Source organism: Cinclus cinclus, unplaced genomic scaffold (genome assembly GCF_963662255.1).
Source record: "Cinclus cinclus unplaced genomic scaffold, bCinCin1.1 SCAFFOLD_32, whole genome shotgun sequence".
NCBI classification, from domain to species: Eukaryota; Metazoa; Chordata; class Aves; order Passeriformes; family Cinclidae; genus Cinclus; species Cinclus cinclus.
This window is the reverse complement of record NW_026912098.1, coordinates 2,698,029-2,768,176: the sequence shown is the minus strand read 5'-3', so window position 1 is coordinate 2,768,176 and position 70,148 is coordinate 2,698,029. Positions and strand designations below refer to the sequence as shown.

The 70,148-nt window shown below is 54.7% G+C and overlaps 2 protein-coding genes across 2 annotated transcripts; both read left to right on the top strand.

Moving 5' to 3' along the window:
• The first annotated feature begins 12,233 nt into the window (after nt 1-12,233).
• Nucleotides 12,234-14,841, top strand: LOC134057357 (olfactory receptor 14A16-like). Its single transcript, XM_062514345.1, has one exon. The coding sequence runs from the start codon at nt 12,258-12,260 to the stop codon at nt 13,188-13,190; it is 933 nt and encodes a 310-aa protein (XP_062370329.1). The 5' UTR covers nt 12,234-12,257; the 3' UTR covers nt 13,191-14,841.
• A 15,969-nt stretch (nt 14,842-30,810) lies between these two features.
• On the top strand, nt 30,811-50,486 carry LOC134057313 (serine/threonine-protein kinase pim-1-like). The gene is given in 6 exon segments (XM_062514304.1): nt 30,811-30,893; nt 47,975-48,608; nt 48,692-48,742; nt 48,938-49,304; nt 49,944-50,123; nt 50,380-50,486. Coding segments are annotated over 6 exon segments (1,422 nt in total).
• The last annotated feature ends 19,662 nt before the right edge of the window (nt 50,487-70,148 follow it).

Sequence of the window (70,148 nt, the reverse complement as noted above, 5' to 3'; positions counted from 1 at the left end):
GGTGGGCTGAGGGTGTCCCCAGGGCAGGTGGCAGTGTGTGCAAGGGCCTTTGTGACACAAAGCAGCACGGTCACCATGGCATGGAATGGGACACGGTGTCAAAGGACCCTTTGTGACCTGTGCTGACATAGGAGCTGGCAGTGACACAGCCACACCACAGTGCTCGGAGCAGGCGACGGGACAGGACGCGCCGGAGCGGTGCTGTGAGGAGCCCCCACACAGCGCACTCGTTCGTGTCTGACCCGGAGCTTTTCTGAGGCGTTATTCCTGCAGGTGACCTCGTGGCAAGGCTGTGGGACTTGGTGGCCCGTGGCCTTCCCGAGGCTTCTCTTTTGCAGGTGCACTCGCGGCCGGACCGCGGGACTTGGTGACCAGAATTGCTTACGAGGAGTCTCCTGTCCTTGTGGCAGGAGCCCTCCAGAGCAGAGTGCAGGACTTGCTGTCCTGCAGCCATCCTGAGGCAACTCTGTCGTGGGTGTCTTCAAGGCACAACTGCACAACTTGTTGCCTCACAGCTTTCCCAAGGCATCTCTCTAGAAGGTGCCTCTGAGGCCAGACTCTGACATGGCGGGCAGATTTCTCAGCCTGTTCAATGTTTGCAGAGGGAAAAAAGAGAAAGGCCCTGGAGTAACCCCAGAACAACCACCTGAGGAGCTGGAGCAGTTCCAGCCAATGCAGGATGGTGAGTGGCACAGCAGGGCCACAGGGCTAATGGCTGCTGCCAGCTGGGCTCCATCCCATCCCATCCCATCCCATCCCATCCCATCCCATCCCATCCCATCCCATCCCATCCCATCCCATCCCATCCCATCCCACCCACTGTGGACATGGCCAGGGACAGGACAGAAGAGGGGCTGGGCAGACACCCCGCAGCAGCCGTGCTCCATCCTCTGGGGCATCCCGGGGCTGTCCCTGCCTGGGGAGCGCAGGGCTGGGCTGTGTTCTCTGGCCTCTCCCACAGCCCCTCAGCTCTGGCTGCACTCGCTCTTACCCAGGAGCAGCCACTGACCGGACACAAGAGCAGGAACCCACCCGTGGCCGCTTCCGCACAACACTGAAGGTACCTGCAGCCATCCCTACCTGGGCTGGGCCTGCTGTCACTGCTCAGCCCAGCACAGCGCTTGGAGCATTGCATGGAACTTGCCTCTCTTCCCTGTCCTTTGTTCTCCTGCAGAGGTTCCAGAAGTTCCTACGCATTCGACGTAGGAAGACCGGAACCATAGCTACAGAGGGCACAGCTGAGCCTGACTCCAGGCTGACCGAGCTCCAGGCAGAGCCAGATGTCAGCCCAAATTCACCTGAGTGCTCAGAGGGCTCTGACACTGCAATGAATGATGGCAGGGCAAAGGCTGACATGGCAGAGACTGAGGACATGGCCGGCACTGCAGAGACTGAGGGCATCACAAATACTGACACCACTGCCACTCTGAGTCAGGAACTCATTGGGGACTATTTCAAGGAGCCCTGTGTTTCTTCCCAGCCAAACGTAAGCAGCCTGAGGCCAGGGCTTGAGGCCTCACCGGAGTGCATGCCCACTCACGCCATGGTCACTGGGCCCCCTCAGTCTTTGAGGCCAGCACAGTGTGGCGGGGAGGGAAGCACTTCTTAGGGGAAGCTGGGGAGTGTCTCCCATGGACAGTGCTCCAAGTCTTGCCCACCCCCTCCAGGTGCCAGCCATGGTGAAAAGCATTCACCAGAGTCTCGTGTCCCATGCCACTGTGGGTGTCAGGCTGCGCACTGACATTTGGAGGCTGGCTGGAGAACACCCTGCTGACGTGGTGCTGACCCTCCTGCGCTGTGCCCCAACGTGTGACAGGTACGGGGCCCACGTGCCTTGAGAGCTCAGGGCTCAACAGCCTTTAGGGCCCATGGCCCTGTACAGCCTGTCCAGTGGGGTCTGCCAGACAGGCACAGAGTTCCAGGACCCTCAGGCCCCTCTGTTTCCTCAGCCTGCTGCCATGCTCCCTCCCTCCCCCTCAGGGCATTGGGGCTCTGTCACCTGGGCCCCACAGCTGTACAGGGCATGGTCCTGTGACTGAGACCCCCTGACACAGAGCTGTGATCCCACAGAGCTGCTGCAAGGATGTGGAGAGCCATAGGCTCGTCAGGACCAACAGTGGAGAAGGTGCTGCCCACACTGCTCTGTGTGATGGAGGATTGGCCTCTGCACAGCATGAGCACCTCTGATGGAGACAACAAAGACGTGTTTGCCTTGGCTGTGAGTTTCTGGAACTGGCCTCTGCTCGCTTTCCAGTCGCCTCTCCAGCAGCTCTCCATCCTCTCCGTGCCTCAGGCACTGGGCTGAAACCTGGGCTAGGGACAGGCTCAGGGGGCAGTGGGCCCGCTGCTCCCCCTGCGTCTCCCCTCGGGCCCTGCCCCATGGACAGCTCAGCCCTGAGCGCTGTCTCGGGCTGCTTCTTTTGCAGGCCACTCTGGTGATCTGGCTAATTGTGCCTCAGTGCCAGAAGGCAATGATCCTTTATTCCTCCCGCCTGTTTGTGGCTCTGCTCTTCCACGTTGTCATCACCACACAGCAGATGCCAGAGGAAGTTGATAACTTCTGGACAGCGTGCCGGGAGGAACATCGCCTTCCCAGCCAGCCCAACAGGTCCCAGTCCCCCTGTCCTTCCCATGCCCTTGTGGCCAGCACCAGTGCTCCCAGTGTGACCTGGACTTTGCTCTGCACACAGGTTTGCGGTGCAGGCCATGAAGGCTCTGCTCTTCTGTCTGCACTATGACCCTGAGGTGATGGCCATGGAGCGCAAGCGTGGCTGGGACACGCTGCTCTGTGCTGACACCCAGCACTATGCTGTGGGTCTGCTGGCCAGGTGAGACCCCCATTTCCCCTCTGTCCCCGACATTTGTGCTCTGTGCCCGGGGTGCCCCACACAGTCCCTGTGCTCATGGGCCAGAGGGATTTGTCACCAAGGGACAGCCAAGCAGACTGGAAAAGGCTGGGAGAGGAGGTGCCCAGAAGGAGCAGCCTCCCAAAATGCCCACATCCGCTCCAGGGATGCTGGGCAAAAACAGGATCTCTGTGACTCACTCCTGAGAGAGGTTTGCCTGCCCACCTCAGTGTCTTGGTGCCTTTTCCCCCATCAGGCAGATGCGCCGTGCCTCCCTCTCCGTGTGTTCTGGGATTGCACGCCGCCTGCTTGGCTGGCTCAGCAGGGAAGAGCCACGCTGGGATCTGCCTTTCCTGGCATTCCTTGTGGAGGTGAGCCCGATGGCCAGCGCTGCCTCTCTGAGCTGCCTCCCAGCTCTCTGTGGTCATCGCCACAGCTGCCTGGGACGGTGCCCGTGCCCTGTGCTGCTGTCTGGGCCCAGCCCTGTGCGGATCTGGGCTCCTGCTGGCTGGGTCCCCTGTCACTGCCCTGTGCCTTCCAGGTCCTGGACTGCTTGGATTTGACTCACTGTGCTGACAGCATCCTTGAGATCATGTCAAGGCATGTGCAGAGCAAGTGCAGGGAGAGGCGTCGCCTGGCGCTCCGAGGCCTTGTGGTGCTCAGCAAGGATCCCTCGATGGTGAGAAGGGGACAGCGGCTGAAGCTGCGCTGGGGAAAGCAGCCCCTTGGGCTGGCTGGGCTTCAGGAGCTGAGGCAGATGCTCCCAGCTCTCCTGCCTCACCTCCCTGAGTTCTTTGGGACAGGCCTTTGGCCTCTGGGCCCTGCAGTTGGGGTTGCAGTGCCAGGGCAGTGTTGGTGGTGCTGTCGTTCGTGGCTTCACAGCACAACCTTGTGTTCCACACAGGCCCTAAAAATGTGTAGCCTGTCTCAAAGCCTTTTGGAGCTGCTGGGTGATGCAGATGGAGAGGTGGTTGGCATGAGCCTCCACGTGTTCACCAATGTGCTCCAGGACAAAGACATCCTGATATCCAGCACCACCGCCCTGAAGCTGGCCCAGGCACTCCTGGCCCTCTTTGACAACGTAAGGCTCAGTGTCCTCAGCCACGGCACTGGCTGCTGCCCAAAAACTTGGTGCCCTGTGGATTATTTGGGCTGTTGTTCAGGGGCTGCAGTAGTTGGTGCTGAGGTTTTTTCCTTTCCTCCAGGACAACAGCCACGTGCAGCTGCTCTCCCTTGACCTCTTCTGCAAGGTGATGGAATTGGTAGTAGACGAGGGAAAAAAGCCCCTTAAATCAACTGTGTGCCAGAGCCTACTCCCACTTTTATTGCACTGTCATGATGAAAATCGGCGTGTGGCAGAGGTGAGGACTCGTGGGCTGCTGGTGCATCCCTGGGAGGGGGCTCGGCTGCCTCCTGCCCTGGCACCTCCCGGGCTGCAGCCTCCTCCAGGCCTTGGCACAGGGACACGGGTCCTGTGCCCTGAACTGCGCTGCCATCTCCACATCTCTGCTGCTCTCCAGGCCTCTCGGGCAACGCTGCATTGTGCGACCAAATTCCTGAAGAAGAGGAATCTGGAGAAGCTGCTGAAGAAGGAGCAGCTGTGGAAGTTGGCCGAGTGCCTGGTAAGGACGGCCGGGAAGCCCCAGGCTCAGGCTGGAGAAGCCCCCTGAGCGCGGTGCTCGCTGTGTGGGGCTGGCAGCTGTGGCCGTGCCCAGTGCTGCACCCAGGGGCCGCACGGGCTCTGCTCCAGGCTCCCGTGGCCCCGAGCCGGGTGCCGACGGAGCCCCGGCCCAGCGGGGCCGCGGGGCGGGTGGGCACCACGGCTCCCCGGGCAGCACCCGGCCCTCTGCCCCTGCAGAGCCCGGCGCCAGCGGCTGCCGGCCGCGCCTCAGGGCTGGGCGGGCAGGGGAGGCCGGGGCCGGGCGCCTCAGGGCAGCGCCTGCCAAAGGGGCAGAGCCCGCCCCGACCCTTCCCTGCCTGCCGCCGCTCTCCTCAGCTGGCGGAGGACAGGAGCCGAGCGGCCCAGCACCTGCGCCTGGCCCTGCCGTACCTGCAGAGCCCCCAGGAGCCCCTGCGAGAGGCGGCCATCAGGTTCATCGGTGAGCCCGGGGTCCATCCCCACCCACCACGGCTCGGCCCCGGCCCCGGCTGCTGCCCCGGCAGCGCCATCCGGGCCCGGCGCCGTGGAGCCCCAGCTGCCCTCGGGGCTGCTGCCGCCCTCTCTCAGCCGTGCCCTTCCTTGGGTGTCAGGAGGTGGCGAGGGCCAGGGCTGAGCCCTGCCGGGCCAGGAGGGCCAGTGGCCACAGGGCTGGCAGCGCCGCTGGCAGGGAGCTGTGCCGCTGGGGCAGTGACAGGCTCTGTGTTCCCAGGGCTCGCCAGGCAGTGCTTGAGGGGGCAGAAGGAAGAGCCCCAGGTGCTCAGGGAGGGTGAGTGAGGGCAGCGGGCTGTCAGCGGGGCTGGTGGGGGGAGCTGCAATCCCTGGGCAGGGAGCTGCAATCCCTGGCCCGGTTCTGGAGGGTTTCACTCCCTGTGTGGATGAACGGTGGCGTGGATGGAGCACACAGTGATTTCAGGGACATGGGTGGGGGTATTTGTGGCCATCACCTTGCAGCTGATCCCCTTGGCCCCTCCTCTGTATTGGCCATGGAATAAGCTAGCTGGGATGGCCCTAGCAGGAAGGTCACCTTGGATTCCCACAGATCCAGGCTCTGACCATGGCTCCTTTCCTCTCTCTTCCAGTCTTTCAAGCCCTGATGATAGACGACAGCCCTTCCCAGACAAACGTAGGAATTCAAGATACACTCAATTGAAGAGCTGCAGAACCATGCTCATCTGCTGGCTCAGAAGAACCAGCATCCCTTTAAGCTCTCCAGATGCCATGGAAGATGAGGCAACCTTGAGACCAGAAGAGACCAGCTGGAGCTCCAGGCACAGCTGAGCCTGTTGAAGTTCATGTGGCTTCAGCCCTCTCCCTGCTTGTACATAGCTCTCTCCCTCCAGCCTTCAGACACTGCCCATCCTCTCATCTTCCCTCCACTATCTCTCCCTTTTCACTGCTCCCTCCCTCCAGCCCTCACACTGTGCCCATCCCTTTTTTCTCTTATGCCTCATTCCTCCCTTTTCACTGCTCCCTCCCTCCAGCCCTCACACTGTACCCATCCCTTTTGTCCCAACCAGCTCCTCCCTTTGCTTCGCCCTCCATCAATAAAGAGTTTGGCTTCTTCACTTTGCCTGCATCTCTGTGGAGCTCAAGCGCCGCAAATCCGGAGCCCTGGGACACATGGGCTCTTCCTGCCGTTCTCTTCCACGCTGTGTTTTGTGCAGAGATGCAGAGGAACAAGGGCAGATCAGGCTGGAAATATCTCTGTGCTAAAGGTCCAGTTCCACAACACTGTGGAGTTAAAGGTCTTGCTGAGCACTCTTGGAGGCCCTGGGTTTTAGAAGAGCCACTCCACCTGAGTATGCTCTGAACCCAGCTGGGACGGATTCCATGGTAAGCATCCACAGAGGGCAAAGGACACTGGAATGCTGCAAGGTTTCAACAACAGCTTCCTGAAAGCACAGCAATGCTCCATCCCTGCCCAGGTCAGGAAGAGGGCAGAACCAGAGACCATCAGGGCTTCTCAGGGAGCGTTGGGTGTGCCAAAGGACAAATGAAGCAGCAGCACAGTGCCTGAGACCTGGACGTGTGACCGTGCCAGTGTCCAGAGCGCTGTCAGGCAGTGCTGGGATCCTGAGTGCGGTTCTGGTCCCCACAAATGAGGAATCACAGCCCCTGCCCCAGACCCTGTCAGAAAGCCAAGCAAGTGAGACCAGAGGGAGGGCACCCTTCCAGTCTCTCTTGGGCATGGCTGCAAAACAGCCCCTGCTTCTTCTTCCTCCACCTGTGATTGGGGTGTGCTGATGGCAGAGCCAGCCAGGTTGTGCTCTGTGTGCCAAAGCCTGTTGAGAGGGGGAAGGAAAAGTGCTGCGTGCAGAGCAGAATCCTGTAAAGTGCTGGCAAGAGCATCCTGCAGGAGCAGGGCTCTGGTCTCTGGCCAGGAACAGCCTGGTTTTGCTGCCATGAACGCAGGCAGGACTCCAGGCAGGTGAAGAGGCAGCGGGCAGCTTGCGTTTGTAGAGGGCCTGGGGCTGCATATCTGAACCTCCACCTGGAAACACACTTGGGGGAATATGACCTAGAGCTGGAGTGCCTGTTCTGCAGCCCTCAGGGCTCTTGGCCAGCCCAGGGCATGTGCCACCTGCCAGGGACAGCTCTCAGCCTGCCTGGCAGCTCCCCATGGACTGTGGGCAGAAGTTGGAGGTGGAAGGAGCCACCCCCATCAGGGCAGATTCCTCCTGCTCTGGAGATGCTGCTGCATGGCCAGGGCTGCTCTCAGCTCTCTCCTCAAGGCAAGGCAAAGGGGCTGTCAGGTGTGTCTGTGTCACTGAGACTCCTGCACTGTCCCACGGTGTGGGAATCGAGCTGGCTGACATCCAAAGCCAGACCAATGTTTTTGGTGAGTTGCCCCTTGGCCCCAGACCTTGGAGGGCATTTGTTTAAGTTTATAACAGTTCCTAAGAAAGTTGTCAAAGGTTTTAAAACTGTTCATGGCAAAGCTTTATAACCCTCATTTCCCATTGGTTGCCTCTATTCCCATTTATGTCATCCCTTTTCTCCTCCCAGTTCTGGAAAGTTCTTGTATCCTTGTACCCCAATCGGTTTATGTTCACCACATTGTTCCACCCATCCTACCTTACTGGTTACTGCCCCATATTACTCCTCCCTTGCACCACTTTTCCCTTTACCCATTGGATTCTCACCCTGGACCCACCTCTCATCATCCCTTATAAATACCCTGGATTTTTCCCTCAGCCTTGTCTTCTACCCTTAGCTCTTAGAGTGTGTGCACAATTTTTGGGCCTCGTCCCGCATTTTCTTTTATGATTATTAAAGTATTTAGTTGCAGAGTTGTGGTGTGGACCCGTTCCTCATTTCGCCACCTTAGCCCTGATATCAGGGGACCTTTAGAGGTTGGTCGGAGAGACTGCCCTCGAGTCTCGCGCCTTAAGTATTGGAAAACAAAAAACCCCGACAGGAGATGGCTTCTAGATAGGAGTGATGAAGTTCAAATCACGAGTGTATAATGAAATAGAAGTGTGTGCTTTCCAATGGTGATGGGTTTTAAATTGGAGGGTTTTATAGTACAGCAATAGGTATGAGACAAAATGGAGGATCTTTGGTGTTGTCTCTTTCAGTCTTCATCTTCCTTCTTCCTCCTCCTTCTTCATGGGTTTCAGGTAGCAGTTTCTGGTTGGTCAGTCAGTGTCACACTAAGGGACATGGGAATTTAGTTATTGGGTTAAAAGCATCAATGATACAGGTGTTAATTCTCTATTGGACTCTTTAGCTCTAAAAGACCTTGTAGCTACATGTGTCTTCCTTTCCTACAGGAAAAAAGCAACTTTCACCTCCAGGCACCCATGGCCAAAATTTGGGAATCCACCTCCAGAATTCCCTATCTCCAAGAACAGCTCCCAGACAAAAGCTGCCAGGACTGACAAGTCTGGCTGGCCTTGGCTTCCTGAGGGCTGGCTCTCATCTGCCTTTTGAAACATTGGGCCTCCGTTTTTTCTTTCCTAATGAAAAGAACTCTTCTTCCATTCAGACACAACCAAAATTGAGATTCTATCTCTAAAAATCCCTGTGTCCAAGGATTTCCCCCAGATGAAAGGTGCCAGGAGAGACAGGTCTGGCTGGCTTGGCCTAAGGGTGGCTACCTCTCATCTTCTTCCAAAGCACTTGGGCTTCGCAATTTTCTTTCCTATGGAAGAAAACATCCATCTCGACCACACGCCCATGGCCACAATTGGGATTCCAGCTCCAAAACTCCGTACATTCAAGGATTGCTCCCAAGTGAAAGCTGCCAGAACAGAGAGCTCTGGCTGCCCTTGGTCTCTGGTGGCCGCCTTTCATCTGCTCCTGAAACACTGGTGTTCTGTGCTTTCCATCCTACAGAAAAGAACAGTCCTTTTCCTCCAGATTTCCATGTCTGAAACCGGTATTCCACCTCTAAAATTCCGCATATCTGGGGATTACTCCCAGACAGAATCTGCAAATAGCAAAAGGTCTGGCTGTCCTTGGCCTCTGGTGACTGCCCCACATCTGCCCCTGCAACACGGGGGGTCAGCTGTTTCCTTCCTATGGAGATGGTGGTGACACCTTTGGGACCCCGTGGCACCAAGTTCATCACTGTGGCACTGCTGGGCTGCATGGTGCCAAGGGGCCGGTGTGAAGCAGCAGGGCTGTGTGGAACCAAGAGGCCATTGTTGCATTACAGGGCCTCGTGCAGCCAAAGGGGCACTGTGATCCTGCAGGGCACCGTGGATCCATGGAGAACATTGTGGCATTGCAGGGCCCCATGGAATCATGGAGACCATTGTGACACATGGAAGCAAGGGGACATGGAACAGCTCTGGCTGGACTTGGCCTCCTGGGGGCCACCTGACAGGTCTGGCTGATCCTGGCATGTTGAGAGCTGCATGTCATCAGCCCCTGGAACACTGGGGCTCTGGGCTTTCCTTTTGATGAAAAAGAGCCATCCACCTTTCCAGGTGCGCAAGGCTGGAATTGGACCCATTATAAAAAGTTCTCCATAGACAAGGGCTACTCCCAGCCAAAATCTGCCAGGACAGACAGCTCAGGCTAGCCCTGGCCTCCTGAGGGCTGCCTCTCATCTACCACCACACACTGGGACTCAGTGCTTTCCTTCCAGTGGGAAAGAACTGCCCTCCTTACCAAGCTGCCAATGCCCAAATCTGGGATTCCACCTCCAAAATTGCATCTGTCCAAGAACTGGGCCCAGACAAAAGTAGCCAGGACAGACAGGCCTGGCTGCCTTGTTTTCTGGTGATTTCCTCAGACTTTGAACAGAATGTTTTCATTTGCCAACACCTTGGAGACGGTCCAGAGATCAGTAGGCAGCACTAAATGGAATGAGAGGACACAGTGTCAAATTGTTTAAAGGGAACAATTGGGTTGGATATTAAGATAAAAGTTTTTCATGGAAAGAATGATAAAAGTACTGGAATGATCTGCCCAGTGAGGTGTTGGAGTCACCATCCATGGATGTGTTAAAACCAAGACTGGATGTGGCAATTTGGGCCAGGGTCAAGTTGACGTGTTAGGGCATGGGTTGGATTTGCTGTTCTTGAAGGTCTCTTCCAAACTAGTCAATCTGTGAAATCGCTGAATTCTGTGAATTCTGTGAATCTCAGAAGTTTGGGTTTGGAGGAAGCAAGAACATGACTTGTGTATAAGGACAAAACAGCTCTGTGTTCAGTGGAGTGGAGACTGGGGACAGAAGAAGAGAGCCCAGGGAGGGATTCAAGGGAGGTTTCATAGATGGAGGATCCTTTAGACATAGCTGAAAACAGGCTGAGAAAGAAAGAATTAATGCCAAGAGCAGCTGGGATGGTTCAGACTGGACAAAAGCTTCAAGAAATTTCTCTCCCAGTGCAGGTCATTGGTGCAACACATCCCCCAGAAGGAGTCTGGAGCAGCCCAAGGCTTTGTGTGTGCAGGCAGAGGCAGGCAGGACGCAGAGCTGTCAGCAAAGGAAGGGGCCAGCCAGGTGGGGCAGCCGGGGGATGAGGACAGCCTGCAGGGACAGAGGGGCAGGGCATGGACACCGTAGGACAGCCTGGGCTGCAGAGGGCACAGGGATGGGCAGCAGCTGAAAGGCCCTGCCAGAGCCAAGTGCTGCAGCACTTTGGCCATGGCTGCTGGCCCTGGGCCCTTGGCCAGCAGGGGACAAGTGAGCCTTGCTGTGCTGGGGCCTCATTGCCTCCTTGTCCCTGCTCAGCAGCCTGGCAGGGGCCGCCCCATGGTGCTGCCCTTGGCATTGCACATCCCCAGAGCCCAGTGCCCCGGGAAGAGCCCTGAGCAAGGAGGGAGGGACAGGATCTGCCTTGCCAGGGGCTGGGGCTCAGCCCTTGGCCCTTGGCATTGCTGAGACACATCCAGGTTTGCTCAGCATCGGGGACACCTTCCCCATTTTTGTCCCCACCTGTCATCACTCCCTCCAGTGTTCTGCTCTAACTGGAACGTGGGGAGACTTTCTCAGGCCTGTCCCTCAGTGGGACCTATTAAAAGTTTAAGATATTTTGAAGTTTCAATCTGACTTTCAGTTGTTGACAAGTTTTTTGAACACACACTCTGAGGGATTGAGTCTGATGTAAACAGCACCAAATCCACTAGAGGCTCATTAAAGTCCTTGTGCTGTGTCTGTGCTGCTGAGCTGGACTGGGATCCTGCCATAGAGGACAATCCTGGCAACCAGGAAGAGCTTTAAAAACCCATTTCTCTTGATGAGCAGCTCTTCTCCCAGCCCAGCAGGGCTGAGGGCACTGCCTGCAGCCACTCCAGGCACAGCACAGAGGCACAGAGAGCTTCAATCAGTCAGGGCTGGGAAGATGCTCACAAGTGCCTGGGGCAGAATCACTCCCAGCCCTGGACACAGGAAGCCTCTGGCTGCAGGACAATGCAGCTGCAGCTCCTGCAGTGATCTCCTAAAGCTGGAACATCCCAACGCCCACAGACTCTGTGAGTACATTCTCTGATTCTCTCTCCTGTAGAGCAGCCAGGGGTGCCCAGGGCTGTCCTGCAGAGCAGGGTCCTGCAGCCCAGGGTGCTGTGCTGGGCAGGGACTCTGCTGCCTGCCAGGGACAGCTCTCAGCCAGCCCTGGGAGCTGCTGACAGCACTGGGGGACAAGGTCTGGGTGGAGGGAGACAGCTGGTGAGACTTGGAAGTGTTCTCCTTGTGTGGTGAGGATGGTGCATTGATCAGGACTGATCCCAGCGTGACATTTATATACACAACATTTCCAAATAGATTATAAAGGGAGCACAGCAAGTCAGGGGCTGCATAAAAGGGAAAATCCTGATTTTATAATCTACTGCTCATGGTTGCCTGGATGGAAAATTGAACATTGATATTCATATCTATGCTCTGGTTGAGGACAATAAAAACAATTTCTCTCATTTCTGAATAAACCAGGCAAAGAAAGAAATCATCACACGGCCCCTTACAGGCACCATCAGTGTCGCTTTTCCAGCTTCCTCAGGGCTACTCTGACTTTGCCATCAGAGCCTGCAGAGGCAGAGCTGGCCCTGGCAGTGGCCTGTGCTGGGAGGGGTCTGCAGGGCAGAGCTGAGCCCCCAGGGCTGGGCTGGGCTCTGGCAGCACTGGCAGGGCCCAGCCCTGGGCACAGGGAAGCAGCAGCTGGCAGGGAGAGCTCCAGGCAGCAGAGCCCTGGGCAGGCAGTGGGGGGAAAGTGACACCAAGCTGGGCTGGGATATTTCAAGTCATCTCCAAACCAAACTATTCCATTATTACTGTTCTTACAGATCCTCATGCCAAGACACAGCAAATGTCCAACAGCAGCTCCATCAGGCACTTCCTCCTGCTGGCATTGGCAGACACGCGGCAGCTGCAGCTCCTGCACTTCTGCCTCTTCCTGGGCATCTCCCTGGCTGCCCTCCTGGCCAACGGCCTCATCATCAGCGCCGTAGCCTGCGGCCACCACCTGCACACCCCCATGTTCTTCTTCCTGCTCAACCTGGCCCTCACTGACCTGGGCTCCATCTGCACCACTGTCCCCAAAGCCATGCACAATTCCCTCTGGCACACCAACAACATCTCCTACTCTGCATGTGCTGCTCAGCTGTTTTTCTTTTTGTTCTTCATCTCAGCAGAGTTTTCCCTCCTGACCATCATGAGCTACGACCGCTATGTGTCCATCTGCAAACCCCTGCACTACGGGACCCTCCTGGGCAGCAGAGCTTGTGCCCACATGGCAGCAGCTGCCTGGGCCAGTGCCTTTCTCTATTCCCTGCTGCACACAGCCAATACATTTTCCCTGCCCCTGTGCCATGGCAATGCCCTGGGTCAGTTCTTTTGTGAAATCCCCCAGATCCTCAAACTCTCCTGCTCACACTCCTACTTTAGGGAACTTGGGCTTCTTGCTGTTATTGTCTGTTTGGTATTTGCTTGTTTTGTGTTCATTGTTTTCTCCTATGTGCAGATCTTCAGGGCTGTGCTGAGGATCCCCTCTGAGCAGGGAAGGCACAAAGCCTTTTCCACCTGCCTCCCTCACCTGGCCGTGGTTTCCCTGTTTATTAGCACTGGGGTTTTTGCCTACCTGAAGCCCCCCTCCATCTCCTCCCCATCCCTGGATCTGGCCCTGTCAGTTCTGTACTCAGTGGTGCCTCCAGCCCTGAACCCCCTCATCTACAGCCTGAGGAACCAGGAGCTCAAGGCTGCACTGCGGACACTGATGACTGGAAGGTTTCACAAACAGTGAACTTTGCCAATTTCTGTGAGTTGCCATTTTCTCCTAGTCACTTGTAAAATAAATAATTTTTGAGAATTCTTTCTTTTCCTTCATTGCCAGAAGTTTTTACTTTTTAGTCTAATAATTTGTGCACAAAATCATGCCCATATTTGTGATATATTTTTGTCTCTCCTCCTTTGCTCTCACCCCAGACTCTGTCCAGGACGGGCTCTGTTCTCTGTAGCTTTAAATTAACTAAAGGATCTCCCATTTTTTATTTTTTTTTCTGGAGATCTCCTTTCTTTGAAGATTCCTTCTGCTCCCTTCTCTAGAGCTGCAGCAGCAATATCTGTGTGCAGAGGTGGGGGCAGGTCAGGGGTGGCACAGCAGCTCGGCTCCTGATGGCTACACCATTCCTCATCCATTAATATTTTTACAACAACAAAAAAAACTTTACACTACTCTTAAAAAAAAACAACTATATATATATATACAAATCATACCAAAATTACACAAAATACCATAACAAAACTACAAAAAAATTCAAAAAAACAAATCCCAAAAAAACCCAACAAAATTAATATAAATCATAGTTTAACCATTCCCCATAACCATACCCCACCCTCTTATCATCTCTTACCAAACTAATAATATTACTAATTTTAAATTATCATTTAAACCATATATTCTTAACAAAATAATTACTATTATAAAAATCCACCTAAAAACTACCCATTTAATACTCACCCAAACTAAATATAAACCAACAAAAAACCCCCAATCTTAACTAAAACTCGAATTCTAGATCATCAAAAATTAAAACAGTTCAATAAACAAAATAAATATAATAAAACAAAATACAATCTATATTAATTCACCAAACCTAATTAACAACAACAAAAAAGCGCAAAATATACATTTCCCAAAATTTAACTACAAATATAAAACCTCACTACAGACATGAAATCTAACTACAACCATCCAATATAATAAAAAAAAATTAAAAATCCTAAAAATTATATAAGAAATATATAAAAATTCATCAAAATACCAAAATAATGAAAAACCTTCATCTTCACAACGACTAGAAAACAAAAAAAACCCCTAACAACACACCACATATACACAAAACACAACAAAATATACAAAACACAAAAAATTAAAAAATATATAAATCAAAACTATCAAATAAAAAATCATGGGCCATTAATAAAGCAAAAGTTCCCCAACCACCCAACACTATTTTACTTACTATCACTTATTAAATAAATTATACTTAATCTAATCAAATTTATTTCTATCAATTCCTGTAACTCACTTATAACACAGGCCAGGTGCCATTGCCCACCTGGGCACACTGCTGGCTCATGTCCACCCTGCTGTCCATCACTGCCCCCAGGTCCCTTTCTGCCTGGCCCCTCTCCAGCCACTCTGTCCCCAGCCTGGAGCACTGCAGGGGTTGGTGTGGTCAAGGTGCAGGACCCAGCTCTTGGTCTTGTTAAACCTCACCCTGTTGGATTTGGGCCCTGGATCCAGCCTGTCCAGGTCCCTCTGCAGAGCTCTCCTACCCTCCAGCACATCCACACTCACACCCAGCTTGGTGCCATCTGCACATTTGCTGATGGTGCACTGTGCTCCCTTCTCCACATCATCAATAAAGATGTTAAACAGGACTGGGCCCACACTGATCCCTGCAGGACACCACTGCACACACGCTGCATGTGGCACCATTCCCCACCACTCTCTGGGCCCCGATGTCCATCCAGTTCTTAGCCCAGGGAGGGGTGAACCGCTCCAAGACACAGGCTTCAGCTTTTCCAGGGAATGCTGTGGGATAGGGTGTCAAAGGCTAAAGTTCAAGTAGACAACATCCAGAGCCCTCCCTGTATCCACCAGGCCCTGTCAGAAAACTCCTGGTGGGCAGGAGCTGGGCAGGAGGCAGACGTGTGCCCTGGCAGCGAGGCAGGGCAGGAGCACCCAGGGCTGTGGGACCAGGACATCAAGGACGTGGATTATCCAGGGCACTGGGGCCTGGTTTGGGTTGCCCAGGGCAGGAAAGATGTCTGGCAGCTGGAGCAGGGTGAGGGAAGGGCCTCCAAGGTGGGGCTGGAGCCCTTTGGCTGTGAGCAGAGGCTGAGGGAGCTGGGCTTGTCCAGCCCGGAGCAGGGAAGGCTGAGGGGCTCCTCATCCCAGCCTGGCAGTGCCAACCAGGAGCTGATGGAGAACACAGAGCCAGGATCTTCACCGGGGGGCCTGGGGGGAGACAAAAGACAATGGGTGGAAAGGGGGAAAGAGGGGAGATCAGACAGGACATGTGGAAAACCTTTGTTCCCATGGGCTCAGACAGGTTCTGAAATGATGCTCTGTCTCTGTCTTTTGGGATTTCCAGATTCAGACCAAATCCAGCCTTGAACCACTTGGTCTGACCCAGTTTCTGCAGACTTGATAAAATATTTTCCATGTTAATCCCAATTTTGGAATGGCCCAGAGGAGATGTTTATGGGACAAGAGCAGTCCTGGGGATGTTGGGAACCTGCAGCTTGCGAGGTGCGTGACCACATGTCATAAGTTGGGGCATTTGAGTACTTGAAGAAACATCCAAGTTTTCCCACCAGGAGAAAACAGAAATTTCCTGGATGTGTACTGATGGCAAGAACAGAAATCCTGCTCTTCCCCTCTACCTGTGTTACCACTATGCTGTCTATTATTTCATGTCCCTCTTCATTTGGGTGTTTCCACCTCTCCTGTTTAAATGGCCTCATCTAAGGACATCTCTTCACTAGACCAGCTGGTTCTGTGGCCTTCCCATTGCTCCCAGATTTCCTTGTCCAGTTGTTCTCTGGTCATTCCACATCAGTCAACATCATAATTGTGTTTACATCTGTCACAGAATCAGCTTTTTCTAATGTCTTTGTATAAAATTGTTCCTGCATGGAAATCCCTTGTGCATGGAAGAAATATTAGGCACGGCTTTGATATTGCAGAGATGAGGGAAGAATTTTGACCTTTATTAAATTTTATAGTTGGTACATTATTTTAGGTTGGCCATGAAGAGAAACCTTCCTGTGCCTCTGAGTCTCAGCAGTTCCTGAGCCCCAAAGGACACAAACCTGATGAGCTGTGGTGCCCACTGCACTGGTGCCTCTTGCACCTCCCTCCATAGGCACAGCAGAGCTCCCTTGTCCCACAGAGTCCCTGGCAATGCAGGCATGAAGGAAACAGGACAGGCTGTGGGGATCAGGGGCAGGGCACGGCCAGGGATTTGGGGTGGTTGTGAGCCCAGGGCAGGAGCCGGCCCTTGGCCTTGCTGAAGCTCATCCAATTGTCCTGGGCCCATGGCTCCAGCCTGGCCAGATCCCTGTGCAGAGCTTGCTGCCCTGCAGCACAGCCACACTCCCAGCCAGCTTGGGCTCCCCTGGACACTGACTCAGGGTGCCCTCCATGGCCTGGTCCACATCAGCAAGGAACACCTTGAACTGCCCTGGCCCCAGTCCTGAGCCCTGGGGACACCCCTGCATGTGGCTCCATTGCCCAGCACTCCTTGGGCTGCACTTGTGTTTGCCACGGAGCTGGGCCTGCCTTTGCTTCTGTTTGCTGACCCCAAATGAACATCCCTCTGTGTCTGGGGCAGCTCCTTCTCCAAGGAAAGCAGCTGGGACTTGGTGCCAAGGAGCTGAAAGCTGCAGGCACAGCCTGGACTGGAGGAAGCTCAGATTTGCACTGGGCTGCTCTGAGTGCCAGGGCTTGGATGAGGAAAATGGTGGGGTGGGGGTAGGGGCAGAGTGTGATAGATTGTCAGCCATAAAGGGTCTTGATATTGATATTTGTTCAGAGTGCATGAGGAGGTGCTGGGGATCAATATCAGCTGGAGATTGGCGATATCAATCTATAACCTGGGAAAAAAATAAATGGGAAAACCGTATCTTCTTGCTCATTATTTTGAAATGAAATATGTTACAAATTGAGTGAAAGCTTAGACAAGTCCTGCCTTATGCTCAGGTTTCTGGCAGTAGCTCTGTTTCAGGATACCTGAACCCCAAATTCCCTTTGCTCACAAGTTCTTGAAAATGTAAATTCAGGTCAATTATGAAATGAATTATTTACTGAATGGAGTGGACTCAAGATTAACAGACAAGAGACGTTAAATGGACTATTTACCGCCCAGGATAAACCAAAGAAGTACAGGTAGATACAAACCCAGTGCACAATAAAGTTACCTATATTACAGCTAGTGAAGAAATAGCAGAGATCAGGAGTCAATGTAACTTACCACTGAACTGATGAGGGAGTGCACATGGAGCCCTTTCACTCAGCTTCCAGAAAAGGAACCACAAAGATTCATCATTCAGACTTGGGAGTGAAGCCCTACCTGTTTCCAGGGACTATGCAGAAGAGTTTTGTATGGTGAAAGTTTTGTGTATATTTTATAGTTTGTAGAGTGAAGTGTGTGTCACTCAGAAATTCAAGGCTTATCTCCCTCCCTTCAGTCTGCTCTCAAGGTAGGATGTTCATGGTCAGCTGGGAATTCCACCTCCCTGGCACCAGAGATAACTCAGCACAGGACAGATGTCCAGCCTGGGTTATCTCAGCAATTGCTGAGAGGGGGAAGATGCCCTGAGTGATGGCCCAGCTGATGGACAGAACAGATGAGCTGTGCTGTGCCACAGGGGAAGTCCTGCTGCAGGAACCTCCTGGAACCAGGGGGCCGTTGTGACATTGTGATGGCTCCTGGAACCAAGGAGAGAGACCATGGTGACACCAATGAACCTCCTGGAACCAGGGAGAGAGACCATGGTGACACCAATGAACTTCATGGAACCAGGGAGAGAGACCATGGTGACACCAGTGAACCTCATGGAACCAAGGGACCTTTGTGACACTGCAAGGCCTCAGGGAACCAAGGAGTTCAAAGATCTCAAACATTCTTTCCAGGCTTCTGCCTTGGGGAAGGGGGAACCTCCTTGGTGGCACCTTGGGCTGGCACATACCTGAGGATTGTGTCTGTTTTTAATGGAGAAAGTAAGGAATTCTAGATTCTTCTAAAAAAAGTAAAGGAAAATCCTGTCTCTGTCTGAGTGCAGCCAGTTCTCCAAGCAAAGCAGGTCCCAGATGAGGGAGGACAGACAGGATGGAGTTGGGGAATATGGAGCAAAGTTGTCTACACTGGGTCAGACCTCAAGTCACAGCTCCTCTGAGCAGGCCAGAGCTCCTGAGGAGAGACCCAGGATCAATATCAGTCACAGAGAGCTGCAGTCAACTCTGCTCTAAACAGAGCAGTATTAAAAACCATTCATTCAAAATAGGAATGGATATTTCTTGGAAACTCTTTGAAATATTTCTCCCTAAGTGGATTTGAAAACCTTCCTGATGAACTGCACCAGACCAGAGGGAAATCAAGGCAGAGCCGTGGTTTGTCAGGACTTGCTTGATCCCAGTGAGCCCCGTGGTGCTTTTGGTGCTGAGCCCTTGAACCTCAGGGCCTGACAGGAGATTGCAGTTATCTTTCAAAGAGTGAGAGTCAGAAGAAAAACCCAAAGTGTCTCAAAGCCTTAATGGGTTCCACTGAGGTCCATCCCCAGCACAGGATTCTCTTTGAGTCCTTGGAGGAGAGAACTGGGGGCCACGAATGTCCAAAAACATCTCAGAGACTGAGAGATGAAAGGACAAAGGAAAGCACCTCAAAAATTGAAGTACCTTAAAGATCCCATGAGCCCCACTGAGTGTTGTTACTGACAAAGGCTCTCAAGAGACTAATTAAACCAGAGAATGGGAGGCCATGATTGCACAAAGCTCTCAGAGACTCCAAGGCAAAAGCAAAACCCAAAGTCCTCTGAAAAACCTGCAGTCCCTGGGAGCATGAAGGAGCCCCCAGGGCCATTCCTGACCAAGGCTCCCCAGGGACTGGTCCCAGCAGATCCCTGAGGCCACTGGCATGTGGGGGAATGCTGAGGGCAGGACAAGGGCTGACAGTGCCCAGCCTTGCTGGGGCTGTGCCAGGAGGCCCCAGTGGCTCAGGACAAGGTGTCTGCTCACAGCCCTTGGTGGCACAGTCCCTGCTGTGCCCCAGGCCACCAAGACTTGGCTTCTCTTTGTCCCCTCCTGTCATCACTGCCTCCAATTTCCTGCTCTGACTGCAACCTGGGCACACTTTCTCAGTTGTGTCCCTCAGTGGGACCCCTTAAAACTTTTAAGAAACTTTGGAATTCGATTCTGACTTGGAGTTCTTGAGAGGTTTCCTAAAAAACCACAGCTCTGCCTTGATTTCCCTCTGGTCTGCTGCAGTTCATGAGGAAAGTTTCAACTCCACTTATGGAGAAATATTACAAGAAGAACTTCTAAGAAATGTAACCACATTCCTATTTTAAATGGTGTCCTTTTTATTACTGTTCTCTATAGAGCAGAGGTGATTGCAGCATTCAGTGACCGATACTGATCCAGGGTCACTCCTCAGGAGGTCTGGCAAAGGGGTTTTCCTTTTTTCTTGAAGCAATCTTCTGATTTCCCCCACTGCAAACAGACACACTCCTCAGGTGTGTGCCAGCCCAAGGTGCCACCAAAACCACTGCAGAGCTGCCCTGGGCCAGCTGTGAGGGTGGATCATCATCCCAACCTGCACTGGGCACTGCCAGGGGCTGTGGCCATGGACACTGCACTGACCCCACTGCTGGGTTTGGGTGCCACGGCAACCATGAGAAGTTCATTTTTCCTTGGAAATACTGGAGATGATTGGGACATACTGGGGAAAACTAGGAATGCTGAGGGGGAAACTGGGTGGACTGGGATGGACTGTGGGCGTACACAGAGACACACTGGGACATACTGGGACATACTGGGACTGATACTGGGCAATACAGGTGCAAATTTTGAATACTTTGAGCAATTCTGGGGTATACTGGGACAAGCTGGGGACACTCTGAATAGTGTGGGGATGACATGGGTGTACTATGGATGACACTGGGGTGAACTGGAAGAGAATACAAATGAACTCAGGTGTATTGGGAGGGCCTGGAGAGGCTCTGGGGTTGTATTGAACTGTACTGGGGATGAACTGGGCTGTACTGCGGATGAGCTGGGCTGTACTGGGAGGGACTGGAGGGGTGCAATGGGCTGCTCCCGCCCCCGCCCATCACTGCCCGCAGCCAATCAGCGCCGGGGATCGGGGAATGGAGGCGGTGCCTGGTGACGGCGCCATCTTTTCCTTATGGCCTATATCTCCCATCATGCACCGCAGCCCGATAGAGCCCCATTGGAGCTGGGACTACAACGTCCATCATGCCCCGCGCTCCACAGAACTCCGCTATCCGAGCCCTCCCCCCATGTCCCATAAGCGTCCCCCACACTCTCCAGGATCCCGAAGTGCCCCCTCACCATCTTCGTAGAAGCCCCCAAAAGCGGCTCCGGATTCCCTGGATGCTCCCAGCCCCACAGATTCCCGTTACAACCACTTCTTGGAATTCATCTTCTGTCACCTCCCGCGGCCCCACAGCATCTCATACCACAGGTTCACGCTTAAAACTCTCGCCGTGTTCCACGCCCTAAAGGGCCCCGTTAGACCTCCCCAAGCTCCCCCCCAAATGCTCCCGAACCGTACACGTTCCGCCCTGAGCACGTCAAGTCACAGCTCGGACTCAAAAGTGTCCCCCAGGTGGCTTCCCGGACCCCAAATGCCCAGTCCGAGACACTTCCGGGACTACATCTCCCGTCATGCACCGCGCCCGACAGAGAGACACTGCAGCTGCGCCTTCAACTCCCGTGATGCTCCGCGGCTCTATTGAACAGTATTCTACCCGCGCCTACAACTCCCATCATGGCCCGCGCCCCAGAGGGCCCCGTTCGAGCCCCCCAAGTGCCCGCCCGGACCCCGAAGGGCTCCACATTCCCCTCCCTGACCTCCAAGTTTTCCCCCTGGACCCCTAAGAGCTCCTCCGGACGCCGAGGTGTCCGTCAGAATCCCTCAGTGCCCTGCCCAGTGCCCACCCGGCTCCCTGAAGTGTCCTCCAGACCCTCAAGTTCTCTCTAAATTCCCTCCCCAGACCCAAATCATCCCCAACTGTGCCCCAGAAAAGTCTCCATGGATCCCCAAGTGGCCTTTTTTACTCTGAATGTGAAAATGATAAAAAGTATTAGAAGAGGACTGAAAAAAAGATTAATTAGCATAAGGAGGGAGAAAAGAAGAGGCAATAATTAATGGAATTGTGGTACTTAGAACCCATGACCAGTAATATCTCTGGTTGCTAAAAATGTATAGATTTTAATATAAATATGAAAATTAGGCAACAAAAATAATATTTTTAGAAATAGAAAAATAACGTCATTTATTAAATTTAATTATTTTAAATTTATTAAATGGTAAACAGATAATATTTCCTTTTATATAGAAAAAATATTTATAATTTTATTATTTATTAAAGTGTAATTATAAGAATAAATTTATAGGGAATTTTTATGTTTCTGGATATCAGTCCCAGATGAGCAATGTCAGACACAGTGAGGTTGGGGTGAGGAACAGGTTGTCCAAACAGGGTCAGCCCTGAAAGGGATCATTCTTCTCTGTGCCCAGATCTCCTAAGGAGACATTCAGCATCAACATCACCTGGGGAGTGATCTATCATTTTTCTATCCCCTCTGCAATGAACTGAAAAATAAAAATAATATGCCCTTGATTTAAACCAAAAATCATGAGGTGCACTTTGAAATCCCCCTCCCTAACAGAACTCCAAAGTGACTGCAAGCAGCTGCACAAGCCCTGGAGACTTGAAGACAATGGAAGGAAGACAAAGAGCTCCCAAGGCCTTTGTGTATTTTAATGATGCCCAGATTTGGGGATTTGGGGCTGATGGCAGGAGCCTGAGGCACTGAGAGAAGGTTGAAGAAGCTGCTGCAGGAGTCAGCAGCAAAACTGCAAGTGCCTTGGAGCATCAGTGGCCGCCATGAGTGAGGGCAGGGAGTGCCCAAGGCTCCCCAGGGCCTGGGGAGAGCAGATCCTTGAGGGCAGGATTGCAGGAGCCAAAGGCTGTGAGCAGGGAACTGCAATGCTGAGCAAGGCCTGGGCTGGCTGGAGGAAGCAGAAAGGCCAAGGCTGAGCCCAGGCCTGGGACAGCAGGGCCTGTCCCTCACGGGTGGCTCGGGGCTGTTGCTGGGGCAGTGGGATGGCAGGGGCAGCAAGGACAAATGGCATCAGCCTGCAAGCCCTGCCAGCCTCCTCAGGGAGGGCCGAGGCAGAAGCAAAGTGCGGCCCCTGCCAGGAAAGTTCCTTCTGTGGGGCCTGCAGAGGCCCTGCCCGAGCCCAGGGGACAAAGGCCTGGGTGCCTCTGGCCCTGCCAGCCCTGCCCAGCCCTCGGCCATCTCTCCTGCACCCTGTGCCCCCTCTGTGTGCTGCATAGCGAGGAGGTTGTGGAGCTGAAGCCTTGGGGCTCTCTGTCACTCAGGAGCACTGGGGTTCCTTTTTCTCCCCAGCTCTGCCTTGAGGCACCGACCCTGTAGCTCCAGACAAGTCATGGAGGAAAGATGTCACAGCTAACATGGCAATACAGAGTTCTTTATTTTGTATAACCACATATATAATAAGGCTCTGGGACTATATAGTCTGAAATTTGCACTACAAATGCAAATACTGAGATGAAAGTGTTAGAGACAAACGTTTTCCTGTTAATAAACACACAAAAATACATTACATGTGCCAGAAGAAAAAAAAAATACACAGGACACAGAGTGGGCATTAATGAGTAACATCGTAAGAGCTAGAAAGGAGAATGAGAGTTTCTTGCTTCTGAAAGCATGAACGATGATTTTTCTCAGACCATCCTTGAGCTCCAGTTTCCTCAGGCTGTAGATTTGGGGGTTCAGGGCTGGAGGCACCACCGAGTACAGATCTGACAGGAACAGATCCAGGGATGGGAATGAGATTGAAGGGGGCTTTACGTGAGCAAATGTCCCAGTGCTGAGGAACAGGGAGAGCACAGCCAGGTGAGGAAGTCAGGTGGAAAAGGCTTTGTGCCTTCCCTGCTCAGACGGGATCCTTAGCATGAAACCTGAAGATCTGCACATAGGAGAAAACACCAAAGAAAACACCCAGATGCTAAACAGACAATAACAGCAAGAAGAACAAGTTCCCTGAGGTAGGAGTGTGAGCAGGAGAGTTTGAGGATCTGGGGGATTTCACAGAAGAACTGGCCCAGGGCATTGCCATGGCACAGGGGCAGGGAAAATGTATTGGCTGTGTGCAGCAGGGAATAGAGAAAGGCACTGGCCCAGGCAGCTGCTGCCATGTGGGCACAAGCTCTGCTGCCCAGGAGGGTCCCGTAGTGCAGGGGTTTGCAGATGGACATGTAGCGGTCATAGCTCATGATGGTCAGGAGGGAAAACTCTGCTGAGATGAAGAACACGAAGAAAAACATCTGAGCAGCACATGCAGAGTAGGAGATGTTGTTGGTGTGCCAGAGGGAATTGTGCATGGCTTTGGGGACAGTGGTGCAGATGGAGCCCAGGTCAGTGAGGGCCAGGTTGAGCAGGAAGAAGAACATGGGGGTGTGCAGGTGGTGGCCGCAGGCTACGGCGCTGATGATGAGGCCGTTGGCCAGGAGGGCAGCCAGGGAGATGCCCAGGAAGAGGCAGAAGTGCAGGAGCTGCAGCTGCCGCGTGTCTGCCAACGCCAGCAGGAGGAAGTGCCTGATGGAGCTGCTGTTGGACATTTCTGCACTCTGGGCATTGTGGACTGTTCAAAGAAGTTATTGACAAGCTTGGAGCAATATCTCTCATTCAATCCTATGGAATAATTTCTGGAATCCAGTCAAAACTACTTATCTTCCTATGGGGAAACCTCACTGCACATTTTTATTTTTAAGTTTAGGTTTTTGCTGCTGAGTTACTGCATCATCTTCAGCATCTCTCTCAGTCTGAACACTAGGGAGCCCAGAGGGAAAACAGAGCTCCCTGTACCCCAGTGCAGTCAGACCTAACTGTCCCACACAGGTGCCATTTCCTGATTACACCTTCCTCTATTTCAGCGTGAACATAAGCATTCTTTAGAAATAAAGTGGACTCTTTGAAGACTCCAGTTAAATAATCATTTTCTCTGAATCATCCTCTCTTTCCCTGTGCATCTGGACATGGAGGGATATCCAGCTTTAATCTGGCTCTCTGCTGCCTGGAGTTGTTCCTCCTGGGAGCTGTTTGTCTCTATCCAAAACTTGTCCCTGCCAGTGCTGCCAGAGCCCAGCCCAGCCCTGGGGGCTCAGCTCTGCCCTGCAGACCCCTCCCAGCACAGGGCACTGCCCAGGTGCATCTCCCTGGCAGCAGGGCCTGAAGGGCAGCTCAGACAAACTGAGATGCTGCAAGCCAAGGTGCTGCTGCTGCTGTCTGTAGGCAGAGCAGGCTGAGGAGGAGGCACTTTGTGAGGCAGATCTGAGGCACATCTGCTGATGCCCCGTGGGACAGTGCAGGAGTCTCAGTGGCACAAACACGCCTGACAGCCCCTTTGCCTTGCCTTGAGGAGAGAGCTGAGAGCAGCCCTGGCCATGCAGCAGCATCTCCAGAGCAGGAGGAATCTGCCCTGCTGGGGGTGGCTCCTTCCACCTCCAACTTCTGCCCACAGTCCATGGGGAGCTGCCAGGCAGGCTGAGAGCTGTCCCTGGCAGGTGGCACATGCCCTGGGCTGGCCAAGAGCCCTGAGGGCTGCAGAACAGGCACTCCAGCTCTAGGTCATATTCCCCCAAGTGTGTTTCCAGGTGGAGGTTCAGATATGCAGCCCCAGGCCCTCTACAAACACAAGCTGCCCGCTGCCTCTTCACCTGCCTGGAGTCCTGCCTGCGTTCATGGCAGCAAAACCAGGCTGTTCCTGGCCACAGACCAGAGCTCTGCTCCTGCAGGATGCTCTTGCCAGCACTTTACAGGATTCTGCTCTGCATGCAGCACTTTTCCTTCCCCCTCTCAACAGGCTTTGGCACACAGAGCACAACCTGGCTGGCTCTGCCATCAGCACACCCCAATCACAGGTGGAGGAAGAAGAAGCAGGGGCTGTTTTGCAGCCATGCCCAAGAGAGACTGGAAGGGTGCCCTCCCTCTGGTCTCACTTGCTTGGCTTTCTGACAGGGTCTGGGGCAGGGGCTGTGATTCCTCATTTGTGGGGACCAGAACCGCACTCAGGATCCCAGCACTGCCTGACAGCGCTCTGGACACTGGCACGGTCACGCGTCCGAGTCTCGGGCACTGTGCTGCTGCTTCATTTGTCCTTTGGCACACCCAACGCTCCTTGAGAAGCCCTGATGGTCTCTGGTTCTGCCCTCTTCCTGACCTGGGCAGGGATGGAGCATTGCTGTGCTTTCAGGAAGCTGTTGTTGAAACCTTGCAGCATTCCAGTCTCCTTTGCCCTCTGTGGATGCTTGTCATGGAATCCCTCTCAGTTGGGTTCAGAGCATACTCAGGTGGAGTGGCTCTTCTAAAACCCAGGGCCTCCAAGAGTGCTCAGCAAGACCTTTAACTCCACAGTGTTGTGGAACTGGACCTTTAGCAGAGAGATATTTCCAGCCTGATCTGCCCTTGTTCCTCTGCATCTCTGCACAAAACACAGCGTGGAAGAGAACGGCAGGAAGAGCCCATGTGTCCCAGGGCTCCGGATTTGCGGCGCTTGAGCTCCACAGAGATGCAGGCAAAGAGAAGAAGCCAAACTCTTTATTGATGGAGGGTAAAGCAAAGGGAGGAGATGGAGGGGACAAAAAGGATGGGTACAGTGTGAGGGCTGGAGGGAGGGAGCAGTGAAAAGGGAGGAATGAGGCATAAGAGAAAAAAGGGATGGGCATAGTGTGAGGGCTGGAGGGAGGGAGCAGTGAAAAGGGAGAGATAGTGGAGGGAAGATGAGAGGATGGGCAGTGTCTGAAGGCTGGAGGGAGAGAGCTATGTACAAGCAGGGAGAGGGCTGAAGCCACATGAACTTCAACAGGCTCAGCTGTGCCTGGAGCTCCAGCTGGTCTCTTCTGGTCTCAAGGTTGCCTCATCTTCGATGGCATCTGGAGAGCTTAAAGGGATGCTGGTTCTTCTGAGCCAGCAGATGAGCATGGTTCTGCAGCTCTTCAATTGAGTGTATCTTGAATTCCTACGTTTGTCTGGGAAGGGCTGTCGTCTGTCATCAGGGCTTGAAAGACTGGAAGAGAGAGGAAAGGAGCCATGGTCAGAGCCCAGATCTGTGGGAATCCAAGGTGACCTTCCTGCTAGGGCCATCCCAGCTAGCTTATTCCATGGCCAATACAGAGGAGGGGCCAAGGGGATCAGCTGCAAGGTGTTGGCCACGAATACCCCCACCCATGTCCCTGAAATCTCTGTGTGCTCCATCCACGCCACTGTTCATCCACACAGGGAGTGAAACCCTCCACAGCAAGGGCAGGGATTGCAGCTCCCTGCCCAGGGATTGCAACTCCCCCCGCCAGCCCCGCTGACAGCCCGCTGCCCTCACTCACCCTCCCTGAGCACCTGGGGCTCTTCCTTCTGCCCCCTCAAGCTCTGCCCGGCGAGCCCTGGGAACACAGAGCCTGTCACTGCCCCAGCGGCACAGCTCCCTGCCAGCGGCGCTGCCAGCCCTGTGGCCGCTGGCCCTCCTGGCCAGGCAGGGCTCAGCCCTGGCCCTCGCCACCTCCTGACACCCAAGGAAGGGCACGGCTGGGAGAGGGCGGCAGCAGCCCCGAGGGCAGCCGGGGCTCCACGGCGCCGGGCCCGGATGGCGCTGCCGGGGCAGCAGCCGGGGCCGGGGCCGAGCCGTGGTGGGTGGGGAGGGACCCCGGGCTCACCGATGAACCTGATGGCCGCCTCTCGCAGGGGCTCCTGGGGGCTCTGCAGGTACGGCAGGGCCTGGCGCAGGTGCTTGGCCGCTCGGCTCCTGTCCTCTGCCAGCTGGGGAGAGCGGCGGCAGGCAGGGAAGGGTCGGGGTGGGCTCTGCCCCTTTGGCAGGCGCTGCCCTGAGGCGCCCGGCCCCGGCCTCCCCTGCCCGCCCAGCCCTGAGGCGCGGCCGGCAGCCGCTGGCGCCGGGCTCTGCAGGGGCAGAGGGCCGGGTGCTGCCCGGGGAGCCGCGGAGCCCACCCGCCCCGCGGCCCCGCTGGGCCGGGGCTCCGTCGGCACCCGGCTCGGGGCCACGGGAGCCTGGAGCAGAGCCCGTGCGGCCCCTGGGTGCAGCACTGGGCACGGCCACAGCTGCCAGCCCCACACAGCGAGCACCGCGCTCAGGGGGCTTCTCCAACCTGAGCCTGGGGCTTCCAGGCCGTCCTTACCAGGCACTCGGCCAACTTCCACAGCTGCTCCTTCTTCAGCAGCTGCTCCAGATTCCTCTTCTTCAGGAATTTGTTTGCACAATGCAGCGTTGCCCGAGAGGCCTGGAGAGCAGCAGAGATGTGGAGATGGCAGCGCAGTTCAGGGCACAGGACCCGTGTCCCTGTGCCAAGGCCTGGAGGAGGCTGCAGCCCGGGAGGTGCCAGGGCAGGAGGCAGCTGAGCCCCCTCCCAGGGATGCACCAGAAGCCCACGAGTCCTCACCTCTGCCACACGCCGATTTTCATCATGACAGTGCAATAAAAGTGGGAGTAGGCTCTGGCACACAGTTGACTTAAGGGGCTTTTTTCCCTCGTCTACTACCAATTCCATCACTTTGCAGAAGAGGTCAAGGGAGAGCAGCTGCACGTGGCTGTTGTCCTGGAGGAAAGGAAAAAACCTCAGCACCAACTACTGCAGCCCCTGAACAACAGCCCAAATAATCCACAGGGCACCAAGTTTCTGGGCAGCAGCCAGTGCCCGTGGCTGAGGACACTGAGCCTTACGTTGTCAAAGAGGGCCAGGAGTGCCTGGGCCAGCTTCAGGGCGGTGGTGCTGGATATCAGGATGTCTTTGTCCTGGAGCACATTGGTGAACACGTGGAGGCTCATGCCAACCACCTCTCCATCTGCATCACCCAGCAGCTCCAAAAGGCTTTGAGACAGGCTACACATTTTTAGGGCCTGTGTGGAACACAAGGTTGTGCTGTGAAGCCACGAACGACAGCACCACCAACACTGCCCTGCACTGCAACCCCAACTGCAGGGCCCAGAGGCCAAAGGCCTGTCCCAAAGAACTCAGGGAGGTGAGGCAGGAGAGCTGGGAGCATCTGCCTCAGCTCCTGAAGCCCAGCCAGCCCAAGGGGCTGCTTTCCCCAGCGCAGCTTCAGCCGCTGTCCCCTTCTCACCATCGAGGGATCCTTGCTGAGCACCACAAGGCCTCGGAGCGCCAGGCGACGCCTCTCCCTGCACTTGCTCTGCACATGCCTTGACATGATCTCAAGGATGCTGTCAGCACAGTGAGTCAAATCCAAGCAGTCCAGGACCTGGAAGGCACAGGGCAGTGACAGGGGACCCAGCCAGCAGGAGCCCAGATCCGCACAGGGCTGGGCCCAGACAGCAGCACAGGGCACGGGCACCGTCCCAGGCAGCTGTGGCAATGACCACAGAGAGCTGGGAGGCAGCTCAGAGAGGCAGCGCTGGCCATCGGGCTCACCTCCACAAGGAATGCCAGGAAAGGCAGATCCCAGCGTGGCTCTTCCCTGCTGAGCCAGCCAAGCAGGCGGCGTGCAATCCCAGAACACACGGAGAGGGAGGCACGGCGCATCTGCCTGATGGGGGAAAAGGCACCAAGACACTGAGGTGGGCAGGCAAACCTCTCTCAGGACTGAGTCACAGAGGTCCTGTCTTTCCCAAGCATCCCTGGAGCGGATGTGGGCATTTTGGGAGGCTGCTCCTTCTGGGCACCTCCTCTCCCAGCCTTTTCCAGTCTGCTTGGCTGTCCCTTGGTGACAAATCCCTCTGGCCCATGAGCACAGGGACTGTGTGGGGCACCCCGGGCACAGAGCACAAATGTCGGGGACAGAGGGGAAATGGGGGTCTCACCTGGCCAGCAGACCCACGGCATAGTGCTGGGTGTCAGCACAGAGCAGCGTGTCCCAGCCACGCTTGCACTCCATGGCCATCACCTCAGGGTCATAGTGCAGACAGAAGAGCAGAGCCTTCATGGCCTGCACCGCAAACCTGTGTGCAGAGCAAAGTCCAGGTCACACTGGGAGCACTGGTGCTGGCCACAAGGGCATGGGAAGGACAGGAGGACTGGGACCTGTTGGGCTGGCTGGGAAGGCGATGTTCCTCCCGGCACGCTGTCCAGAAGTTATCAACTTCCTCTGGCATCTGCTGTGTGGTGATGACAACGTGGAAGAGCAGAGCCACAAACAGGCGGGAGGAATAAAGGATCATTGCCTTCTGGCACTGAGGCACAATTAGCCAGATCACCAGAGTAGCCTGCAAAAGAAGCAGCCCGAGACAGCGCTCAGGGCTGAGCTGTCCATGGGGCAGGGCCCGAGGGGAGACGCAGGGGGAGCAGCGGGCCCAGTGCCACCTGTGCCTGTCACTAGCCCAGGTTTCAGCCCAGTGCCTGAGGCACGGAGAGGATGGAGAGCTGCTGGAGAGGCGACTGGAGAGCGAGCAGAGGCCAGTTCCAGAAACTCACAGCCAGGGCAAACACGTCTTTGTTGTCTCCATCAGAGGTGCTCATGCTGTGCAGAGGCCAATCCTCCATCACACAGAGCAGTGTGGGCAACACCTTCTCCACTGTTGGTCCTGACGAGCCTATGGCTCTCCACATCCTTGCAGCAGCTCTGTGGGATCACAGCTCTGTGTCAGGGGGGTCTCAGTCACGGGACCATGCCCTGTACAGCTGTGGGGCCCAGGTGACAGAGCCCCAATGCCCTGAGGGGGAGGGAGGGAGCATGGCAGCAGGCTGAGCAAACAGAGGGGCCTGAGGGTCCTGGAGCTCTGTGCCTGTCTGGCAGACCCCACTGGACAGGCTGTACAGGGCCATGGGCCGTAAAGGCTGTTGAGCCCTGAGCTCTCAAGGCACGTGGACCCCGTACCTGTCACACGTTGGGGCACAGCGCAGGAGGGTCAGCACCACGTCAGCAGGGTGTTCTCCAGCCAGCCTCCAAATGTCAGTGCGCAGCCTGACACCCACAGTGGCATGGGACACGAGACGCTGGTGAATGCTTTTCACCATGGCTGGCACCTGGAGGGGGTGGGCAAGACTTGGAGCACTGTCCATGGGAGACACTCCCCAGCTTCCCCTAAGAAGTGCTTCCCTCCCCGCCACACTGTGCTGGCCTCAAAGACTGAGGGGGCCCAGTGACCATGGCGTGAGTGGGCATGCACTCCGGTGAGGCCTCAAGCCCTGGCCTCAGGCTGCTTACGTTTGGCTGGGAAGAAACACAGGGCTCCTTGAAATAGTCCCCAATGAGTTCCTGACTCAGAGTGGGAGTGGTGTCAGTATTTGTGATGCCCTCAGTCTCTGCAGTGCCGGCCATGTCCTCAGTCTCTGCCATGTCAGCCTTTGCCCTGCCATCATTCCTTGCAGTGTCAGAGCCCTCTGAGCACTCAGGTGAATTTGGGCTGACATCTGGCTCTGCCTGGAGCTCGGTCAGCCTGGAGTCAGGCTCAGCTGTGCCCTCTGTAGCTGTGGTTCTGGTCTTCCTACGTCGAATGCGTAGGAACTTCTGGAACCTCTGCAGGAGAACAAAGGACAGGGAAGAGAGGCAAGTTCCATGCAATGCTCCAAGCGCTGTGCTGGGCTGAGCAGTGACAGCAGGCCCAGCCCAGGTAGGGATGGCTGCAGGTACCTTCAGTGTTGTGCGGAAGCGACCGCGGGTGGGTTCCTGCTCTTGTGTCCGGTCCGTGGCTGCTCCTGGGTAAGAGCGAGTGCAGCCAGAGCTGAGGGTATGTGGGAGAGGCCAGAGAACACAGCCCAGCCCTGTGCTCCCCAGGCAGGGACAGCCCCGGGATGCCCCAGGGGATGGAGCACGGCTGCTGCGGGGTGTCTGCCCAGCCCCTCTTCTGTCCTGTCCCTGGCCATGTCCACAGTGGGTGGGATGGGATGGGATGGGATGGGATGGGATGGGATGGGATGGGATGGGATGGGATGGGATGGGATGGGATGGGATGGGATGGGATGGGATGGGATGGGATGGGATGGGATGGGATGGAGCCCAGCTGGCAGCATCCATTAGCCCTGTGGCCCTGCTGTGCCACTCACCATCCTGCATTGGCTGGAACTGCTCCAGCTCCTCAGGTGGTTGTGCTGGGGATACTCCAGGGCCTTTCTCTTTTTTCCCTCTGCAAACATTGAACAGGCTGAGAAATCTGCCCGCCATGTCAGAGTCTGGCTCAAGGGCACCTTCTAGAGAGATGCCTTGGGAAAGCTGTGAGGCAACAAGTCGTGCAGTTGTGCCTTGAAGACACCCACGACAGAGATGCCTCAGGAAGGCTGCAGGACAGCAAGTCCTGCACTCTGCTCTTGAGGGCTCCTGCCACAAGGACAGGAGACTCCTCGTAAGCAATTCTGGTCACCAAGTCCCGCGGTCCGGCCGCGAGTGCACCTGCAAAAGAGAAGCCTCGGGAAGGCCACGGGCCACCAAGTCCCACGGCCTTGCCACGAGGTCACCTGCAGGAATAACGCCTCAGAAAAGCTCCGGGTCAGACACGAACGAGTGCGCTGTGTGGGGGCTCCTCACAGCACCGCTCCGGCGCGTCCTGTCCCGTCGCCTGCTCCGAGCGCTGTGGTGTGGCTGTGTCACTGCCAGCTCCTATGTCAGCACAGGTCACAAAGGGTCCTTTGACACCGTGTCCCCTTCCATGCCGTGGTGACCGTGCTGCTCTGTGTCATAAAGGCCCTTGCACACACTGCCACCTGCCCTGGGGACACCCTCAGCCCACCCAAAGTGGCCCAGGTTGGAAGGAATCCCTCGCCCCAAGTGTTTAAGGCAGCCTGACAGGATGTTTATGAGCAGCTCTAACCACCAGCAAACACTGCCCTGCTCTGCAGGCTCAGGGCAGCAGAAGGAGCCCCCAGGGCTGCTGACACAGCCGTAGCTGGAAGGGCATGGGGCCTTCCAGAGAAGCTGGCACAGCCTCCTTGGGGCACATCCCAACTGCTGGCCATCCTAAACCTGGGGGTCCAAAAGTTCCCTCTTGGTCAGCCCTTGTGGCCTAAAGCTTCAGCTGCTTTAGCTCCTGGGGCTAAGCTGCTCATGCTGAATGTGACAACTCAGAGAGAAGAATACAGTTCATCCAAATCCTTCTGGGACACTGAGAGGGGAGGCTGTGCAAACAGGAGCATGGTTTGCTGTCACCTCTCTGCCCTTCATGCCCTTCAGCACTTGGGAAGTTCAGCCAAGCGCTTTGTCCAAGTGTGCAATGAAGCAGCTGTTCCTGCTCCCAGCTCTGGCTCTTTCCTGTCTCTGACCTTGACTGGTTTTGTCCCTCTTGCTGTGCCCTCTGTTCCCCCTGTGCTCAGTGGCTGCTCCCCAGGACTGTGGAACTGGCACAAATCAAGGGCTCCAGCCCCTCCTTTCTCTGCCCTTGCAGCTGCCTGGTCACAGCAGCCTTTTCCATCTGGTAGCTCCACATGGAGAGGGAGTCCCCACCTCTGTTCCCTGCACAACCTCCAGGAGCCCAGGGCTGCCATCTCCAGTCCCTGCTGGCACAGAGGGCTCCCAGGTGCCCCAGGCTGCTGTGACACCACTGCACACGGCAGGGAACAGTGCCAGGGGCTGTGCTCAAAGTCAGGTCCATGTGCTGCTGCTGCTGCTGCTGCTGCTGCTGCTGTGGGTGTCGTTTGTCCAGCCGTGCCCCAGAGTCAGGGATCAGATGCAGGCACTGCTGCTGCTCCCTCGGGATCAGCCACAGTTTGGGTGTTGCTGTCAGTGCCAGCAGAAGCGGTGGCTGGAGCAGAGGGTGCTGACAGTGCCCCAAGCCCCGGGGCCAGAGGGGTCCCTGGGCTGGGGCTGGGAGCTGGGAGGGAGCTGCCCCTTGTTCTCCCTCTGCCCCACACAGAGCTGGGCCGGGCACAAGGGGGGCAGCCCAGCAAACAGGGAGCCTGCGAGTCCCTTCCAGCCCTGTCTGCTCAGAGCTTGGGCCTTGGAGCTGCAGGTGGACAAAGGCAGCTGCTCCTGGTCCCTCGCTGTGTCCCCGTGCTCAGCAGTGCTGCTCCATCAGTCTGTGCCCAGCAAGGGGGAAAAGCCTCAGCCCTGCAGGGCCAGGAGCTGCCGGGCTCTGCCTGAGCAGCTCAGCCAGCGGGAAGGAGCTGCTCCACACGGGAACCAGGAGCAAAGGACTGTAGCACCTCGTTCTTGGGCAGAGCCCCGATTCTCTGGGGGAATAGCAGAGCTGTTCTCATGCACTGCTGTGCCAGAGCTGCAGGTGCTGTGCCTGCAAACACAGGGCTTGAGATCTGCACAAGAATTCTGCAACTCGTGACTGGATCAGGATGTCACCAGTGCTAAACTTTAGTTTAGTCCAAAGCAACCACTCTGCATCTGCTGCTGCTATCTGCTATAATTATTTTCAGAGTATCCAGACAAAAGTAAACAGAGGAGGAGCCTACATTTTCATTGTTTATCAGAAATGCATCTCATTTTGCTGTACATTCCTTTCTTAGGATGTGTTCTCTCTATTTAAAGAAATAGAAAAAAAAGTAAAAAAAAGAACAAAAAGTGAAAGTGAAAGTTTAGAGGAAAAAAACCCCAATGTGTAGTGAAAAATCTTCTGTAACTTTGGATTAATTAGTATCTGATCTTTTTTAAAAAGACAAGTAAATTATTTGCTTTGTGAAAGTTCTGATGACATGGATCCATATTACTGACCTCAGCATCCTTTCTTAAAAGATTTTGGGATTTGATTGCAATATTAAATCATTTTTAATTGTGGTTGAAGAAAGAGAAAATTGAAATATGGATTGTGCATGATTGTGTTTTGAAGGTAAAAACACTGCAGTTTGAAACTGTAACCTCAAGTATTGAAAATTAATGTGATAACTCCAAATGGATTGGGTGACAGCAGCTTTTCCTATAGGATGTGCAGCATCAGAAAGACTTCATCAGTGAGGTTGTGGGTGCTTTTATCTTTGTCCTGTGCCACTCTGGGATGTCATGAAACGGGAATTCACCTGCCACCATCCACAGTCACCTTCTGACACTGCAGATCCTTGGACCTTGTGTCCCCAAAGCAGACACAAAGTGTTTCTGCAGCTACCCCCTTGGCACAAATCCACGACGACTCGGATTTTTCCAAGTCTCATGTCTCCATTGTGACATATTCCTCAATTAATAGCAGCCCATCCCAATGAATCCAGGAATTTACTCAGATGGTTGTCAGCTCCACTTCCTGCCTAGAAATCCTGAAACTGCTCCCAAATGCTGCTGCCTTCAGCTCTTGGACACCTACTCACAAAGCTGGGGAACAAATCCCCTGTCCCCTGCCTTACAAGGTGAGTTAAGCCAAAGTTAGAGCTCTGTGGGAAATGTCTGTGCATCCATATCCTTTTAATATATCCATACATGGGGGTGTGCATGGATGTGTATGGTATAGAAAGGAAGGGGTGTGCAAGCAACGTGACTGACACTTTCACTCTCCATGTTGGTCCCACAGGTACAAAGAAAATATGGATAGCCTGACACAGTCAGACCTTTCTGTCCATGGATACAGAGACATCCCAGAGCCCCTGGCACAGTCAGACCTTTCTGTCCAAGGATACAGAGACATCCCAGAGCCCCTGGCACAGACAGACCCTTCTGTCCATGGATACAGAGACATCCCAGAGCCCCTGGTACAGACAGACCTTTCTGTCCATGAATACAGAGACATCCCAGAGCCCATGGCACAGTCAGACCCTTCTGTCCATTGATACAGAGACATCCCAGAGCACCTGGCGCAGTCAGACCCTTCTGTGCATGGATACAGAGACATCCCAGAGCCCCTGGCACAGACAGACCCTTCTGTCCATGGATACAGAGACATCCCAGAGCCCCTGGTACAGACAGACCCTTCTGTCCATGAATACAGAGACATCCCAGAGCCCCTGGCACAGTCAGACCCTTCAGTCCATGGGTACAGAGACATCCCAGAGCCCCTGGCACAGACAGACCCTTCTGTCCATGGGTACAGAGACATCCCAGAGCCCCTGGCACAGACAGACCTTTCTGTCCATGGATACAGAGACATCCCAGAGCCCCTGGCACATACAGACCCTTCTGTCCATGGATACAGAGACATCCCAGAGCCCCTGGCACAGACAGACCCTTCTGTGCATGGATACAGAGACATCCCAGAGCTCCTGGCACAGACAGACCCTTCTGTCCATTGATACAGAGACATCCCAGAGCACCTGGCGCAGTCAGACCCTTCTGTGCATGGATACAGAGACATCCCAGAGCCCCTGGCACAGACAGACCCTTCTGTCCATGGATACAGAGACATCCCAGAGCCCCTGGTACAGACAGACCCTTCTGTCCATGGGAGCACATTGGGGGTGGGTGGGCAGTGAGTCCTGGACAGGAGCCAGACCTGTGTCCAGCCCTGCCAGGCCCTGCCAAGGCTCAGTGCTGGCTCCTCTGGAATGGGAAAGCCCTTCAGCCTTGTCCCTGCCCAGAGGGGCAGTGCTGGCCTGGCAGCACAGGCTGTTTTCCCCACAGGCTGCAGGAGATGAGAACACAACACTTGCAAACACTGAGTGCAAGCCACAGCTCTGGGTGCTCCCCATACACCTCAGCCCTGGTTCCACTCTCTGCCCCAAACCTGTGAAGTAAAAGGCAGGTGGGGGAGAGAACTGTTCAGAGAAGGACTGAGCTAGAGCTTGAGCAGGCTGAAAAATATCATTTGGGGTCATCCCAGATTGATTTCTTTTCAGAAGTTATTGAAGAAATTTACTTTTTGGAGGATGTCATGTTTTCCCTTAGAGGTGTACACTCTGCAAACTTGAGCTGCGTTGCCGAAATTCTCAAGCAAGTCTCTGCTGCAGGTCACTCCATTTCTCCTTTGGCTGATGCCAGCCTGGTGCTGAGCTGCAGCAGAGCCCTGGCAGAGCCCAGAGCAGCCTCAGCATCCACAGGGCCCGGCTGCAAGGAGGGAAACCAGAAATTGCCCGTCAGCTGAAGGCTCCTGTGCCCCTTGTCCCAGCTGCCACGGTGCCCAGGCCATGCTGGCCGTGCCCAGAGCAGTGCCCATCACTGCTGCCTTGGGCAGCAGAGCAGGAGGGCAGGACATGTGCCCAGCCTGCAGCCAGCCATGGCACATCCACCTCCTCAGCAGCTGCCACAGCAGGATGCTCCTGTGCTCGCTGCCATCTCCCAAAAGCTCTCATCCCACCGTGACAAGAAGATGGGGACCCACCTCATGCCATCGCTGCTGGAAGAAAAGCTGGTCCCAAGGGATGTCCTCAGCCTTCTCCAAGGGCATGGCCCATCCACGCCGCAGCTGGTCCCGAGCACTTCCTGATCCACACTGGAGCCCACCTGGAACACTTCTTTTAGAGAAAGAATCAACAAATTAATGAAAATAGATTACAGTCCAGAAGGGGAGAAAAGAAAAATGGTAAAAAATCTCATCTCTGTCAGGGGCTTGAGGAAGGCCCAACCCTAGATGCCAGGGAAAAAGCCACCCACGGGTGAGAGAAGCCCATGCTTTCTCCCTTTTCCCCTGCACTGGCCCCACAAGTCATGGTGATCCCAAAGCAAGCAAGGGCAGTGGAGCAGCCCAAGCCCTTCCTTGCCTGCCAAGGAAAGCAGCCATGCACAGTTCTGGAGTCCCACCTCACTCCCACCATGGGGCTTTGTTTGTGTCGTGCTGGCTGCCCCAGCCTGGGGCACGGTGGGTGCTGGGGGCTGTTGGCAGGGCCAGGAGCTGACTCCCATTTCGTACCCACCCCAGCCCATCCCCCTGGCCCTGCCAAAAAGCAGCTTGGCAGATGACAGAAGAATCAGTTTAATCCTCCCCAGCAAAGGGGGAACCTTTGCTTCCTGGCCAGGCTGTGCAATGCCCAAATCTGGGAGCATCCCCCTGGGTCTGGACTCATCTGTAAATTCGCCGTGGAGCCTGGCTTTGAAGAAGGTGCCAGAATCCAAGTCCATCTTCAGCTTGCCAGTGGCCAGGTGGAGGAAGAGGTTGTCATCCTTGATGTCATCCTCACTGTCTCCAGCAGCAGCAGCCCCACCTGCTACAGCTTCTCCAGAGGCTCCTTCTCCTTCCCTGGGGTGAGAGCAGGCTCTCAGTGTTCTGCCCAGGGTCCAGCTGTCAGTGAACCAGGACAAGCCAAAGCAGCTCAGATGGTGGCCACCAGTGCTGGGCAGAGCAGCTCAAGGGCTGTGTGTTCCCACCTGATGACCCCTGTGCAGTGACACAGGCAGTACAAAAAAGTCTGGGCTTCTTTGCTTCTGATTGCCAAGGCCTGTGTGCAACTGGAACTTACCAGAGCCCTGCATCCAAGTGTGCCTGTGGCTCTCTCCCTTCTTCTATGGCAGGTGAATTTGCTGCATCCAAGGGTCACAAAACAGGTCTTCTGACGAGGGCCTTTCCATGTGGAGCATGGATAAGCACCATCTGATCAGATCTTGGTACTCTGGACAGAGAAAGCAGAAACCACCGGTCAGTTGGAGGAGGCTCCAGTCTGCTTTGCCCCACTGTTCTCATGCTCAGGCTGTGCTGCATGTGCTCAGAGCTGGGCCTAAACCTTCTCTCCTGGTTTGAAAGACACGTGTTTGCTACGGAAAACAGAAGCTTCCCTTTGGACTGAAAAAAACCAAATGTGATTCTTCCGATTATTATAATTTTGGAATTAAGAGAGCTCTCAGGCAAAGATATGGGGGTAGGAATAACAGTTCTTTACTTGTATATCTAACAAGACAAACAAGAACAACAACAGCTATGAAATTACCCACAAACAGAACAGTAACTCAGTCCCAGTGTTTTTTGGCTGCAGGCACCTTTTCCCTGAGCTGCAGTTCCCGGTGCTGGGGGCGGGCGGGTCCCGCAGAGCTGCAGGAGGGCTGGGGGTGATGGCAGCGCTGTCCCAGGGGGAGAGAGAGATGGAGAGAGCTCTCCGCTCACGGTGTGGGTCCCAGTGCTCAGCAGAGTGCTGGATGGTGGGAGTTCACAGTGAGAAGGCAGCAGGGCAGGGTCCGATAGTGGTTTCCCGACGCTGGGATGGCAGGGATGGGACACAGTCGGCGATCGTCCTTCTTGTCCGAACTCCGCGGGGGAAATGGGCCGAGGCCCAGCCTTCCTCTTCCTCTTCTGGCTGTTTGAATCTCGGGGGTTTGTCTCTTCCCTCCCGTCCCCCCCCCCTTGTCACCAGGGCCCAGTCAACAGGTATCTTAGCATGACAATGGGGAAAATTCCACAGAGGGAAAAGGGAAAGAAACCAACCCCCAACATTATCCACCCCGAATTTTCCCCTACCATCATGCTAAATCAAATTAAAATCTTCAAATTATAGACATGCATACATTTACAGATATAGGCACAGTATTGTAGGTAGTTCACCCTAATACAAGGTCTCCTTGGGGTATGCATCGGGTCTATCCATCCCTTTGCATCACTCACCAGGTACAACCTGGCCCTTGAGCAAAAACCACCCCACGAATTGGATTGTCTTTGCTGGAGGCAGAGTTCACCCAAACAGTTTTTCCTAGCATACCTCTCATATGCACCACTGGAACCTTGTCCCCATCTGGTGTTCTCAAGGGCTCAGACTGGGCAGGGCCTGCTCGATTAGTGGAACCTCGGGGGTTCACTAACCATGTGGCCTTTGGTAGATTAATCTCCCAGTTTTTGAAAGTCCCCCCACCCAGTGCCTTCAAGGTGGTTTTAAGCAGCCCATTGCACCGTTCCACTTTCCCAGCCGCTGGTGCGTGATAAGGAATGTGGTACACCCACTCGATGCCGTGTTCTCTGGCCCAGGTGTTTATGAGGCTGTTCTTGAAATGAGTCCCATTGTCTGACTCAATTCTCTCAGGGGTACCATGTCTCCAAAGGACTTGTTTTTCCAGGCCCAGGATGGTGTTGCGGGCAGTGGCATGAGGCACAGGGTAGGTCTCCAACCATCCAGTGGTGGCTTCCACCATGGTCAGCACGTAGCGCTTGCCTTGGCGTGTCTGAGGCAGTGTGATGTAGTCAATCTGCCAGGCCTCCCCATACTTCTATTTGGACCACCGCCCCCCATACCAGAGGGGCTTCACTCGCTTGGCTTGCTTGATGGCAGCACACGTCTCACAGTCATGGATAACCTGGGAAATGCTGTCCATGGTGAGATCCACCCCTCGGTCTCGTGCCCACTTATAGGTAGCATATCTGCCTTGGTGACCTGAGGCATCGTGGGCCCATCGAGCCAGGAACAACTCTCCCTTGTGTTGCCAGTCTAAGTCTATCTGTAACACCTCTATCCTTGCAGCCTGATCTACTTGCTCATTGTGTTGGTGCTCCTCATTAGCCCGACTCTTGGGGACATGGGCATCTACATGACGGACCTTTACGGGTAGCTTCTCTACCCGAGTGGCAATGTCTTTCCACTCATCAGCAGCCCAGATTGGTTTTTCCCTACCTTGCCAGTTAGCTTTTTTCCATCTTTCCAGCCAGCCCCACAGAGCATTGGCTATCATCCATGAATCAGTGTAAAGGTAAAGCTTTGGCCACTTCTCTCTTTCAGCAATGTCCAGGGCCAGCTGAACGGCTTTGAGTTCAGCAAGTTGACTTGATCCACCTTCTCCTTCAGTAGCTTGTGCAACCTGTCGTGTGGGGCTCCATACGGCTGCTTTCCACTTCCGGTTCATCCCCACGATGCCACAGGAACCGTCAGTGAAAAGAGCGTAGCGAGTTTCATCTGCTGGCAGTTGGTTGTATGGCGGGGCTTCATCAGCCCGGGTCACTTGTTCTTGCTCCTCTTCATCGGCAAGACCAAAATTTTCACCTTCTGGCCAGTTTGTAATTATTTCCAAAATCCCAGGGCGATTTGGGTTTCCGATACGGGCGCGCTGCGTGATGAGGGCGATCCACTTGCTCCATGTGGCATCGGTGGCGTGGTGGGTAGAGGGGACCTTCCCTTTAAACATCCACCCCAGCACTGGTAGTCGGGGTGCCAGGAGGAGCTGTGCTTCTGTGCCAATCACCTCTGAGGCAGCTTGAACTCCTTCAGAAGCAGCCAAGATCTCCTTCTCTGTTGGGGTGTAGTTGGCCTCAGACCCTCTGGAACTTCGGCTCTGGAATCCCAGAGGGCGGCCTCGGGTCTCACCAGGTACCTTTTGCCAAAGGCTCCAGGACAAGCCCTTGTTCCCGGCTGCAGAGTAGAGCACATGCTTCACCTCTGGTCCTGTCCTGACTGGGCCGAGGGCTACAGCATGAGCGATCTCCTGCTTGATCTGGGCAAAGGCTTGCTGCTGCTCAGGGCCCCAGTGGAATTCTTTCTTCTTCTGGGTGACCAGGTAGAGAGGGCTCACAATCTGGCTGTACTCAGGAATGTGCATTCTCCAAAAGCCTATGGCACCTAGGAAAGCTTGTGTTTCCTTCTTGTTGGTTGGTGGAGACATCGCGGTGATCTTATTGATGACCTCAGTGGGGATTTGGCGCTGCCCGTCCTGCCACTTTACTCCCAGGAACTGGATCTCTCGGGCACGACCTTTGACTTTGCTCCTCTTGATGGCAAAACCGGCTCCCAGCAGAATCTGGATGATCTTCTCTCCTTTCTCAAATACTTCCATTGCTGTGTTCCCCCACACAATGATGTCATCAATGTATTGCAGATGTTCTGCAGCTTCACCCTTTTCCAGTGCAGCCTGGATCAGTCCATGGCAGATGGTGGGGCTGTGTTTCCACCCCTGGGGCAGTCGGTTCCAGGTGTACTGCACGCCCCTCCAGGTGAAAGCAAACTGAGGCCTGCACTCTGCTGCCAGAGGAATGGAGAAAAATGCATTGGCAATGTCAATGGTGGCGTACCACTTTGCTGCCTTGGACTCCAGCTCGTCTGGAGTTCCAGCATGTCCGGCACGGCAGCGCTCAGCGGTGGAGTCACTTCATTCAATGCACGATAGTCCACAGTCAATCTCCATTCTCCGTCAGACTTGCGCACAGGCCAGATGGGGCTGTTGAAGGGTGAGTGGGTTTTGCTGACCACCCCTTGGCCCTCCAGCTCACGGATCATCTTGTGGATGGGGATCACGGCATCTCCATTTGTCCTGTACTGCCGGTGGTGCACTGTGGAGGTGGCAATTGGCACTTGCTGCTCCTTCACCTTCAGGAGTCCCACTGCAGATGGGTTCTCTGACAGTCCAAGCAAGGTGTTCAATTGCTTAATGCCTTCTGCCTCTACAGCAGCTATTCCAAAAGCCCACCTGAGTCCCTTTGGGTCTTTGTAATAGCCATTCCTGAGGAAGTCTATGCCTAGAATACACGGTGCCTCTGGGCCAGTCACAATTGGATGCTTCTGCCACTCCTTCCCAGTCAGGCTCACCTCAGCCACCAGCAAAGTCAATTCCTGTGATCCCCCTGTCACCCCAGCAATAGAAACAGGCTCTTCCCCCACATGTTCTGATGGTGTTAGGGTGCACTTTGAACCAGTGTCAGCTAATGCCCTATGTTTTTGTGGCTGTGATGTGCCAGGCCATCGGATCCACACCGTCCAAAAGACCCGGTTTTCCCGTGCCTCTCCCTGGCTAGAGGCAGGGCCCCTCTAGCACTGGTTATTATTTCCTTCCTGGGCATACATGGTGGAGGTTCCCTCAAGGGGATCTGACAAATCATCCTCCCTTCTGTAATACCCTGCATCTTGGTTATGGGAAGTTGAGGCTACCTTCACTTTAGTGGAGCTCCCTTGGTTAGTGTTTCCCTCCCTGAGTTGACGCACCCGCGCTGCCAGGGCAGAAGTGGGTTTCCCATCCCACCTCCTCATGTCTTCCCCATGGTCACGCAGAAAGAACCACAGGTCAGCTCGTGGGGTGTATCCTCTCTCCCTAGCTGGGGGACATTGGGCTCTAACTCTGGCATCTGTGACTCGCACTGGTGCTGCACTGACCTTCCTCATCTCCTCCCTCACCCCTCTTATCTCCTCCTTGAACTCCTCTCTGAGTCCCCTAATCACGGCAGAGACCTGAGCCTGCATTGGGCCATTCACTATGCTCTCAAAATTTCTGAGCTTATTGGCAACAGAACCCACTGTCTCGTGGTTGGTGTCAGCGTTAATGGCTGCAATGAATGTGGTGTATTGAGATGGCCCCAGGTGTGCCAGATTCCACAACATCTGCCCTGTGCACCTGACCTTGTCGGGGTCATTGTCATGTTGTCCACCCCTCCCAAAGAGTACTTCCAGTATTGCCACTTCTCTCAGCTGTTGGATCCCCTCCTCAGCGGTTTTCCAGCGCATTCTATGGTGGTGCTCCTGCATTGTCTCTCTATGGACAAACCTCTCTCTTACACTCATTAAAAGCTGCTCCCAGAGGGAAAGGGGGCCTGGTTCCCTTACGAATACGTGATCCACACCTGAGTCCTGGGTTAGGGGTCCCAAATTCCTTGCCTCAGTACCATCCAGCTGCACACCTGTACCCATAAGGTCCCAGACCCGCAGGAACCACGTTGTAAAAGCCTCACGGCCCCTTCGTACAACATCTTTACGCAGATTACGGAGACTCTCGTATGACAGGGACTCCGTGATGATCTCAACCTCTGGCTCCCCTGCTGGTTGTGAGGGCCCTGCTTTCTGATCCTTATTATCCAGGTGCTTTGTTTTCACCCTAGACTTTCTAGTTTCCACGGGGGCAACTGCTGCTGGTTGTGAGTGCCCTTGCAGTTCAGCTGGAGCCTGGAGAGATGTAACATTTGTGGGTTCCACTGCTGCACCATCAGGTTCTCCCTCTTTAAGGCAGGGGGAGAGTTTCTGAAGAGCTGGGGAAAGGTACTCCTTCAGCATCTGGGCCATCTCCTTCACTAGAAACCCCACCCACTCTGGATGGTTCCTTTCTGAGGTGAGCTCTGGGGCAGAGTCAGGCTCAGGGGCAACATCCTTAACGTCTGGGGCAGAATCCTTAGTCTCTGGGGCAGGGGCAGGGTCAGGGTCAGTCTCTGGGGCAGAATCCTTAGTCTCTGGGGCAGAATCCCTATTCCTTGGGGGAAGTATCAGGGTTGTCATCCAAGTCAATCTCCCCTCATCTCGGAATGTTAAATAGAACAGCTTTACAAGGCCTATTGGCAATGTCAGCCACTGTATGATATCATTACTACTTAGAAGAGATTTGAACCCCTCAAAAGCTGGTGGAGCAGACCCAAAAAACTGTGTAAGGGGTTGGGACAAAATTTTTCCTGGTGTCATATCCTCACAGTATGTGCCATTATTAAAGTAACCCCAAAAACATACAATTAGAGTGTGCTAGCCCTGAATCCATGTGCCCACCTTCCAGAGGAAGTTAAAAATCCATGAATTTCTCACGTTATCAGCCCACAAAAGGAACTGGATAATAGTTACAGCAGCCTGAGTTATAGGACCCATGTTCAAGTAAGGCATTGCAAATGGGAGAGATACAGCTGTGGCCACATGGAGCCCAAACCACGGTAAGCTGGACAACATGATGCCACCTAACACAAAACTGAGGTAACTCAAGAACTGTTATTCCTTTTTCACCCTTTTCTCTCAATGCCCTCGGGCCCCACGTTGGGTGGCCCAAATCTGTCCTAGTTTGAAATACAGGTGCTTGCTAAGGAAAGCAGAAGCTTCCCTTTGGACTGAAAAAAAAAATGTGATCCTTCCTTCCTTCCCTCCGATTATTATAATTTTGGAATTAAGAGAGCTCTCAGGCAAAGATATGGGGGTAGGAACAACAGTTCTTTACTAGTATATCTAACAAGACAAACACGAACAACAACAGCTATGAAATTACCCACAAACAGAACAGTAACTCAGTCCCAGTGTTTTTTGGCTGCAGGCACCTTTTCCCTGAGCTGCAGTTCCCAGTGCTGGGGGTGGGCAGGTCCCGCAGAGCTGCAGGAGGGCTGGGGTTGATGGCAGCGCTGTCCCAGGGGGAGAGAGAGATGGAGAGAGCCCTCCGCTCATGGTGTGGGTCCCAGTGCTCAGCAGAGTGCTGGATGGTGGCAGGTTACAGCGAGAAGGCAGCAGGGCAGGGTCCGACACCAGTGAGGATGGCTCCCAGCAATGGGATGGCAGGGATGGGTCTCAGGCGGCGATCGTCCTTCTCGTCCGAACTCCACGGGGGAAATGGGCCGAGCCAGAGCCTTCCATCTGCTCTTCTGGTTGTTTGAATCTCATGGGCTTCCCCTCTTCCCTCCCCTCCCCCCTCCCCCTTGTCACCAGGGCCCAGTCAACAGGTATCTTAGCATGACAATGGGGAAAATTCCACAGAGGGAAAAGGGAAAGAACCAGCCCCCAACATGTATCTTTTTTTCAGCATCTTTAAAGCCAAGGAAATACAAACTAACAGGCCTTGTAGGACCACCAGGGCCTCATTGCCATATGTGTACTGACAGCCCTGAGATGGAGAACCCCCATTCCACCTGAAAAGAATCTGTAGAGTGAATAGGGCCCAAGGCTTGATGAACTGTTACTTCAGAAATCAGCAATTGCAGTTCTTCCTCCTGAAAAAGAGCCTAATCCCATTTCACCCCTTCCCTCAGCAAGTCATAAAGACGCCTGGCAGTTATTGAAAAATCTGGAATGGGTTTTCTCCAGAACACTAAGAATGTCCAAATTTTATGGCTGCTGGCAGGAAAATGTGATTGTGAACCTGGTGTCTGCTGAGAAGGGGTTGTATAGGGAGGAAAGGGAATGGGCCCAGAGTCAGTGGAACTGTGCTGGTCCCTTGGGTTCTCAAGAACTCTGTCTAGTGTGTCTACAGGGGTTATAGCTGCAATGGTGTTTTGAAGGAGAATTGCTGTAGATTAATTGATTCTGGAAGACCACAAATTAAGGGGGTCATAATTTCAGGCATTACAGGTCATTGCATAGGTGATTCATAGACAACAGTTAATTTTCTTTCATGTATCATTTGCAAGCAGGCAGCTTTGTGAATGTTTGCTAGAAGTTGGTTGGGAGTTCCAGTTAAAGCTACAGGGTCTCCCCTTTCCAAGGGGTTAAATCCCCCTGCCCAACAGGATGCGTGCTGGGTTAGGGACCATGGGTTACGTCTGTCTCCTGTTGTAAAGAAAACCCCACGTCCCCAGTAGCCACCAGCTTCTTGTTCTGATTATTTAATCTGATCTTCCCCAGTGAGTGACACTCAGAATTCATATTAAGTGTCAGATTGATGGGAGAACATATCCTATCAATCACATTTTCTAAATTCTACCAATTATTTTGTGCCCATTCTTCCTCTCCTTGAGGGGGTCTGGCACTTTAAAGAGCTAATAAAGAAAAAAATGCAGTTTTATTTGTTGCACTGGAATTTTCAGTCATTTTTTTCAAGGGGCAAGTAAAAACCACTACAGGGAGGTATATCACTTATGTTACACACTCACACACACACACACAGCTTTTCTCTGTGTTCCCCTTCACTTCTCTGTGTGGGTGAAGAGACCAAAGCTGCTTGGGAGGCACTACCTTCAGTACAAAACTCTGGTTGTCTCTTCGCTACACCAAGCAGTCAAAAACACAATAAAAACCAACAAAACAGTCCTGTCTTTCCACCAAGAGATCTTTAGTGAGATTCTGCAGACAGAGCCCTCAAACGAGTGTGGGGGTGTTTTTCACCTGGGCGTGTGCAGTTTGTGGGAAATCTGAACTTGCCCCCCTTGCTTTCTAGACAAGCTCACCCCTTTGGAGGTGGCCAGCTAGGTGTGGCTGGAGCAAGACGTCCTTCCCCTATTACAGACTGCACACAACCTGCCCCCCTTCTGTCTGTCAGAATCCTGTCCATGATGCCAATTTAATATCGTGATCTGCCAGTACCGGTGGGGGATCGTGATGGCTCGTTTTGATCTCGAGGTATAAAAGACACAGAAGGGGGACAATAGTATGTTCCAATATAGCATTTTATTTGATGCTAACAATTCAGTTATCTGATAGAGGGGAGAGTTTAAGGAAACAAAGAGATAGAGAAAAGAGGGGAAATGAGAAGAAGGGAAATAGCTACCAACGATGGGACAGAGTCCTCGTGGTTTTCAGGCAATAGATGGGTCTTCCTTCCGTGGGGAGATCTCAAGAGGCTTCTCCAAAGAGTCACCTTTTTATAGTCTTTTCTCAAAGTGAGTGATGTCTGGCCAAGAGGGAGGCAGATTTATGGACCATTGTGTGCTCAGAGAAGCAGGTGCCGACATGTCTGGGCTATTGTCTGCTGGAGAGCGCTGTACCATGATGGATCAGCACAGCATGCACAGCACACCTGCAAACAGTTATTTGGTAAACATCTACCTCGGCCAGGCCAGAAGTCCTGTTCAAAGCCAACCAGGCCAGAAAACTCCTGTGTGGAGCGAGTGGGGTTCACCGGGGTCTTCTTGTGATGGTCATGAGGCAAATGAGGGAAACTTCAGACTGTCTCTTCCAGGAGTGGGTCTGTTTGCAGTGGGGAAAGTTAGGAGTTTCAGAGTACTTAAAAAAAAAAGGAAAAGCATCTCTTTGCCTGAGTGCAGCCAGTTCTCCAAGCAAAGCAGGTCCCAGGTGAGCAAGGACAGACGGGATGGAGTTGGGGAATGTGGAGCAAGGTTGTCCACACTGGGTCAGACCTAAAGGCACAGCTTCTCTGAGCAGGCCAGACCTGCTGAGGAGAGACCCTGGATCAACATCAGTCACTGAGTGCTGCAATCACCTCTGCTCTAAAAGGAGCAGTAATAAAATACACCCTTTAAAATTGGAATGGATATTTCTCCTGAAGTGCAGCAGAAAACCTTCCTGATGAACTGCACCAGACCAGAGGGAAATCAAGGCAGAGCTGTGGTTTGTCAGGAGTTCCTTGGTCCCAATGAGCCCCGTGGTGCATTTGGTGCTGAGTCCTTGAACCTCAGGGCCTAGGAGGAGATTGCACAAACCCTTCCAGGAGTCCAAGTCAGAAGAACCTTTCAGCTGCTGCACATGCCTGTGCCTTGGGCTGGCCCAGGCACCTTCTGGGGGATGTGGTGCACCTCAGCCCTGCTCTAGGAGAGAAATTCCTTTCTCCTTGTTTCCAGTCTGGGCCTCCACAACTGCCCTTGGCATTAATTGTTTCTTTCTCTGGATATTCTCTGTCAAAAAATCCATCACCTCTGAAACTGCCTGTCAATCCCTCCCTGGGCTCTCCTCTGCTGTCCTCAGTCTCCAGCCCACTGAGCACTGAACTCCTTTGTCCACTCCTTTGACCACTATCAAATGGCCACATGCTTGAGGCCATGGGCCCCTGGACAAGAAGGACGGTTCCTTTCTATAGGAGAGAAACCTCAGAACCCAAGGTTTTGAAGGAAGATGAGAGACAGTCACCAGAGGCCAAGGCAAGCCAGACCTGTTTGTCTTGGCAGCATTTGTCTGGGAGATATCCTTGGATAGACCAAATCTGGGAGGCCAAATGCCAATTTTGTCCATGGGCATCAGGACGAGAAATTCTTTTCTGGAGGAAGGAAATTAGGGAGCCCCAGTGTTTCAAAGGCAGATAAGAGCTGGCCCTCAGGAAACCAAAGTAACCTACATAGTCCTGGCAGCTTTTGTCTGAGAGCTACCCTTGCATATATACAGAAATTTGGAGGGAGAATCCCAGTCTTGGCCATGAATGCCTGTGCTTGAAAGATGTTTTTTCCATGGGAAGAAAACATTCAGGGACTGCCGCCGGCGTACGCAGGGCTTGGCACGGGCTGAGAAGGCAACAGAAAAACAGACATGGGGACAAACGGCCCCAGGGCTTCAGTTGCAGCAGCAGCAGCAGCAGCAGTGACAGAAGCGATTTTGTCGACCCTCTGGCTCTCCTCTCCCTCTCCCGCAGTCCCACAGCCTCTCATGGTCTCTGTTTCCCTGGGTCCCCCTCCTCTCCCAGTCTCCATCTCCCAGTTCCGAGCTGGGCCATGCCCTCGGGCTGCCCTGGCCCCTGGCGGGGCTTTCCCATCCCTTTCCCCATCCCCATCCATCCCGGCACGGTCTCACCTCCACCCGGCTCTGGCTGTACTGGCGGTGGTGCTGCTGGATGGACATCAGTGCGTGGAGCGGCATCGCCTCCCTTTGGCTCCGCCTGTCCCGACACCGGCCCCGGACCCGGCCCCGGCCCCAACATGGGCCCCGACCCCAACCCCGGCCCCTGGCCCGGGCCCCAAGGTGTGCCCTGGCCACGGTCCTGGTCTTGGTCCTGGCTCCTCCCGGGCCCGTGGAGCACACACACGGCACGGCTGCTCCTGCTGCCTGTGTTGCGGTTTCCCAGGCCCGAGCTCCACCGCTCGGCAGCGCGGTCGCTGGCCCTGAGCCTCTGCTGTCCCGTTCCAAAGAGCGAACACCTGGGGCTGCCCGGCCCGGGGCGGCTGAGGGGTGCTCAGGGCTCATGTCTGGCCCCGGGCCGAGCGCTGACAGCCGCGTCTCGCTGGCAGGGGAGGCGCAGCACGGCACGAAGGAGCGGTACCAGCTCGGTTTGCTGCTGGGGTGTGGCGGCTTTGGCAGCGCCTGGGCGGTGACTCGGCTCTCGGACGGTGCCCTGGTGAGTGGTGGGATCAGTGGCAGGCAGAGGAGGAGGAGGCAGGAGGAGGAGGAGCTCAGCCTGCTGCTGCCCTTGGCTTGCAGGTGGCCATCAAAAGGGTGCCATGAAACCACGTCCAGCACTGGGGCAAGCTGGTGAGTGAGCGGGGGCCAGAGGGAGAAGCTGGGGCGTGCCAGGATGGGATGAGTCGAGACCTGGAAGGGTGGAAGCCACCAGGAGCCTGGAGGGAGAGTGGATGTGGGGCCAGCAGAGCATCCCGTGCTGGGGGAGAGCTTCCCGAGTCCTGGCACAGCATCAGCCCCGCTGACGGCATCGTGGTCCTCCTGCAGCCCGACGGCACCAGTGCACCACTGGAGATCGTGCTGCTGGACAAGGTGTCCACTGGCTTCCCTGGAGTTCTCCAGCTGCTGAAGTGTCTTGAGCTCCCCAACGACATCCTGATGGTGCTGGAATACCCGGAGTGGTGTCAGGACCTCCGTCATTTCATTTGGTCACAGGGGTTCCTGTCAGAGGAGGTGGCACAGGAGCTGTTCAGCCAGGTGCTGGAGGCCGTGCAGCACTGCACCAGCTGTGGGGTCCTGCACAGGGACATCAAACCGGAGAACATCCTGCTTGACCTGGCCACCGGGCAGGCAAAATTGATTGACTTTGGCTGTGGCACCTACCTGCAGGACACAGCCTACACTCACTTTGCAGGTGAGCCCACACAGGGCTGTGTTCCCGGTCCCGGCATCTCCTGGCCCAACATCTCAGGGCCCAGCCTGGCTGTGGCAGCAGGGACTCTCCTTTTTGCTGCCAGTCATGGCACTGAGTCTTCATCTGAGTTGCTTTTGACTGGGGTGGGTGGGGGGCCAGCTTCCAGCCCTGCTGGCAGCGTTTGCCAGCCACTGTGTCCAGGACTGGGGCTGGGGCAGCCAGCCTGACAAAAACACCCGTGGGTGGGGGCAGTGGGTTGTGGGGGGGTCCAAACCTGTGCAGCAGCTGTTTTGGTGTGCAGGTGAGAAAGGGCTTGCACTACTGTGCTCACATTGCTTGCCTTGTCCTCATAATGTCTTTTGGGGCAATGCAGGCAGGGAGGATGAAGACATGGATTTTCCCCACCACGGAGTGGGTTTTTCCTTGTCATGGTCAGGCCTTGCCAGGGCTTCTGCTGCACTCTTCCAGCACCAGTGGCTCCTTTTCCAAGCCCAAGTTTGTAAACAAGTCCCAGGTGCTGGCCAGAGGCAAGGGGTCACACCATGTGCCACTGGTGCAGCCCTAGCATGTCCAAGGATTCTGGGGCCAGGCTCTGGGAGCAGCAGCATCCCCCTGATGAACTCCATCTGTATTCCATAGGAACACCGTCCTACAGCCCCCCAGAATGGACCCACTTTGGCTGGTACTATGGCAAGCCAGCTACCCTCTGGTCCCTGGGCATCCTGCTGCACCAGATGGTCTGTGGGGAGCACCCTTTCAGGAGAGGCCAGAACATCAGCTGGAACCATCAGCTCTCGCTGCCACAACAGGTCTCTCAAGGTGAATCCTCATCTCTGGGCACGGGGGGAATACCAGTGCTGGGAGACAGCAGTGGGCTCGTGAACATCCCGCTCTGGCAGCTGCTGAGGAGGTGGCACATGTCCTGCTCTCCTGCTCTCCTCCAAAACAAAGAACTGATGGGAAGGTTTAGGCCCAGCTCTGAGCACATGCAGCACAGCCTGAGCATGAGAACAGTGGGGCAAAGCAGACTGGAGCCTCCTCCAACTGACCGGTGGTTTCTGCTTTCTCTGTCCAGAGGGCCAAGATCTGATCAGATGGTGCTTATCCATGCTCCACATGGAAAGGCCCTCATTAGAAGACCTGTTTTGTGACCCTTGGATGCAGCAAATTCACCTGCCATAGAAGAAGGGAGAGAGCCACAGGCACACTTGGATGCAGGGCTCTGGTAAGTTCCAGTTGCACACAGGCCTTGGCAATCAGAAGCAAAGAAGCCCAGACTTTTTTGTCCTGCCTGTGTCACTGTACAGGGGTCATCAGGTGGGAACACACAGCCCTTGAGCTGCTCTGCCCAGCACTGGTGGCCACCATCTGAGCTGCTTTGGCTTGTCCTGGTTCACTGACAGCTGGACCCTGGGCAGAACACTGAGAGCCTGGTCTCACCCCAGGGAAGGAGAAGGAGCCCCTGGAGAAGCTGTAGCAGGTGGGGCTGCTGCTGCTGGAGACAGTGAGGATGACATCAAGGATGGCAACCTCTTCCTCCACCTGGCCACTGGCAAGCTGAAGATGGACTTGGATTCTGGCACCTTCTTCAAAGCCAGGCTCCACGGCGAATTTACAGATGAGTCCAGACCCAGGGAGATGCTCCCAGATTTGGGCATTGCACAGCCTGGCCAGGAAGCAAAGGTTCCCCCTTTGCTGGGGAGGATTAAACTGATTCTTCTGTCATCTGCCAAGCTGCTTTTTGGCAGGGCCAGGGGGATGGGCTGGGGTGGGTACGAAATGGGAGTCAGCTCCTGGCCCTGCCAACAGCCCCCAGCACCCACCGTGCCCCGGGCTGGGGCAGCCAGCACGACACAAACAAAGCCCCATGGTGGGAGTGAGATGGGACTCCAGAACTGTGCATGGCTGCTTTCCTTGGCAGGCAAGGAAGGGCTTGGGCTGCTCCAGTGCCCTTGCTTGCTTTGGGATCACCATGACTTTTGGGGCCAGTGCAGGGGAAAAGGGAGAAAGCATGGGCTTCTCTCACCCGTGGGTGGGTTTTTCCCTGGCATCTAGGGTTGGGCCTTCCTCAAGCCCCTGACAGAGATGAGATTTTTTACCATTTTTCTTTTCTCCCCTTCTGGACTGTAATCTATTTTCATTAATTTGTTGATTTTTTCTCTAAAAGAAGTGTTCCAGGTGGGCTCCAGTGTGGATCAGGAAGTGCTCGGGACCAGCTGCGGCGTGGATGGGCCGTGCCCTTGGAGAAGGCTGAGGACATCCCTTGGGACCAGCTTTTCTTCCAGCAGCGATGGCATGAGGTGGGTCCCCATCTTCTTGTCACGGTGGGATGAGAGCTTTTGGGAGATGGCAGCGAGCACAGGAGCATCCTGCTGTGGCAGCTGCTGAGGAGGTGGATGTGCCATGGCTGGCTGCAGGCTGGGCACATGTCCTGCCCTCCTGCTCTGCTGCCCAAGGCAGCAGTGATGGGCACTGCTCTGGGCACGGCCAGCATGGCCTGGGCACCGTGGCAGCTGGGACAAGGGGCACAGGAGCCTTCAGCTGACGGGCAATTTCTGGTTTCCCTCCTTGCAGCCGGGCCCTGTGGATGCTGAGGCTGCTCTGGGCTCTGCCAGGGCTCTGCTGCAGCTCAGCACCAGGCTGGCATCAGCCAAAGGAGAAATGGAGTGACCTGCAGCAGAGACTTGCTTGAGCATTTCAGCAACGCAGCTCAAGTTTGCAGAGTGTACACCTCCAAGGGAAAACATGACATCCTCCAAAAAGTAAATTTCTTCAATAACTTCTGAAATGACATCAATCTGGTATGACCCCAAATGATATCTTTCAGCCTGCTCAAGCTCTAGCTCAGTCCTTCTCTGAACAGTTCTCTCCCCCACCTGCCTTTTACTTCACAGTCTTGGGGCAGAAAGTGGAACCAGGGCTGAGGTGCATGGGGAGCACCCAGAGCTGTGGCTTGCACTCAGTGTTTGCAAGTGTTGTGTTCTCATCTCCTGCAGCCTGTGGGGAAAACAGCCTGTGCTGCCAGGCCAGCACTGCCCCTCTGGGCAGGGACAAGGCTGAAGGGCTTTCCCATTCCAGAGGAGCCAGCACTGAGCCTTGGCAGGGCCTGGCAGGGCTGGACACAGGTCTGGCTCCTGTCCAGGACTCACTGCCCACCCACCCCCACTGTGCTCCCATGGACGGAAGGGTCTGTCTGTGCCATGGGCTCTGGGATGTCTCTGTATCCATGGACAGAAAGGTCTGACTGTGCCAGGCTATCCATATTGTCTTTGTACCTGTGGGACCAACATGGAGAGTGAAAGTGTCAGTCACGTTGCTTGCACACCCCTTCCTTTCTATACCATACACATCCATGCACACCCCCATGTATGGATATATTAAAAGGATAGGGATGGGCAGAGATTTCCCACAGAGCTCTAACTTTGGCATAACTCACCTTGTAAGGCAGTGGACCGGGGATTTGTTCCCCAGCTTTGTGAATAGGTGTCCAAGAGCTGAAGGGAGCAGCATTTGGGAGCAGTTTCAGGATTTCTAGGCAGGAAGTGGAGCTGACAACCATCTGCGTAAATTGCTGGATTCACTGCTGGGATGGGCTGCTATTAATTGAGGAATATGGCACAATGGAGACATGAGACTTGAAAAAATCCCAGCCATCGTGGATCTGTGCCAATGGGGTAGCTGCAGAAACACTTTGTGTCTGCTCTGGGGACACAAGGTCCAAGGATCCGCAGTGTCAGAGGGTGACTGTGGGTGGTGGCAGGTGAAGCCCCATTTCATGACATCCCAGAGTGGCACAGGACAAAGATAAAAGCACCCACAACCTCACTGATGAAGTCTTTCTGATGCTGCACATCCTATAGGAAAAGCTGCTGTCACCCAATCCATTTGGAGTTATCACATTAATTTTCAATACTTAAGGTTACAGTTTCAAACTGCAGTGTTTTTACCCTCAAAACACAATCATGCACAATCCATATTTCAATTTTCTCTTTCTTCAACCACAATTAAAAATGACTTAATATTACAATCAAACCCCAAAATCTTTTAAAAAAGGATGCTGAGGTCAGTAAGATGGATCCATGTCATCAGAACTTTTACCAAGCAAATAATCTAGTTGTCTTTTTAAGAAAGATCAGACACTAATTGCTCCAAAGTTACAGAAGACTTCTCACTACACATTGTGGTTTATATTTTCTCTTCATTTTCACTTTGCTTTTTGTTCTTTTTTTCCGTTTTTTCTTTTTTTTTAAACAAAGAGAACACATCCTAAGAAAGGAATGTACAGCAAAATGAGATGCATTTCTGATAAACAATGAAAATGTAGGCTCCTCCTCTGTTTACTTTTGTCTGGATACTCTGAAGAAAAAAATATAGCAGATAGCAGCAGCAGATGCACAGTGGTTGCTTTGGACTAAACTGGAGTTTAGCACTGGTGACATCCTGATCCAGTCATGAGTTGCAGAATCCTTGTGCAGATCTCAAGCCCTGTGTTTGCAGGCACAGCACCTGCAGCTCTGACACAGCAGTGTATGAGAACAGCTCTGCTATTCCCCCAGAGAATCGGGGCTCTGCCCAAGAACGAGGTGCTGCAGTCCTTTGCTCCTGGTTCCCGTGTGGAGCAGCTCCTTCCCGCTGGCTGAGCTGCTCAGGCAGAGCCCGGCAGCTCCTGGCCCTGCAGGGCTGAGGCTTTTCCCCCTTGCTGGGCACAGACTGATGGAGCAGCACTGCTGAGCACGGGGACACAGCGAGGGACCAGGAGCCTTTGTCCACCTGCAGCTCCAAGGCCCAAGCTCTGAGCAGACAGGGCTGGAAGGGACTCGCAGGCTCCCTGTTTGCTGGGCTGCCCCCCTTGTGCCCGGCCCAGCTCTGTGTGGGGCAGAGGGAGAACAAGGGGCAGCTCCCTCCCAGCTCCCAGCCCCAGCCCAGGGACCCCTCTGGCCCCGGGGCTTGGGGCACTGTCAGCACCCTCTGCTCCAGCCACCGCTTCTGCTGGCACTGACAGCAACACCCAAACTGTGGCTGATCCCGAGGGAGCAGCAGCAGTGCCTGCATCTGATCCCTGACTCTGGGGCACGGCTGGACAAACGACACCCACAGCAGCAGCAGCAGCAGCAGCAGCAGCAGCAGCAGCAGCACATGGACCTGACTTTGAGCACAGCCCCTGGCACTGTTCCCTGCCGTGTGCAGTGGTGTCACAGCAGCCTGGGGCATCTGGGAGCCCTCTGTGCCAGCAGGGACTGGAGATGGCAGCCCTGGGCTCCTGGAGGTTGTGCAGGGAACAGAGGTGGGGACTGCCTCTCCATGTGGAGCTTCCAGATGGAAAAGGCTGCTGTGACCAGGCAGCTGCAAGGGCAGAGAAAGGAGGGGCTGGAGCCCTTGATTTGTGCCAGTTCCACAGTCCTGGGGAGCAGCCACTGAGCACAGGGGGAACAGAGGGCACAGCAAGAGGGACAAAACCAGTCAAGGTCAGAGACAGGAAAGAGCCAGAGCTGGGAGCAGGAACAGCTGCTTCATTGCACCCTTGGACAAAGCTCTTGGCTGAGCTTTCAAAGTGCTGAAGGGCATGAAGGGCAGAGAGGTGACAGCAAACCATGCTCCTGTTTGCACAGCCTCCCCTCTCAGTGTCCCAGAAGGATTTGGATGAACTGTATTCTTCTCTCTGAGTTGTCACATTCAGCATGAGCAGCTTAGCCCCAGGAGCTAAAGCAGCTGAAGCTTTAGGCCACAAGGGCTGACCAAGAGGGAACTTTTGGACCCCCAGGTTTAGGATGGCCAGCAGTTGGGATGTGTCCCAAGGAGGCTGTGCCAGCTTCTCTGGAAGGCCCCGTGCCCTTCCAGCTATGGCTGTGTCAGCAGCCCTGGGGGCTCCTTCTGCTGCCCTGAGCCCGCAGAGCAGGGCAGTGTTTGCTGGTGGTTAGAGCTGCTCATAAACATCCTGTCAGGCTGCCTTAAACACTTGGGGCGAGGGATTTCTTCCAACCTGGGCCACTTTGGGTGGGCTGAGGGTGTCCCCAGGGCAGGTGGCAGTGTGTGCAAGGGCCTTTATGACACAGAGCAGCACGGTCACCATGGCATGGAATGGGACACGGTGTCAAAGGACCCTTTGTGACCTGTGCTGACATAGGAGCTGGCAGTGACACAGCCACACCACAGTGCTCGGAGCAGGCGACGGGACAGGACGCGCCGGAGCGGTGCTGTGAGGAGCCCCCACACAGCGCACTCGTTCGTGTCTGACCCGGAGCTTTTCGGAGGCGTTATTCCTGCAGGTGACCTCGTGGCAAGGCTGTGGGACTTGGTGGCCCGTGGCCTTCCCGAGGCTTCTCTTTTGCAGGTGCACTCGCGGCCGGACCGTGGGACTTGGTGACCAGAATTGCTTACGAGGAGTCTCCTGTCCTTGTGGCAGGAGCCCTCCAGAGCAGAGTGCAGGACTTGCTGTCCTGCAGCCTTCCTGAGGCAACTCTGTCGTGGGTGTCCTCAAGGCACAACTGCACGACTTGTTGCCTCACAGCTTTCCCAAGGCATCTCTCTAGAAGGTGCCCTTGAGCCAGACTCTGACATGGCGGGCAGATTTCTCAGCCTGTTCAATGTTTGCAGAGGGAAAAAAGAGGAAGGCCCTGGAGTATCCCCAGCACAACCACCTGAGGAGCTGGAGCAGTTCCAGCCAATGCAGGATGGTGAGTGGCACAGCTGGGCCACAGGGCTAATGGCTGCTGCCAGCTGGACTCCATCCCATCCCATCCCATCCCATCCCATCCCATCCCATCCCGTCCCGTCCCGTCCCGTCCCGTCCCGTCCCGTCCCGTCCCCTCCCGTCCCGTCCCGTCCCTTCCCATCCCATCCCATCCCATCCCATCCCATCCCATCCCATCCCATCCCATCCCATCCCATCCCATCCCATCCCATCCCATCCCATCCCACCCACTGTGGACATGGCCAGGGACAGGACAGAAGAGGGGCTGGGCAGACACCCCGCAGCAGCCGTGCTCCATCCCCTGGGGCATCCCGGGGCTGTCCCTGCCTGGGGAGCGCAGGGCTGGGCTGTGTTCTCTGGCCTCTCCCACAGCCCCTCAGCTCTGACTGCACTCGCTCTTTGCCAGGTGCAGCCATGGACAAGACACAAGAGCAGGAACCCACCCGTGGCCGCTTCCGCACAACACTGAAGGTACCTGCAGCCATCCCCACCTGGGCTGGGCCTGCTGTCACTGCTCAGCCCAGCACAGCGCTTGGAGCATTGCATGGAACTTGCCTCTCTTCCCTGTCCTTTGTTCTCCTGCAGAGGTTCCAGAAGTTCCTACGCATTCGACGTAGGAAGACCAGAACCACAGCAACAGAGGGCACAGCTGAGCCTGACTCCAGGCTGACCGAGCTCCAGGCAGAGCCAGATGTCAGCCCAAATTCACCTGAGTGCTCAGAGGGCTCTGACACTGCAAGGAATGATGGCAGGGCAAAGGCTGACATGGCAGAGACTGAGGACATGGCCGGCACTGCAGAGACTGAGGGCATCACAAATACTGACACCACTGCCACTCTGAGTCAGGAACTCATTGGGGACTATTTCAAGGAGCCCTGTGTTTCTTCCCAGCCAAACGTAAGCAGCCTGAGGCCAGGGCTTGAGGCCTCACCGGAGTGCATGCCCACTCACGCCATGGTCACTGGGACCCCTCAGTCTTTGAGGCCAGCACAGTGTGGTGGGGAGGGAAGCACTTCTTAGGGGAAGCTGGGGAGTGTCTCCCATGGACAGTGCTCCAAGTCTTGCCCACCCCCTCCAGGTGCCAGCCATGGTGAAAAGCATTCACCAGCGTCTCGTGTCCCATGCCACTGTGGGTGTCAGGCTGCGCACTGACATTTGGAGGCTGGCTGGAGAACACCCTGCTGACGTGGTGCTGACCCTCCTGCGCTGTGCCCCAACGTGTGACAGGTACGGGGTCCACGTGCCTTGAGAGCTCAGGGCTCAACAGCCTTTACGGCCCATGGCCCTGTACAGCCTGTCCAGTGGGGTCTGCCAGACAGGCACAGAGCTCCAGGACCCTCAGGCCCCTCTGTTTGCTCAGCCTGCTGCCATGCTCCCTCCCTCCCCCTCAGGGCATTGGGGCTCTGTCACCTGGGCCCCACAGCTGTACAGGGTATGGTCCTGTGACTGAGACCCCCTGACACAGAGCTGTGATCCTACAGAGCTGCTGCAAGGATGTGGAGAGCCATAGGCTCGTCAGGACCAACAGTGGAGAAGGTGCTGCCCACACTGCTCTGTGTGATGGAGGATTGGCCTCTGCACAGCATGAGCACCTCTGATGGAGACAACAAAGACGTGTTTGCCCTGGCTGTGAGTTTCTGGAACTGGCCTCTGCTCGCTCTCCAGTCGCCCCTCCAGCAGCTCTCCATCCTCTCCGTGCCTCAGGCACTGGGCTGAAACCTGGGCTAGGGACAGGCTCAGGGGGCACTGGGCCCGCTGCTCCCGCTGCGTCTCCCCTCGGGCCCTGCCCCATGGACAGCTCAGCCCTGAGCGCTGTCTCGGGCTGCTTCTTTTGCAGGCTACTCTGGTGATCTGGCTAATTGTGCCTCAGTGCCAGAAGGCAATGATCCTTTATTCCTCCCGCCTGTTTGTGGCTCTGCTCTTCCACGTTGTCATCACCACACAGCAGATGCCAGAGGAAGTTGATAACTTCTGGACAGCGTGCCGGGAGGAACATCGCCTTCCCAGCCAGCCCAACAGGTCCCAGTCCCCCTGTCCTTCCCATGCCCTTGTGGCCAGCACCAGTGCTCCCAGTGTGACCTGGACTTTGCTCTGCACACAGGTTTGCGGTGCAGGCCATGAAGGCTCTGCTCTTCTGTCTGCACTATGACCCTGAGGTGATGGCCATGGAGCGCAAGCGTGGCTGGGACACGCTGCTCTGTGCTGACACCCAGCACTATGCCGTGGGTCTGCTGGCCAGGTGAGACCCCCATTTCCCCTCTGTCCCCGACATTTGTGCTCTGTGCCCGGGGTGCCCCACACAGTCCCTGTGCTCATGGGCCAGAGGGATTTGTCACCAAGGGACAGCCAAGCAGACTGGAAAAGGCTGGGAGAGGAGGTGCCCAGAAGGAGCAGCCTCCCAAAATGCCCACATCAGCTCCAGGGACGCTGGGCAAAGACTGGATCTCTGTGAGTCAGTCCTGAGAGAGGTTTGCCTGCCCACCTCAGTGTCTTGGTGCCTTTTCCCCCATCAGGCAGATGCGCCGTGCCTCCCTCTCCGTGTGTTCTGGGATTGCACGCCGCCTGCTTGGCTGGCTCAGCAGGGAAGAGCCACGCTGGGATCTGCCTTTCCTGGCATTCCTTGTGGAGGTGAGCCCGATGGCCAGCGCTGCCTCTCTGAGCTGCCTCCCAGCTCTCTGTGGTCATCGCCACAGCTGCCTGGGACGGTGCCCGTGCCCTGTGCTGCTGTCTGGGCCCAGCCCTGTGCGGATCTGGGCTCCTGCTGGCTGGGTCCCCTGTCACTGCCCTGTGCCTTCCAGGTCCTGGACTGCTTGGATTTGACTCACTGTGCTGACAACATCCTTGAGATCATGTCAAGGCATGTGCAGAGCAAGTGCAGGGAGAGGCGTCGCCTGGCGCTCCGAGGCCTTGTGGTGCTCAGCAAGGATCCCTCGATGGTGAGAAGGGGACAGCGGCTGAAGCTGCGCTGGGGAAAGCAGCCCCTTGGGCTGGCTGGACTTCAGGAGCTGAGGCAGATGCTCCCAGCTCTCCTGCCTCACCTCCCTGAGTTCTTTGGGACAGGCCTTTGGCCTCTGGGCCCTGCAGTTGGGGTTGCAGTGCAGGGCAGTGTTGGTGGTGCTGTCGTTCGTGGCTTCACAGCACAACCTTGTGTTCCACACAGGCCCTAAAAATGTGTAGCCTGTCTCAAAGCCTTTTGGAGCTGCTGGGTGATGCAGATGGAGAGGTGGTTGGCATGAGCCTCCACGTGTTCACCAATGTGCTCCAGGACAAAGACATCCTGATATCCAGCACCACCGCCCTGAAGCTGGCCCAGGCACTCCTGGCCCTCTTTGACAACGTAAGGCTCAGTGTCCTCAGCCACGGGCACTGGCTGCTGCCCAAAAACTGGGTGCCCTGTGGATTATTTGGGCTGTTGTTCAGGGGCTGCAGTAGTTGGTGCTGAGGTTTTTTCCTTTCCTCCAGGACAACAGCCACGTGCAGCTGCTCTCCCTTGACCTCTTCTGCAAGGTGATGGAATTGGTAGTAGACGAGGGAAAAAAGCCCCTTAAGTCAACTGTGTGCCAGAGCCTACTCCCACTTTTATTCCACTGTCATGATGAAAATCGGCGTGTGGCAGAGGTGAGGACTCGTGGGCTGCTGGTGCATCCCTGGGAGGGGGCTCGGCTGCCTCCTGCCCTGGCACCTCCCGGGCTGCAGCCTCCTCCAGGCCTTGGCACAGGGACACGGGTCCTGTGCCCTGAACTGCGCTGCCATCTCCACATCTCTGCTGCTCTCCAGGCCTCTCGGGCAACGCTGCATTGTGCGACCAAATTCCTGAAGAGGAGGAATCTGGAGCAGCTGCTGAAGAAGGAGCAGCTGTGGAAGTTGGCCGAGTGCCTGGTAAGGACGGCCGGGAAGCCCCAGGCTCAGGCTGGAGAAGCCCCCTGAGCGCGGTGCTCGCTGTGTGGGGCTGGCAGCTGTGGCCGTGCCCAGTGCTGCACCCAGGGGCCGCACGGGCTCTGCTCCAGGCTCCCGTGGCCCCGAGCCGGGTGCCGACGGAGCCCCGGCCCAGCAGGGCCGCGGGGCGGGTGGGCACCGCGGCTCCCCGGGCAGCACCCGGCCCTCTGCCCCTGCAGAGCCCGGCGCCAGCGGCTGCCGGCCGCGCCTCAGGGCTGGGCGGGCAGGGGAGGCCGGGGCCGAGCGCCTCAGGGCAGCGCCTGCCAAAGGGGCAGAGCCCGCCCCGACCCTTCCCTGCCTGCCGCCGCTCTCCCCAGCTGGCAGAGGACAGGAGCCGAGCGGCCCAGCACCTGCGCCAGGCCCTGCCGTACCTGCAGAGCCCCCAGGAGCCCCTGCGAGAGGCGGCCATCAGGTTCATCGGTGAGCCTGGGGTCCCTCCCCACCCACCACGGCTCGTCCCCGGCCCCGGCTGCTGCCCCGGTGGCGCCATCCGGGCCCGGCGCCGTGGAGCCCCGGCTGCCCTCGGGGCTGCTGCTGCCCTCTCCAGCCGTGCCCTTCCTTGGGTGTCAGGAGGTGGCGAGGGCCCGGGCTGAGCCCTGCCGGGCCAGGAGGGCCAGTGGCCACAGGGCTGGCAGCGCCGCTGGCAGGGAGCTGTGCCGCTGGGGCAGTGACAGGCTCTGTGTTCACAGGGCTCGCCGGGCAGAGCTTGAGGGGGCAGAAGGAAGAGCCCCAGGTGCTCAGGGAGGGTGAGTGAGGGCAGCGGGCTGTCAGAGGGGCTGGTGGGGGGAGCTGCAATCCCTGGGCAGGGAGCTGCAATCCCTGGCCCAGCTGTGGAGGGTTTCACTCCCTGTGTGGATGAACGGTGGCGTGGATGGAGCACACAGAGATTTCAGGGACATGGGTGGGAGTATTCGTGGCCAACACCTTGCAGCTGATCCCCTTGGCCCCTCCTCTGTATTGGCCATGGAATAAGCTAGGTGGGATGGCCCTAGCAGGAAGGTCTCCTTGGATTCCCACAGATCCGTGCTCTGACCATGGCTCCTTTCCTCTGTCTTCCAGTCTTTCAAGCCCTGATGATAGACGACAGCCCTTCACAGACAAATGTAGGAATTCAAGATACACTCAATTGAAGAGCTGCAGAACCATGCTCATCTGCTGGCTCAGAAGAACCAGCATCCCTTTAAGCTCTCCAGATGCCATGGAAGATGAGGCAACCTTGAGACCAGAAGAGACCAGCTGGAGCTCCAGGCACAGCTGAGCCTGTTGAAGTTCATGTGGCTTCAGCCCTCTCCCTGCTTGTACATAGCTCTCTCCCTCCAGCCTTCAGACACTGCCCATCCTCTCATCGTCCCTCCACTATCTCTCCCTTTTCACTGCTCCCTCACTCCAGCCCTCACACTGTACCCATCCTTTTTGTCCCCTCCAGCTTCTCCCTTTGCTTCCCCCTCCATCAATAAAGAGTTTGGCTTCTTCACTTTGCCTGCATCTCTGTGGAGCTCAAGCGCCGCAAATCCGGAGCCCTGGGACACATGGGCTCTTCCTGCCGTTCTCTTCCACGCTGTGTTTTGTGCAGAGATGCAGAGGAACAAGGGCAGATCAGGCTGGAAATATCTCTCTGCTAAAGGTCCAGTTCCACAACACTGTGGAGTTAAAGGTCTTGCTGAGCACTCTTGGAGGCCCTGGGTTTTAGAAGAGCCACTCCACCTGAGTATGCTCTGAACCCAACTGGGACGGATTCCATGACAAGCATCCACACAGGGCAAAGGAGACTGGAATGCTGCAAGGTTTCAACAACAGCTTCCTGAAAGCACAGCAATGCTCCATCCCTGCCCAGGTCAGGAAGAGGGCAGAACCAGAGACCATCAGGGCTTCTCAAGGAGCGTTGGGTGTGCCAAAGGACAAATGAAGCAGCAGCACAGTGCCCGAGACTCGGACGTGTGACCGTGCCAGTGTCCAGAGCGCTGTCAGGCAGTGCTGGGATCCTGAGTGCGGTTCTGGTCCCCACAAATGAGGAATCACAGCCCCTGCCCCAGACCCTGTCAGAAAGCCAAGCAAGTGAGACCAGAGGGAGGGCACCCTTCCAGTCTCTCTTGGGCATGGCTGCAAAACAGCCCCTGCTTCTTCTTCCTCCACCTGTGATTGGGGTGTGCTGATGGCAGAGCCAGCCAGGTTGTGCTCTGTGTGCCAAAGCCTGTTGAGAGGGGGAAGGAAAAGTGCTGCGTGCAGAGCAGAATCCTGTAAAGTGCTGGCAAGAGCATCCTGCAGGAGCAGAGCTCTGGTCTGTGGCCAGGAACAGCCTGGTTTTGCTGCCATGAACGCAGGCAGGACTCCAGGCAGGTGAAGAGGCAGCGGGCAGCTTGTGTTTGTAGAGGGCCTGGGGCTGCATATCTGAACCTCCACCTGGAAAAACACTTGGGGGAATATGACCTAGAGCTGGAGTGCCTGTTCTGCAGCCCTCAAGGCTCTTGGCCAGCCCAGGGCATGTGCCACCTGCCAGGGACAGCTCTCAGCCTGCCTGGCAGCTCCCCATGGACTGTGGGCAGAAGTTGGAGGTGGAAGGAGCCACCCCCAGCAGGGCAGATTCCTCCTGCTCTGGAGATGCTGCTGCAAGGCCAGGGCTGCTCTCAGCTCTCTCCTCAAGGCAAGGCAAAGGGGCTGTCAGGTGTGTCTGTGTCCCTGGGACACCTGCACTGTCCCACGGGGCATCAGCAGATGTGCCTCAGATCTGCCTCACAAAGTGCCTCCTCCTCAGCCTGCTCTGCCTACAGACAGCAGCAGCAGCACCTTGGCTTGCAGCATCTCAGTTTATCTGAGCTGCCCTTCAGGCCCTGCTGCCAGGGAGATGCCCCTGGGCAGTGCCCTGTGCTGGGAGGGGTCTGCAGGGCAGAGCTGAGCCCCCAGGGCTGGGCTGGGCTCTGGCAGCACTGGCAGGGACAAGGCTTGGATAGAGACAAACAGCTCCCAGTAGGAACAACTCCAGGCAGCAGAGAGCCAGACTAAAGCTGGATATCCCTCCATGTCCAGATGCACAAGGAAAGAGAGGATGATTCAGAGAAAATGATTATTGAACTGGAGTCTTCAAAAAGTCCACTTTATTTTTCAAGAATGCTTATGTTCACGCTGAAATAGAGGAAGGTGTAATCAGGAAATGGCACCTGTGTGGGACAGTTAGGTCTGACTGCACTGGGGTACAGGGAGCTCTGTTTTCCCTCTGGGCTCCCTAGTGTTCAGACTGAGAGAGATGCTGAAGATGATGCAGTAACTCAGCAGCAAAAACCTAAACTTAAAAATAAAAATGTGTAGTGAGGTTTCCCCATAGGAAGATAAGTAGTTTTGACTGGATTCCAGAAATTATTCCATAGGATTGAATGAGAGATACTGCTCCAAGCTTGTCAATAACTTCTTTGAACAGCCCACAATACCCAGAGTGCAGAAATGTCCAACAGCAGCTCCATCAGGCACTTCCTCCTGCTGGCATTGGCAGACACGCGGCAGCTGCAGCTCCTGCACTTCTGCCTCTTCCTGGGCATCTCCCTGGCTGCCCTCCTGGCCAACGGCCTCATCATCAGCGCCGTAGCCTGCGGCCACCACCTGCACACCCCCATGTTCTTCTTCCTGCTCAACCTGGCTCTCACTGACCTGGGCTCCATCTGCACCACTGTCCCCAAAGCCATGCACAATTCCCTCTGGCACACCAACAACATCTCCTACTCTGCATGTGCTGCTCAGCTCTTTTTCTTTGCATTCTTCATCTCAGCAGAGTATTCCCTCCTGACCATCATGTGCTACGACCGCTACGTGTCCATCTGCAAACCCCTGCACTACGGGACCCTCCTGGGCAGCAGAGCTTGTGCCCGCATGGCAGCAGCTGCCTGGGCCAGTGCCTTTCTCAATGCTCTGCTGCACACAGCCAATACATTTTCCCTGCCCCTGTGCCATGGCAATGCCCTGGGCCAGTTCTTCTGTGAAATCCCACAGATCCTCAAACTCTCCTGCTCACACTCCTACCTCAGGGAACTTGTTCTTCTTGCTGTTGTTGTCTGTTTAGCATCTGGGTGTTTTCTGTGGTGTTTTCTCCTATGTGCGGATCTTCAGGTTTCATGCTGAGGATCCCCTCTGAGCAGGGACGGCACAAAGCCTTTTCCACATGCCTCCCTCACCTGGCTGTGCTCTCCCTGTTCCTCAGCACTGGGACATTTGCTCACCTAAAGACCCCTTCAATCTCATTCTCATCCCTGGATCTGTTCCTGTCAGATCTGTACTCGGTGGTGCCTCCAGCTCTGAACCCCCTCATCTACAGCCCGAGGAAACAGGAGCTCAAGGATGGTCTGAGAAAAATCATTGTTCATGCTTTCAGAAGCAAGAAACTCTCATTCTCCTTTCTAGCTCTTACAATGTTACTCATTAATGCCCACTCTGTGTCCTGTGTATTTTTTTTCTTCTGGCACATGTAATATATTTTTGTGTATTTGTTAACAGGAAAACCTTTGTCTCTAACACTTTCATCTCAGTATTTGCATTTGTAGTGCAAATTTCAGACTATATAGTCCCAGAGCTGTATTATATACGCGGTTACACAAAATAAAGTACTCTGTATTGCCATGTTTGCCGTGACATCTTTCCTCCATGACTTCTCTGGAGCTACAGGGTCGGTGCCTCAAGGCAGAGCTGGGGAGAAAAAGGAACCCCAGTGCTGTTCACTGCCAGGGAGCCCCAAGGCTTCAGCTCCACAACCTCCTCGTTATGCAGCACACAGAGGGGGCACAGGGTGCAGGAGAGATGGCCGAGGGCTGGGCAGGGCTGGCAGGGCCAGAGGCACCCAGGCCTTTGTCCCCTGGGCTCGGGCAGGGCCTCTGCAGGCCCCACAGAAGGAACTTTCCTGGCAGGGGCCGCACTTTGCTTCTGCCTCGGCCCTCCCTGAGGAGGCTGGCAGGGCTTGCAGGCTGATGCCATTTGTCCTTGCTGCCCCTGCCATCCCACTGCCCCAGCAACAGCCCCGAGCCACCCGTGAGGGACAGGCCCTGCTGTCCCAGGCCTGGGCTCAGCCTTGGCCTTTCTGCTTCCTCCAGCCAGCCCAGGCCTTGCTCAGCATTGCAGTTCCCTGCTCACAGCCTTTGGCTCCTGCAATCCTGCCCTCAAGGATCTGCTCTCCCCAGGCCCTGGGGAGCCTTGGGCACTCCCTGCCCTCACTCATGGCGGCCACTGATGCTCCAAGGCACTTGCAGTTTTGCTGCTGACTCCTGCAGCAGCTTCTTCAACCTTCTCTCAGTGCCTCAGGCTCCTGCAGTCAGCCCCAAATCCCCAAATCCGGGCATCATTAAAATACACAAAGGCCTTGGGAGCTCTTTGTCTTCCTTCCATTGTCTTCAAGTCTCCAGGGATTGTGCAGCTGCTTGCAGTCACTTTGGAGTTCTGTTAAGGGGGGAGATTTCAAAGTGCACCTCATGCTTTTTAGTTTTAATCAAGGGCATATTATTTTTGGTTTTCAATTCATTGCACAGGAGATAGAAAATGATACATCATTCTTCAGGTGATGTTGATGCTGAATGTCTCCTTAGGAGGTCTGGGCACAGAGAAGAATGATCCCTTTCAGGGCTGACCCTGTTTGGACAACCTGCTCCTCACCCCCACCCTCACCATGTCTGACATTGCTCATCTGGGACTGATATCCAGAAACATAAAAATTTCCTATAAATTAATTCTTATAATTAGACTTTAAAAAATCATACAATTATAAATATTTTTTCTTTATAAAAGGATATATCTGTTTAGCATTTAATGAATTAAAAATAATTAAATTTAATAAATAACCTAATTTTTCTATTTCTAAAAAGTAATATCATTTTTTATTACCTAATTTTCATATTTATATTAATATCTATACATTTTTAGCAGCCAGAGATATTACTGGTCATGGGTTCTAAGTAGCACAATTCCATTATTTATTGCCTCTTCTTTTCTCCCTCCTTATGCTAATTAGTCTTTTTTTCAGTCCTCTTCTAATCCTTTTTATCATTTTCACATTCAGAATAAAAAAGGCCACTCTGCGGTCCATGGAGACATTTCCGGGGCACATTTGGCGCAGATTTGAGTCTGTGGAGGGAATTCAGAGAGAACTTGAGGGTCTGCAGGACACTTCATGGAGCCGGGTGGGCACTGGGCAGGGCACTGAGGGATTCTGACGGACACCTCGGCGTCCGGGGGAGCTCTTGGGGGTCCAGGGGGAAAACTTGGAGGTCAGGGAGGGGAATGTGGAGCCCTTCGGGGTCCGGGCGGGCACTTGGGGGGCTCGAACGGGGCTCTCTGGGGCGCGGGGCATGATGGGAGTTGTAGGCGCGGATAGAATACTGTTCAATGGAGCCGCGGAGCATCACGGGAGTTGAAAGCGCAGCTGCAATGTCTCTCTGTCGGGCGCGGTGCATGACGGGAGCTGTAGTCACGGAAGTGTCTCGGACTGGGCATTTGGGGTCCGGGAAGGCACCTGGGGGACACTTTTGAGTCCGAGCTGTGACTTGAAGTCGTCAGGGCGGAACGTGTACGGTTCGGGAGCATTTGGGGGGAGCTTGGAGAGGTCTAACGGGGCCCCTTAGGGCGTGGAACACGGCGAGAGTTTTAAGCGTGAACCTGTGGTATGAGATGCTGTGGGGCCGCGGGAGGTGACAGAAGATGAATTCCTAGAAGTGGTTGTAACGGGAATCTGTGGGGCTGGGAGCATCCAGGGAATCCGGAGCCGCTTTTGGGGACTTCTGAGAGGATGGTGAGGGGGCACTTGGGGATCCTGGAGAGTGTGGGGGACGCTTATGGGACATGGGAGGAGGGGGGCAGATAGCGGAGTTCTGTGGAGCGCGGGGCATGATGGACGTTGTAGTCCCAGCTCCAATGGGGCTTTATCGGGCCGCGGTGCATGATGGGAGTTATAGGCAAAAAGAAAAGATGGCGCGGTCACCAGGCACCGCCCCCAGTCCCCGATCCCCGGTGCTGATTGGCTGCGGTCAGTGATGGGCGGGGGCGGGAGCAGCCCATTGCACCCCTCCAGTCCCTCCCAGTACAGCCCAGTTCATCCCAGTACAGTTCAATACAACCCCAGAGCCTCTCCAGGCCCTCCCAATACACCTGAGTTCATTGTTTTCTCTTCCAGTACTCCCCTGTGTCATCCATAGTACACCCACGTCATCCCCACAAAGTTCAGAGTGTCCCCAATTTGTCCCAGTATACCACAGAATTGTTCAAAGTATTCAAAATTTGCTCCAGTATTGTCCAGTATCAGTCCCAGTATGTCCCAGTATGTCCCAGTGTGTCTCTGTGTACGCCCCCAGTCCATCCCAGTCCACCCAGATTCCCCCTCAGCATTCCCAGTGTTCCCCAGTGTGTCCCAGTCCTCCCCAGGTTTTCCAAGGAAAATTGAAGTTCTCATGGTTTCCATGGCACCCAAACCCAGCAGTGGGGTCAGTGCAGTGTCCATGGCCACAGCCCCTGGCAGTGCCCAGTGCAGGTTGGGATGATGATCCACCCTCACAGCTGGCCCAGGGCAGCTCTGCAGTGGTTTTGGTGGCACCTTGGGCTGGCACACACCTGAGGAGTGTGTCTGATTTCAGTGGGGGAAATTAGAAGATTGCTTCAAGAAAAAAGGAAAACCCCTTTGCCAGACCTCCTGAGGAGTGACCCTGGATCAGTATCGGTCACTGAATGCTGCAATCACCTCTGCTCTATGGAGATTAGTAATAAAAGACACCATTTAAAATAGGAATCTGGTTACATTTCTTAGAAGTTCTTCTTGAAATATTTCTCCATGAGTAGAGTTCAAACCTTCTTCATGAACTTCACCAGACCAGAGGGAAATCAAGGCAGAGCTGTGGTTTTTTAGGAAACTTCTCAAGAACTCCAAGTCAGAATCGAACTCCAAAGTTTCCTTTACTTTTAATGGGTCCCACTGAGGGACACAACTGAGAAAGTGTGCCCAGGTTCCAGTCAGAGCAGGAAATTGGAGGCAGTGATGACAGGAGGGGACAAAGAGAAGCCAAGTCTTGGTGGCCTGGGGCACAGCAGGGTCTGTGCCACCAAGGGCTGTGAGCAGACACCTTGTCCTGAGCCACTGGGGCCTCCTGGCACAGCCCCAGCAAGGCTGGGCACTGTCAGCCCTTGTCCTGCCCTCAGCATCCCCCCACATGCCAGTGGCCTCAGGGATCTGCTGGGACCAGTCCCTGGGGAGCCTTGGTCAGGAATGGCCCTGGGGGCTCCTTCATGCTCCCAGGGACTGCAGGTTTTTCAGAGGACTTTGGGTTTTGCTCCTGCCTTGGAGTCTCTGAGAGCTTTGTGCAGTCATGGCGTCCAATTCTCTGCTTTAATTAATCTCTTGAGAGCCTTTCTCAGTAACAACAGTCAGTGGGGCTCATGGGATCTTTAAGGTACTTCAATTTTTGAGGTGCTTTCCTTTGTCCTTTCATCTCTCAGTCTCTGAGATGTTTTTGGACATTCCTGGCCCCAATTCTCTCCTCGAAGGAGTCAAAGAGAATCCTGTGTTGGGGATGGACCTCAGTGGAACTCATTAAGTCTTTGAGACACTTTGGGTTTTTCTTTTGACTCTCACTCTTTGAAAGATAACTGCAATTTCATGTCAGGCCCTGAGGTTCAAGGACTCAGCACCAAAAGCACCACGGGGCTCACTGGGATCAAAGAACTCCTGACAAACCACGGCTCTGCCTTGATTTCCCTCTGGTCTGGTGCAGTTCATCAAGAAGGTTTTCAAATCCACTTAGGGAGAAATATTTCAAAGAGTTTCTAAGAAATATCCATTCCTATTTTGAATGAATGGTTTTTAATACTGCTCTGTTTAGAGCAGATTTGACTGCAGCTCTCTGTGACTCCTGTTGATCCAGGGTCTCTCCTCAGGAGGTCAGTCCTGCTCTGAGGAGCTGTGACTTGAGGTCTGACCCAGTGTGGACAACCTTGCTCCATATTCCCCAACTCCATCCTGTCTGTCCTCCCTCATCTGGGACCAGCTTTGCTTGCAGAACTGGCTGCACTGAGACAGAGACAGGATTTTCCTTTACTTTTTTTAGAAGAATCTAGAATTCCTAACTTTCACCATTAAAAACAGAGTCACTCCTCAGGTGTGTGCCAGCCCAAGGTGCCACCAAGGAGGTTCCCCCTTCCCCACGGCAGAACCGTGGAAAGAATGTTTGAGACCTTTGAACTCCTTGCTTCCCTGAGGCCTTGCAGTGTCACAAAGGCCCCTTGGTTCCATGAGGTTCATCGGTGTCACCATGGTCTCTCTCCCTGGTTCCATGAAGTTCATTGGTGTCACCATGGTCTCTCTCCTTGGTTCCAGGAGGTTCATTGGTGTCACCATGGTCTCTCTCCTTGGTTCCAGGAGCCATCACAATGTCACAACGGCCCCCTGGTTCCATGAGGTTCCTGCAGAAGGACTTCCCCTGTGGCACAGCAGAGCTCATCTGTTCTGTCCATCAGCTGGGCCATCACTCAGGGCATCTTCCCCCTCTCAGCAATTGCTGAGATAACCCAGGCTGGACATCTGTCCTGTGCTGAGTTATCTCTGGTGCCAGGGAGGTGGAATTCCCAGCTGACCATGAACATCCTGCCTTGAGAGCAGAATGAAGGGAGATAAGCCTTGAATTTCTGAGTGACACACACTTCACTGTACAAACTATAAAATATACACAAAACTTTCACCATACAAAACTCTTCTGCATAGTCCCTGGAAACAGGTAGGGCTTCACTCCCAAGTCTGGATGAATCTTTGTGGTTCCTTTTCTGGAAGCTGACTGAAAGGGCTCCATGTGCACTCCCTCATCAGTTCAGTGGTAAGTTACACTGACTGTTGATCTCTGCTATTTCTTCACTGGCTGTAATATAGGTAACTTTATTGTGCACTGGGTTTGTATCTACCTGTACTTCTTTGGTTTATATCTGTGCAGTATTTAGTCCATTTAACATCTCTTGTCTGTTAATCTTGAGTCCATTCAGTAAATAATTAAATTTATTATAGACCTAATTTTCCATTCTAAAGAACTTGTGGGCAAAAATAATTTGGGGTTTAGGTATTTGAAACAGAGCTACTGCCACAAACCTGAGCATAAGGCAGAACTTGTCTAAGCTTTCACTGAATTTGTAACATATTTTATTTAAAAACAATGAGCAGGAATATATTGTTTTCCCATTTATTCTTTTCCACGTTATAGACTGATATCACCAATCTC

What these genes read in the sequence shown, in the direction of transcription:
- LOC134057357 (XM_062514345.1), top strand. Translation starts at nt 12,258, where the DNA reads ATGTCCAACAGCAGCTCCATCAGGCACTTCCTCCTGCTGGCATTGGCA.